A 72,089-nucleotide genomic window follows, 5' to 3' on the forward strand; every position below is an offset into this window, starting at 1 on the left:
AGGAATCGGCCATAACCAATTTCAGTACCCAACTACATGAGTTAAACGAAAAATTCAAAAGGCTAATTGTCGATGTGAAGATCAAGCCCAATTACGACACTGTTGTCCGTGCTATTGAGGAACACCTGGAATCGGTGAACGGTAGATTGGAAGATGTGGAGACCGAGGTTCGAACCAATGTAAACACCCTGAACGCCAGCATCGACAATCTCAAGTCCACTGTTGTCATCGAACTGTACAGCATTCCAAACAGGGAATTTTCCTCGCTCTTCCATCCCGGTGTCAAACTCTACATGCTGACTCCTGCCAAAGCCTATCACCAGTTTTTCATCGCTGGCACACTTCAGTTCGTCAAGGTTTCATACTGGTCTTTACCTCACGCAGCCCACTACCCAACCATGACCGTGACGAACGTCAGTGACGAGCCTAAAATAAGAGGAGTGGAGTTTGTCGATTTTACCCACCCCGAAATTCGCGAGACTGTCTATGCCGAAGATGCCACTCAAATTATCGACATAGAAATAGGTGATAAGCTGTACATAGAAAACCCGGCATTGTCTGCAGCCAGAAATCCCATCCAAGCTATATTCTTATTTTCGCGCAATGTCTAGGCAGGCTATTGTGAACGAGCTGCACAAACCTGCACGGCGAAACTACAAACGTCTGGCGGTAGTGACCAAAGGCATAGACGACTTGTGGGAAGCTGACCTTGTGGAAATGAGCAGTGCCAACTTAAAAAATTTACATAAAATCAACAAGGGATACAAGTATCTTCTCACTGTTATAGACACATTTTCAAAATTTGCGTGAGCTTTACCCCTCAAGGCAAAAACAGGAATCTGTGTAGTGGAAGCATTCAAAACTATTTTCGATAAAAGTGGCAGGCGACCTCGATTTCTTCAAACAGACAACGGAAAATAATTCTACAACTCTGTCTTTCGACAATTTATTCAAAAACAAAATATTCAACATTACTCCACCTTTAGTCACATCAAAGCCAGCATAGTGGAACGTTTCAACCGAACTCTCAAAACACGGATGTGGAAACAATTCACGCTTCAGGGGAATTACAAGTGGCTCGACATGCTTCCGGAAGTCGTTAACAGCTATAATCACAGTTTGCATCGCACGATAAACATGAAACCAGCTGACGTCAACAAATCTGACGAGCGACGTTTAATTTCTACGGTTTATTGTCCAAAGTACAAATTTACAAGCAAGAAACCGAAATACAAAATTGGAGATCAGGTGAAAATCAGTAAAGTTAGGCGTGCGTTCGAAAAAGGCTTCACAAAAAATTGGAGTACGGAACTTTTCACCGTAGTTCGAGTCTTACCCGGAAACCTTCACACGTATATAATAAAAGATAATCGCGACGAAATTCTGAAAGGAAGATTTTACGAAGAGGAACTTTCTAAAACAAAATACCCCGACACGTATCTTATTGAAAAAGTATTACGTAGAAAAGGTGACAAACTGTTGGTGAAATGGCTGGGACTCGAGGAAAAAAATTGGATAGACGCAAACAAGGTGATTGTGTAACGGGTGCTTGGGATGTGGTACGGCGACTGCCAGATTTTCCATCGGAACGTCAGGATAGGAAAAATGGCGAGCTTCTACCCGACAACATTCGCTGCCTTATTGTTGGACCTTCTGGATGTGGAAAAACAACGTTACTTATTGATAATTTTCTTCTTGCACCCAACTGGTTAAACTGGAAGAACAGGCACCTGTATGTTTTCTCCAAAAGTTTGGAGCAATCGAAGTATCGCCAGCTGTCGAAACTGTACGAGGGACTAGGCATAGCTATATTTGCTTCTGAAGTGATACCACTAGACTGCTGTCTCGAAAATTCGGTGGTGGTTTTTGACGATGTGATCCTGGAGAACCAGAACGAAATTCGCAATTTTTTTTACTCAGGTTCGGCACAGAGGCATGGACTACTTCTACCTTGCTCAGACTTTTTCCAAAATCCCCAAGCAGCTACTCCGAGAGAATGCTAATTTCATTTCTTTGTTTCGTCAAGACTACACCAATTTAAAACACGCTTACGATGATTATGTAGGTGGGGACATACACTACAATCAGTTTTCCAAATTTTGCTCTTCATGCTGGAACCAAGATGATTTCGGATTTGTCACAATAGACATGACGAGGAAACCCAATAACGGAAAATACAGAAACAAAATTAATAATTTTCTAAACGTCGCAACGTTACAAGAAACGTCTTGATCTATTATAAATAACTACATACAAAAAAAAATGAAACGCAAACTTGCAGACGACAACCTGAAGCTGCGTAGCTACCTGGCAAAACGGTTTAAGGGTTGGAAATCCGAGAATCATGGAATTTACGAAGAGAAAAAGCGTCAGGACCAACCTATCATCGATGCCATCAGTGGACTTGAAAGAAATCAAAGATGTCACCGAGCAAAACAAAGAGTTAATAACGAGCTTGTGCCACTTACGGCTCGAAATCATACCATACGCACACCGATATCCAGCATTCACACTACTCCGTTCGAACTTGCTCCGGCTCCGAGACGTCAGGCCCTAGGCAGTACCTCTTCGGACAAGCTAGTCGAGCTGGGTCCGTTGGCGAGGGATTACCTAAGCACCGGGAAATTCGAAAAAGACGAGGTATTCGGATTGTACCCGACCATGGGACCCAACGAGGGTGTGGTTTGGAAAATTGGAAAATCGAAAGTCACGTTCGAGGGTGACGACGTGAAAATCAATTTGGGCGAGAAGAACAGCTGGACTAGGTATCCAGGCACGGTGGGACTGTGGGAACTTATCACTAAGAAGCAACCTAAAGATTATACAGACGAGGATTACCAAAGTTACACAGAAATTTTGATCATGACGGACGCCCTGTACCAAAACAACGACGCAACACAGAATCGCGTGAAATCTAGCAGTGGAGAAAAGTACAGGAACCTCATCAAGCCAATATGGACCCAGCTCAAGACTGGCAGCGGTGTCAAACTCTACAATACCCTACCTAAAGAGTTTTTTTGGGTAGACGACGTAAGGAATCTTGTGGACAGTTTGCTGGTTATCGCAGGCGAAGAAAATGCAGGCAATCGCAACTTCCACAACGAGAAGATGGGCATCATGGACATGATTAGCACCAAACTTAGCAACTTCATTGTCAACGACAGCAAAGGTATAGGTTACCTCATCAAAATCATCAACACCCTGCCTCCCAAATTCTGGAATGTAGCCGAGGGTCGAGGTTTGGTGAACGATATTATCAACAAGCTACCCTTCGAGATGCACCTGCCAGGTTACCAGTACTGCGGTCCGGGTACGAAACTCGAACAGCGACTGGAGAAAGGAGACAAGGGTGTGAACCCCCTGGATGCAGCATGCAAGGACCACGATATTGCCTACAATACTCACACAGATCTCGACGCACGTCATGATGCCGACAGGAAGTTGGAGCATGCAGCTTTCGGGAGACTCGTCAGCAGAGATGCCTCGCTAGGTGAACGGGTTGCTGCATTGGGTACGACCATCGCCATGAACACAAAACGAAAATTGGGGTGGGGGCTGTAAGTAAATAACACCCTGTGAAAAAAGCAACTTGTATAACCAACCTATTAGAGGGCTAAGCCTTACCCTTTCGCGATATATAAATAACATACTATCACCATGAAGCCCAAAGGTGTCGTTTACCAAATACCCTACGCAAACCTCGAGTCTCTCATAGCTCTTGATGGATTGCTTACCAAAAAGCAGCGCGAGAAGAAACATTCCTGCTTGGCAAAAGGTCATGGAACGGAATTGCTACTTAGCATTCCTCAGTTGAGGAGGTTACAAGGTTCGCGAAAGCAGCAGAAGACTGGAGGTTTCATATTCAGCATCCCGACTATCTTGGCAGCATTGGGTGCTGTAGGCAGCTTGGCAGGAGGCAGTGCCGCCATTGCCAAGACCGTCATCGATGCAAAAAAGAACAAGGCCGAGTTAGAAGAGCAGAAACGCCACAACCTGGCTATGGAGAAGAAGGGGAAAGGTGTGACTAAAAAGCGAGAGAACAACCTCGAAGCTTTGAAAAAGTTTAAAAATAAGAAGAGCCCCTGTCCAACTTCGATATTGAATCTTTGATCGAATCGTTGGGGGTCAAGCACTTCAGGAGCGTTTTCATGTCTGATTCTTTACCCACTGTTGTGAAGAAAAAAGAGTGTGGTGTGGTTAACCTGGACAGTTACGAAAATCCAGGTACACATTGGATATGCTACCTCAAACCCAACAACAACAAAGCATTTGTTTTTGATTCATTCGGAGGCACGCCACCTGCTGGGTTGTTAAGTATCTCAGTGTTGTCAACCTCTACTACAATGACGAACGCATCCAGGGTTTTAGCGATGTGAACTGTGGCCATCTCTGCGTTTCCATGCTTGTCTTCCTCTCGCAATTAAATAACCCAACAATCGAGGATTTCCAGAAAGCATTGTGGCACCTAAAGCACTATGGGAGTATTCCATCTCACAAGCGAGACTTCGCTTCTGAAACTCACATTGCATGACGATATCATCTATCCTAAATCTATTGCTCTTCGTGCATTCTACAGCATGTACCTGATACCTAATGAGACGGTACACAACAATACCATCAAAATTGGCAGCGAAAAAATCAGCATTACCCCTGGCCAGTACAACCTGTCTACCTTGCAGGCTCAATTACCAAGAAGTGTACTGCTGTCGCAAAATTCTGTAACTCACAGGGTGGAACTGGTGTCTGCCACGGAAACCGTAGACCTGGGTACCATCGGAGAGCTTTTGGGATTCGAGAACAACACAAAGCTAGAACCTGGCATCAAGCACAGCGGTGCTAACATTCCTAAATTTCTAGCCATCGAGACTCTGAATATACATTGCAATGTGGCAGAAGGTATGATAACCAAATCCTCGGACGGCATCCCAGGGAGTCACAAGCAGACAGGTATTATCGCTATGTTCAAACCAAACTCTGAGTTCATGGAGCCAATTACCTACACACCCTCCCCACCGATATACTTTCCTGTATCTCGTAATCGCATAGACAACATAGAATTGGCAATTACCAACGAGAAGGGGGAGGTGGTTGATTTTGCAGGAGCCACGAGCACTGCCGTCGTGGAGATTAACATATAATAAATAACCATCATGGAGCAAATCGAAAGTTACGAGTTGCAGTCTTTCCCTCCCAACCGTCGCACGTTTGCCAACCTCAACGAACCAACCGAGAGATTGAGTTTGATGTGGACGTCGGGGATGGATTCATTCACCCTCACAGAGCTGATTTGTATATCAAGTTTGATGTTGTGAAGAGAGACAACGGCGAAGCATTTCTTGCCAATGCAAATTTAAGACTTGTAGATAATTTTGTGCCGTACTTATTCTCGCAGGTGGAAGTTAGAAAGCATGGCACCGTCATCGATAGGGTTGACTACCCCGGGATTACCTCTACAGCTGTGGGAACACTGAAACTCTCCAAGACCGATGCAGCATACTACCAGGCAGGGGGATTCGAAGCAGGTACAAAAATCAAAACTCAAAGTCACACAGTACTGTTTCCCATGCGCCTGCTTCCTGGCTTCTTCTCCGACTACACAGAGATTATGTGGAAGAGTGGTTTACGCGTCACTTTTCGCAGAAGCGCCAACGACAACAATGCGCTGATGCGTTACAGCACCTTGAGTGCAGACGGTTCAGCACTTCCCAACACACTACCCGATCCTGCCAAGTGCATCATCCAGTCCATGGAGCTGCGCATGGCCGTAGTGGAATACGAAACTAACTACGCTCTCAAGTACAAAGCAGACATTTTGAAGAATCCCCAAGTACCCATCCAATTTTACGGTTACCAGTGCGTGCAGAAACCTGCTTCCGGCAACCATTTTGAATTTGACGTGACCACACAGTTTAACAGCATCCGGTACGATATGCCAGAGTTTGTGGTCGTTCTCTTCCAGACAGGGGAGGACAACAACCAAGAAAAAGATTCGAGTCAGTTCGACAATTGCAAGATGAAAAACATCTACCTCAAAAATGGCAGGAACGAGATATTCCCGCGTGAGAACTACAACCTGAACATTGCAAACAACGACTACCTGAAACTGTAAGAGGCATACACAGCTTACAAGAGGGTGACCTCCGGCAATGTGGACGTGTACTACAATCCAAACGAGTTTATAGCCCGCAGACCCATGTTCGTCATCAACACATCTAAAAGAAAGCAGATAGTTGTTAACGATCGCACCAACATCAAGATTGTGTGCGAGTTCCACGATGCTCTGCCTGCGGACACACTGTGCAGCGTCATCCTTATTGGAGAGAAAAATTTTGTGTATGATGTCAGGAACGAGCGAGTGACAGAGCAGTTTTAAATACGCATAGGAAATAACAAGAAATAATAAAAAAAAGCCATGCTTGAGCGCGCAAAGGAACTCCCCCTTTGGCCCTGCACATGCTCCAAATTTTCGTCCCGTAGGACACGGCGGGAGTTAGTTCCGTTAAAAAAATATACATACTATATATTTACAGACATTGTTAATTTTTTGTATTCTTTTGTGTAGGTTAACAAAAAATTCTGTTGATTGAATATATAGTATGTATTACAAAAAAAACTGTGAAATTAATATTTTGAAAAAAATATCCCACCTCCACCCCCTCGTTTTGCATTCGAGGGCAAAAAAAAACCACTAGTAAATCAAATTTCTTTTTTTTTATTTTGGGCACACAGAGCAGGTTTTACCTGTTTTCAGGCGATAGTGACCCCACGGCAGGGTATGAATCCCACATTCGAGAACACATCTCTTGTCGTCTCGTGCATCCAGAGCAATTTTCCTGACGGTGTTGGTTGTAAGTATATGTTTAACACTCTGGATGCGATACTCTTTTCGCAGAATCGTCTTTTTGGTTTCGAGGCACTCGACGTAGTCTTCAAACTTGAGTTTTCTCTGAACCACCTGCTTGCCTATGCCTTTAGCTTTTTTGGTTACAGAACTCTGAGCTTGAATTGCATATGCTTTGGCACGAAGACCAGCAAACTCTAATATAATATCCCCATCTTTTTCGTCCTTTAGTTTACCAGGTACTTTTTGGTTTCGAGCCAGGATTCCATATCGATTTGGTTGGGGATAGCTCGACGTGTCGAACAAGTTAACGAGAGCTGGAATCGTGGTAATATCTTTATATGCGTTAGCAGTGTGGGCGTGATATACCAGACTGTCCGTATCTGTGTAGAGAAGATTGATGTTGTTACCATAGTGCAAGCGTAGTATATCATAATATATCTCGAACATTTGCAGCTTGCTTAACTCTAACACTGTGGCACCAACATAGACTGGTTTGTTGAGCTTTACCTCACCACGATTCATGTGTACCAAAGCAAGCTGTTTGTTGTAGATTGTTCGAGATTTAAACAGTGGGCTTGCAACAAGTTTGCGACAACGGTCGACGCTAGTAAGCAACCTTATGTCTTCACGATTTCGCGTGTTTTCCATTGTTTTACCAAATATTATATTATATATATTTTATATATTAAAAAATTTGCGATCAAGTTCCGAGGTAGCAGCAGTACGATGTTTATTATTGAGGTCGATGTATGGCTTCAACCAATTTGAATGGTTGAAAGTGAGGACTCGGTGAATTGCTGTAATCGTGACCCCTCGTTGCATCAACCACCGAAGATTTCGATAGTGCAACCCGGAACGCTTTTTGGGTTCGAAATCCATAATAAGTTTTTTCTGCTTCGACGCAGGTGGACACTTGAATTCTGATGCTGGTGAGAGGTCGCAGAACACATCCTGCAGCTTCTCGGAAAACTCGAGGTCCACCTCGACAAAGAAGCCTCGTTCCGAGTCGTCGAAATCTTCTACGTCGAATTTGGAAGGATCAGCCCACTCAAATCCTCCAAATGGAAGTTTTTGCACCATGGAGTGCCGTAAAGATTATTAGCATCCGTGTACATCATGTAGCTGGATGGTTGAGAAGGGTCGTACCCGGTCGACATGTGTTGGTTGTTGGCGCGAGCGTACCGTTGTGACACCTGGACAAGCTTTTCCACGAAAAGCATCATGTCCACATTGGAAATAAGCTCGAGCTTGACTTTTGTTAGAAGAAGCATGGCCGACCATGCCAGCCCGGGGAGACCGTAGAAGTATGCAGGGTCCAGCTTGTACATTTGCATTGCATTTGCGCGAAACGCTTGAAAGACGTCTGCGAGGAGTGTTACATCGAGTTTTAAGTAGGCATCGTGGTATTCTCCAAAATTTCGACAATCCAGCTTGAGCCACATGGACTGAGCATGATGATATTCTTCATCGCTGATGCCCGAACCTAGCAGCCGGCTGTGAAACTTAGCCTGGGGAGGCAACGACTCCTCCTCGAACTTGGAAGGGTCGCTGACATACTCGTAGGGGTAGACCCCCTTACACCTGAAGAGACTAGCATCCAAGTTCGGGAAATTGGCTGAGGTAATAATTAGTTGATTGTTGTTGAGCATCCCAGCAAGAGCATCGAGGCCTGCCTGGAGAAACCTCAGAGAATCGAGAAACCGAAGTTCTATGCCTTGCACCCATTTAGAGATGGCAATGTAGTGCTCCTCATTTTGTGCTACAATATTAATGCGCGCATCGTCGTATCCGAGATGCCTGATAAGGTGGTGAAAATCGTACCCGGAGCCGTTATGGAAGAATACGGGGACGAAGCGCGGGTCCTTAGCCTTCAGGTTGCACCCGTTACACCAAGAATCAATATAGCTTCCGGTGAAGTGATCGTGGTGTCGAACTTTCTTTTTTTTCCTACTATCAATAAATTTTTCGTTACAAACTGGACAGCGTGTAGCCTCTTCGTGTTTACGCTTTTCTTCGGGAGTTAAGTCTCGCATAGCTATAGGATCTAACAATAATTCTCGTATCTCGTTCACTTCTACAATCATCCTCTCCAGAAGATGTTTGGCTGCATCGGGACCACGATATACATATGGCTCAGGGGCAATTATTTGATTTCGTCGCACCACAACATAGGCACAACTGGAGACCTTGTGAATTTGACATGGCATGGCAGAAGAAACTTCTGGGTTGGGTTTACAGGTGGACAGCGGTTCAAGGAAAGCCTCTAAATCTGCAATGATAATAGCAGGGTGCTCTCCCATAGCACTATGCGCCCGAAATTGCTCCACAGTACCAGGCTCGGGTAAGACTGCAACCCCAGGCCTGTTTTCGTTACAATAGCGCATGTGGTGTGCAAGCTTTTGGGCAGCAATGTCGGGATCTTGAATGTGTTGGTAATCTTGTGGTTTTTGATTATCGAACGTGGACAAGCACCTGCGACAGACTTCTATGCTACCATTATGCTTGTTTTTTTGACATGAAACTAACCGGGAGAGAGAGCGAATAAGCGTGTAATGATGGCAAGTCTCGTTCTTGATAAGTAACAAATTGATTTCTTGTACAGCTTCATCTTCTATGTTGCTCACTCGAATAGGGTATACAATATTTGTGTTCTTAGTAAGGTCGTAAACATTGATAGCTAGTTGCAGCTTTAGTCAGTTGTGTGCACGGGTCTCGAATTTGTTTATGTCCGACAACTGAACTGGGAAGGTAATCCCAGCCATCGCATTTTCTAATTTTGATTCGTAGGGTAAGTAGTGGGTAACACGATGCGGTTGATCTTTCCAGTGGATACGATGCAGCGCTGCCAGCAAAGAAAACATTTTGAATCGCTATTCTGGATGTTTAGAACAGCCTTCTTGACTGCAATTATTGCCGGCAGTGGAACATAACTAGACCCAGACAGTGGAACAAACTTGTTAAGACTCAATTTAAGTTTATGCGGAGTACCACACAACGAACCACCCGAGCCTTCAGCCTGATGTTCTTCCTGTTTGGCAACTAGCTCCTCCAAGAATTTGTCGGAGATACTCTCGAGGTTGGCAACATCTGCCAAGTGCAATATTTTTGCCTTGGTATTATGGTGAAAGCTGTATTTCCCATCAGATGTTTTTTTGTATTGGCATCCCAACGATGCATAAAATTTAGTAGAGTTTAAAGCCAGTACATCACTTAAGATAGGAATTATCTTGGGTCGCACACTCTCTAGGAAGTTACGTACATCACATAAGCTATCTGAGGTAAAATCAAAATTCTCTAATATATGATCAAAAGCAAACCGGCTTGCTTTTGTTGCCGACTTGACGCGTTTGGCAGATGGTAATATGCTAAAAAAAATCTGATTCAGCCTTCCTTTTGACCGAGGTCGATGGTTGCAGCACAGGGTCTCCAGTACCCTTGCAATTAGGCATATGCTTTTTGACATGTGCAATTACACTTAGGACACAATTCGGTTGCTGTTAAATGCTTGCCAGGCACAGGTACGACTATGTCGTGCATAATGAGCACTGGAAATATTTTTCTTACATGTAATACAAATCTTCGTAGGACGCATATTTTTGGGTGGTGTTTATTTATATATGTAGATATGCTGATGTATGATTTTTTAGATGTCAAATCCACACGTACTGTTGTACAATTAGGTATAAAGTGCAATTAGGTACAGAGTATTGCACAATTAGGTACTGAGTGTTGCACAAATAGATACCCCAAAAAAAGCACTACAAGAAAAATAAGTACTCTTCAATCACTCACACAAACTCAACTACACTGCACTGTGTATACAATTTTTAAAAATCAAACAGAAAATAATTGCTACTCACCATGTAAGGCAAATCTACGAGGAACACTGCGACAGGACGTCCGTACTCTTCAAGCTGCTATCGCAGACTGTGACTGACTGCTCTGTGCAGCCCCTTATATAACCTCGGTTTATTTATGACGTATTTTCCTCCAATCAGAAGAGACCACGTTAAGTATGACGTATTTTTCCACCAATCAGAAGAGACCACGTTAGATATGAGTCATCATATTACGTCATAATTTGTTGCGCAATCAGACGATATGAGTCATCACATTACGTATTTTTTAACTAATCAGAAAACACAATATCAAAAGCATTCGCCTCTAGCGCAGGCTAATTACTGCTTATATATTTACAACTTGCAACCCCTCAGATTAATGTGTAATAACCGATATATACAAGTACATAGATTATGTTATTATTTTGAGGGGTCCTATGTTGCACACACGATGGGGTCCGACATAGGGTCATCAGATATATATAAAAAACATCGCCCGTGGCAGTAACTTCGCAAAACTGGCAGTAACTTCGCAAAACTATAGGACTAATAACACAGTTACCATGTACTTGGCTATTAGCTCCATTAGCAGTAATATTTCTAATGTACTCACTTTCGACTTTGTTCTGCAACAGACGTCACTCCAATGTCCTGCGACTATTTTACTCGACCACATGCACCTTTCACACCTCACAACGGCCTACTGGTGCGAGCTAAACAGGTCTCAACTTGTCCACCACACAACAACGTCCCAAGCTACAGTTTTCCATCTCCCGCTGTTAGGTTGCAGGTGTGGATATTATCAGAACAGGTGGGGGTCCTACATAGGGTTGGGGTCCGACTTTGCTCACTTTCTTCTATAATATTTATTTTCATGAACACAATGTCAAGAGCATCTACCTCTAGCACAGGTCGCTTGTTGCTGATATATTACAACTTACAGGCTAATAACAGCTTATGCGAAAGCACCCCTGCTTGTCGAGCTGTAGAAGCCACAATTTCCTAACCTATTTTTTTTTATTAATATATTTGCAAAAATCCATCTCATGTCTGAAATAAAACAATGTTAACAGTAGTGCTTATTAGTTGTTTCAAAGTAGTACTTAGTAGGTATCCTCTTTTTTTACCAATTGAATATCACTTTTTGACATATTTTGACAATTTTTTGTTGATGTTTTAGCGTTTAGCAATGTTTTTAGTACAATTTTCACTATACTCATTTTTCCCCCACTCGTACTTGGTAGGTATCCTCTTTTTTTATCAATTGAATATCACTTTTTGACATATTTTGACAATTTTTTGTCGATGTTTTAGCGTTTAGCAATGTTTTTAGTACAATTTTCACTATACTCATTTTTTCCATTTATACTTGGTAGGTATATCACGATCTTACGTGATACAACTTAACCTATCCTTTTTTTACGATTATTTAATTTTTTTACGATCCTAAGTGATATAACTTAACCTATCATTTTTTTATTTATGCACTGTTTGAACGTCATCATTTGAGGATCATATTTTGTAGGTATTTTTTTTTTATCAATCGAAGATAAGTTTTTGACATATTTTGACAATTTTTTGTCGATGTTATAGCGTTTAGCGATGTTTTAGTACAAATTTTCACTGCACTCATTTTTTCCATTTATACTTGGTAGGTATATCACGATCTTACGTGATACAACTTAACCTATCTTTTTTTTTTACGATTTTTTAATTTTTTTTACGATCCTAAGTGATATAACTTAACCTATCATTTTTTTATTTACGCACCGAACTAACCTACAAGGGACTCTGTTTGTTTCAATATTTCAGTATTATAAGGTTTTCACAAATTTTATATAACCTAAAATGTGTTGGATGTTGATTTTTAGTATGTGGCAATTTTTTATGAATTTTAAAACTGCTCCGTGACCCTCTCATTCTTCACGTCGTAGGCGAAGGACTTCTCTGCAATCAGGATGACACTGCATAGGGTATCCTCGGGCAAGGCATCGTGGAACTCGCAAACACCCACTCTACAAAAATTCTACTATATGATCTTTCACTGGCTAAGCTAACCTACAAATAGGAATTGGCAGCACTGACTTATAAACCCACTGGGTCTTCTTGGCATGTTTTTTCATGATGTGTTGCCAGGCTATTGGGCATCTTGGCGTATACAATGTATATATTTTGAGAGGGGGGTTATAGCTTTTTATGCTGTACGAATACTAAAAACTTGACAGTGACAACCAACAGAGTAAATAAACCTACATGCAGAAACTAACAACACTAGTTTCTGACAGTGAATTTGAAATAAAATATTAAACAAAATACATGAGTAAGCACTGTGATTACACATTTATTCTTATTTTTCGAAGTTGAATGAAAACACGTGTTTTTACGCTCTCGTAATACTGACCTTGCCCCAGTGATTTTAAATTGCTTCCATCCGCTTTTTTTTTCTGTGTTATTTCCGCATGCACGCAACATTCGCTTTCAATAGTTTAATGAAATACAGAAGGAGTGTTAGTTTAGCAGGCTTCGAGTTTACAATTTATTAAATTAAACAATAATTTATGTAAGAATATACTTGTACTTACCGAACACAAAATAATAAAAAGCACATGTGAATCTTTGCGTGTGTTCATGTTATATGACGACTGAGTAAAAAATAATGTTGACTCCCCGAAAGATAAAAGTTCCCGGTTCGACATCAGATGCATGCAAATTTTATGTTTTGCTCTCTAAAATCTTGATTTTTATGTTTGTGCTATTTGTCATACAGCAGAGGAGAAGAAGGGAGAGGGGAGGGGAGGGGGTACTATTAGCGCCATCTATTAGCAAACAATAGAAATAAAAAAGTAGGGTCAAACTTTTTCAACACCCAAAAATTTTAAACGTTCTCGCGTAGTAATACGATCTAGCTGAAGATGTTTGAAGGAGTACTCTTAGTCGACGAAGCTAATTGCTAGGGCCCATATATTGCTAAAATGTTCTTTAATTTACATATTTCTCATACCGCCATATGTTGTTCTAGTTGACTTCTTCCAAAAAAATGCTAATTAGCGAGAGTTAATTAAGCAAGGCAAGTAAAAGAAGCAAATAGGACAATATGTGGCGGCGTGGAAATATGTAAAAATTCGACTCGATTCGAATTAAAATTGGAGGATATTTTGCATTTTTTCCTATAATGTACAAAACATTTACCGTACATAATTTTTTCTATTTACAACAGTATAAAATAAGAGGAATGTGTGACAATATCCATATTAATTAGGAAGGTATGTCGTATGCTAGGTTAGCTAATTGTGTCACTGTATAGAGGAAAGATGGAAAAAGAGAGCTCTACGGAAACTAACGCTCTTAACAATATTGTACGCCCCGTAAAATAAGGCATAAGCGTATTATCTACTTTCATGTCAGATTTTCCCAACCTGTGAGCTGTAGTGTTTAGGTGACAAGCGACCTGCTCAAATATGATACTGTTGGTCAATCATTGTCGTGATTAAGGATTAAAAAAAAGGGGGCGGGTGAAGTCAGATTCAAAGAGAATGCCACGTGATCACTTTGATTCAATAGCTCAGACTAGTTTGCTGCACTTTTTGACTGCACTCATGCGTCTAGTTGGTTACACGGTGCATCCTACCTCGTTGATTTGGTGTCACGTAGTGTATTTGGTGTCTGCACCACGTCCTGGAGAGGTGTAATATGTGGTGTGGTGTATGACCACGTGGTGAGTGCTTAACTAATCAAATGAACGTTTAAAGCAGCGGACAGGCATTTGTTGAATCTTCTGAATTTGAACACTGCTATTCGTCTACTTGGTTGAATGTTATTTTCTTTCACCAGCCTGACACCGGGATACACCTGCACTGCATCTAATGTCAAAGAAGTGCAGCGTACTAGACGAGGATATTAAATTGCTCTGTTGTAAATGAGATGCATGATGTTCTCTCGCAAGTTGTTAATATGAATTGATGTTAGTGTGAAGAAACTGAAGGCAGAATAATGCTAATGCTATCTGGACTTGCTTAGTTAATTCAAGATAGTTGCGACAAACGTAAACGGGCTGTGCAGGACTTGGAAAATTTTTTCGATTGATGAAAATTTGGTTCTATGATGATGACCTATACTAAATTTTTGGTATGGGAGGACAGAGGATACCGAGACTCGACCAACACACTAAACCCCAGACCTCTCTATGGCTACATGTTCGGAAGTTACGAGTGATTAAAAGTTTTGGGAGGGTGTGTGCAAACATCCCTTACCCTTGAACTCAGGACCACCAAACTTTGGCATACATATGCTACATCCCCAAAATCGACAAGGGGTGGTGTTTGGGGGAGATTTTTCGATTTATTTTCGCGCAATATCTCACCGTTTTCGAGTTATTTGCAATTTTTAATGCCGGACTTGGAAAGTAAATAATTATCTACCTCATCAATAAATTGAAATATAAAGGAATAATCATACTACATCTACGAAATGTCAATATCATGCTGCTGCTTCAACTATGATAACCTATGTTTATTTTGTTAGGAGCCAATGCTAGTGCATGTCTCTACGATGATCCTATCGAAAAGAAATTGACAATTGGCCCACCCTTGACCTCCAAATTTCGTACACGTACTCTACATCACCAAAATCAACAAGGGGGTCGACCCTATCTTCTGCACAAGTCTGACGTGTACGTCCTGTTTCGCGAAGAGTCGACAACCTTCCACAGCTGTTTGTATTATATTACATCAGATATTATATTGCATGAGTGAGTTGGCTGTGTGTATAAAGACTAGTTTCAGACATGGACGCGAATATAATGCCATGATAATTAGCTGCTGTCCAAAGTTATTGCATAACTTAAAATATTTATATATAAAAAAGGATATTTATTGTACTGTGCTTTCTAGCGAAGGTATTATTGTAAACGATATTGTTTGTAAATGTGGAAAGTTAGAAGCTCAATCCCCGGCCTATCAATGATAAAAAATTTCATCACGGACAACAACCAAAAAAAAAAGGGTGTGCACGTCACAAAAGCATTGTCATATGGACTGACGATTATTATTTTTTTAAAAAAAAAAACAGACCTAGTTACGATGGGTTATAACCTGTGATGTCTTGCAATTGTTTTTGCTTATTTCAATGTCAGCGAGCGTGATATGAAACATGCATGCGAAGAAGGGAGGGAGATCATAACAAAATAATTCACACTTCGATTTCATTACTTTCGCTAGTCATGTTTCACCTCCTATCTAGAAGGATACTGGATGCTATTTTATTTGAAGATGGCTAAAAGCGAGGGAAGGAGAGAAATGTTACTTTTTACTTTTTTGCCTGTGTGTGACGAAAATAGTTTTACATGCATACGGCTGTATCGTGATCTGCTTGAATCATCATCACATCTGTGAGTTTTCAGTATTGCTGAATATATTTACATATCAACTAACGGTTATGAATTACGTAGAAATTGGCTTTTGTTAACGGTCCAGTGGCGAAGTTGGAAACAGAGAGCGGTCACATCAGACAGGTGCTCCTGGTATCTAAAGAAATGCCCCCTCTTACAGAAAAAAAATGGAGTGTTAGAAAGGAAAGATGTTATACCCGAATGAACGGGGAGTCTCGAGCATATTCCAATCCTCATCTTCGCGTTCAGCTAACGAGGAAAAAAAAGAAACTTTACATATGGGGGACTCAACAGCTGCTGTACGGTATTGTCCATGGATGTTAAAACTTTTGTTTTTTTCTGAATAGACGGACATATCAGTGTTGCAATCTCCAGATGAGACCGGAGCTTATTATTATTATTATTATTATTATTATTTTGGACAAGGGGGATCAGATCAATGTATGGACTAAAACTTTTCTTTACATCAAAATAAAACAGAGGATTTTTTACTCCACTGCTTACTGTTGTAAAGAATGAGGTGCCGCGTCTTATTGTATAGTCTTCCAACAGCACACCTCGGGGCGTAAATTTCTGCTTCTTCATGTATGCAAAATGCACTTAACTTCTGTTGTGAAGCGAATGGAGAGTTTGTTTTGCTGCTGTGATTAAATACTAAACCAAAATCTTATTACATAATTTTGAAGTATATTTGTTAATACGATCTATATTATATGTCCTCCTCCGTAGTTGAGCGGGTTAAGGCGTTCACTCGTCTTGAGATCGTTCGCTGCGGGACGGCGTAGGTTCGAATCCGGCTCTGGTTGGAATTTATTCGGCCTACGTATAGGGCCGGTGGCAACCCACCATCGTGAGGAAATTGGGAAGCTCCGAGTGAGTGAGCGTAACCTGGTCAAGAAGACCTACAATAACGGCTGGGGGTTCGTCGGGCTGATCACTCGTCACCCCAACACTGGTCTGAGACCTCCACGCTATAACAGGTGACGGCGGAACAGTGTGGGAGGGAGACCAGCAGTCGGTAGGTAAGCCAAGGCCCGCCATGGTGCTGTAGAGCTGTAGGGTTATGTTATCTATATTATATCATCGCTATAGGTGGTCCATATTATGCGCAGGAGAATTTAAAAAATGTCTTGTTTCTCGAACCTGTGACCTGCAGATTTGCTTTTGCTGGCAACAGAAACAGAAAATGGCACTATGTTATTCTATACTGATACAGGTATACTGTAATCATAACAATTTTCTAGTAACAAAACAACAACTATGTCGGAAAGAAATGGTGGGGGGTTTGTCTGTGTGGGGTCTTATTAACTACTTCACATCTGTACCCGCACAACTCATCGACTACAAAGCAACAATGTTAGGAAGTATGTGCATGGCCCCAAAAATACAAATTTAAAATCACTAATGAGACATGAACTCCCTTCACTGGTGTATATTTGAATATGCGAAAATGAGGTACTTTGAATAACCACAAAAAAGCTTGCAACGGTATAGAGAAGGGTCACAACTTCAAATTTTAGACGATTTTTTGTTAATCTGCAAAAGGCCAGGGCATTCGAATTCAAGGACGGAAAATATGAACAGCGAATGAATGCTTTAGAGTAGATGTGATATTTAAAGGAGGTGATCATTTTTTTACTTTCTCAATTCAAACAAAAATTCATGAATATTATTATCATTGAATGGTTGGTTAGGTGCTCGGTTTATTTTGTTCCTCCGAACGATAGATGGAATGTATACAAGCCTGTGCCTCCTAAGTTTATCGCGGCTATGAGGATGAATCGCGAAATGAAACGAACTGGAAACTTTCAATATATATATATATTTTTTATAACATGCTTCACTAAGGAGGTCAAATGACAAGTTGGATTGCTATCCTTTTTATAACTTGTTAATTTTATTACGAACGAAGAAAGAATGCATGGCACTTAATGCTGTAATGTTATTGATTAGATCATCGTTTATCTTGTCCGCATCGATTAATCTCCTTATGTTCTTCTTCTTCGTCTTGTCGTCGCGTCCATCTCTTCTGTTATCACAATCGAGACTTCTAGATTATCATTTCTTCTCCCTGAAATTTTAGAAATGTAATTTTTCATGATCATCCAGCGAACGCCTGAGACATTTCAGCAAAATGTCGATTATTCAATGGATGTTGTAAGGTTCCATGTTTTGTTTTTTTCACTATCTCTTGTTTGGTCGATTTTGAATTTGGGAGTTATTTTTTTTATTTTGTCTTTCGCGACATGTTCGACTAATCGTGACAATACGTTTCAACCTTTCTGCATAAACGTTGAAACGTTTCAACGAACGTTCGTTGAAACGTTTCAACGTTTATGCAGAAAGGTTGAAACGTATTGTCACGATTAGTCGAACATGTCGCGAAAGACAAAATAAAAAAAATAACTCCCAAATTCAAAATCGACCAAACAAGAGATAGTGAAAAAAACAAAACATGGAACCTTACAACATCCATTGAATAATCGACATTTTGCTGAAATGTCTCAGGCGTTCGCTGGATGATCATGAAAAATTACATTTCTAAAATTTCAGGGAGAAGAAATGATAATCTAGAAGTCTCGATTGTGATAACAGAAGAGATGGACGCGACGACAAGACGAAGAAGAAGAACATAAGGAGATTAATCGATGCGGACAAGATAAACGATGATCTAATCAATAACATTACAGCATTAAGTGCCATGCATTCTTTCTTCGTTCGTAATAAAATTAACAAGTTATAAAAAGGATAGCAATCCAACTTGTCATTTGACCTCCTTAGTGAAGCATGTTATAAAAAATATATATATATATTGAAAGTTTCCAGTTCGTTTCATTTCGCGATTCATCCTCATAGCCGCGATAAACTTAGGAGGCACAGGCTTGTATACATTCCATCTATCGTTCGGAGGAACAAAATAAACCGAGCACCTAACCAACCATTCAATGATAATAATATTCATGAATTTTTGTTTGAATTGAGAAAGTAAAAAAATGATCACCTCCTTTAAATATCACATCTACTCTAAAGCATTCATTCGCTGTTCATATTTTCCGTCCTTGAATTCGAATGCCCTGGCCTTTTGCAGATTAACAAAAAATCGTCTAAAATTTGAAGTTGTGACCCTTCTCTATACCGTTGCAAGCTTTTTTGTGGTTATTCAAAGTACCTCATTTTCGCATATTCAAATATACACCAGTGAAGGGAGTTCATGTCTCATTAGTGATTTTAAATTTGTATTTTTGGGGCCATGCACATACTTCCTAACATTGTTGCTTTGTAGTCGATGAGTTGTGCGGGTACAGATGTGAAGTAGTTAATAAGACCCCACACAGACAAACCCCCCACCATTTCTTTCCGACATAGTTGTTGTTTTGTTACTAGAAAATTGTTATGATTACAGTATACCTGTATCAGTATAGAATAACATAGTGCCATTTTCTGTTTCTGTTGCCAGCAAAAGCAAATCTGCAGGTCACAGGTTCGAGAAACAAGACATTTTTTAAATTCTCCTGCGCATAATATGGACCACCTATAGCGATGATATAATATAGATAACATAACCCTACAGCTCTACAGCACCATGGCGGGCCTTGGCTTACCTACCGACTGCTGGTCTCCCTCCCACACTGTTCCGCCGTCACCTGTTATAGCGTGGAGGTCTCAGACCAGTGTTGGGGTGACGAGTGATCAGCCCGACGAACCCCCAGCCGTTATTGTAGGTCTTCTTGACCAGGTTACGCTCACTCACTCGGAGCTTCCCAATTTCCTCACGATGGTGGGTTGCCACCGGCCCTATACGTAGGCCGAATAAATTCCAACCAGAGCCGGATTCGAACCTACGCCGTCCCGCAGCGAACGATCTCAAGACGAGTGAACGCCTTAACCCGCTCAACTACGGAGGAGGACATATAATATAGATCGTATTAACAAATATACTTCAAAATTATGTAATAAGATTTTGGTTTAGTATTTAATCACAGCAGCAAAACAAACTCTCCATTCGCTTCACAACAGAAGTTAAGTGCATTTTGCATACATGAAGAAGCAGAAATTTACGCCCCGAGGTGTGCTGTTGGAAGACTATACAATAAGACGCGGCACCTCATTCTTTACAATAATAAGTAAGCAGTGGAGTAAAAAATCCTCTGTTTTATTTTGATGTAAAGAAAAGTTTTAGTCCATACATTGATCTGATCCCCCTTGTCCAAAATAATAATAATAATAATAATAATAATAAGCTCCGGTCTCATCTGGAGATTGCAACACTGATATGTCCGTCTATTCAGAAAAAAACAAAAGTTTTAACATCCATGGACAATACCGTACAGCAGCTGTTGAGTCCCCCATATGTAAAGTTTCTTTTTTTTCCTCGTTAGCTGAACGCGAAGATGAGGATTGGAATATGCTCGAGACTCCCCGTTCATTCGGGTATAACATCTTTCCTTTCTAACACTCCATTTTTTTCTGTAAGAGGGGGGCATTTCTTTAGATACCAGGAGCACCTGTCTGATGTGACCGCTCTCTGTTTCCAACTTCGCCACTGGACCGTTAACAAAAGCCAATTTCTACGTAATTCATAACCGTTAGTTGATATGTAAATATATTCAGCAATACTGAAAACTCACAGATGTGATGATGATTCAAGCAGATCACGATACAGCCGTATGCATGTAAAACTATTTTCGTCACACACAGGCAAAAAAGTAAAAAGTAACATTTCTCTCCTTCCCTCGCTTTTAGCCATCTTCAAATAAAATAGCATCCAGTATCCTTCTAGATAGGAGGTGAAACATGACTAGCGAAAGTAATGAAATCGAAGTGTGAATTATTTTGTTATGATCTCCCTCCCTTCTTCGCATGCATGTTTCATATCACGCTCGCTGACATTGAAATAAGCAAAAACAATTGCAAGACATCACAGGTTATAACCCATCGTAACTAGGTCTGTTTTTTTTTTAAAAAAAATAATAATCGTCAGTCCATATGACAATGCTTTTGTGACGTGCACACCCTTTTTTTTTTGGTTGTTGTCCGTGATGAAATTTTTTATCATTGATAGGCCGGGGATTGAGCTTCTAACTTTCCACATTTACAAACAATATCGTTTACAATAATACCTTCGCTAGAAAGCACAGTACAATAAATATCCTTTTTTATATATAAATATTTTAAGTTATGCAATAACTTTGGACAGCAGCTAATTATCATGGCATTATATTCGCGTCCATGTCTGAAACTAGTCTTTATACACACAGCCAACTCACTCATGCAATATAATATCTGATGTAATATAATACAAACAGCTGTGGAAGGTTGTCGACTCTTCGCGAAACAGGACGTACACGTCAGACTTGTGCAGAAGATAGGGTCGACCCCCTTGTTGATTTTGGTGATGTAGAGTACGTGTACGAAATTTGGAGGTCAAGGGTGGGCCAATTGTCAATTTCTTTTCGATAGGATCATCGTAGAGACATGCACTAGCATTGGCTCCTAACAAAATAAACATAGGTTATCATAGTTGAAGCAGCAGCATGATATTGACATTTCGTAGATGTAGTATGATTATTCCTTTATATTTCAATTTATTGATGAGGTAGATAATTATTTACTTTCCAAGTCCGGCATTAAAAATTGCAAATAACTCGAAAACGGTGAGATATTGCGCGAAAATAAATCGAAAAATCTCCCCCAAACACCACCCCTTGTCGATTTTGGGGATGTAGCATATGTATGCCAAAGTTTGGTGGTCCTGAGTTCAAGGGTAAGGGATGTTTGCACACACCCTCCCAAAACTTTTAATCACTCGTAACTTCCGAACATGTAGCCATAGAGAGGTCTGGGGTTTAGTGTGTTGGTCGAGTCTCGGTATCCTCTGTCCTCCCATACCAAAAATTTAGTATAGGTCATCATCATAGAACCAAATTTTCATCAATCGAAAAAATTTTCCAAGTCCTGCACAGCCCGTTTACGTTTGTCGCAACTATCTTGAATTAACTAAGCAAGTCCAGATAGCATTAGCATTATTCTGCCTTCAGTTTCTTCACACTAACATCAATTCATATTAACAACTTGCGAGAGAACATCATGCATCTCATTTACAACAGAGCAATTTAATATCCTCGTCTAGTACGCTGCACTTCTTTGACATTAGATGCAGTGCAGGTGTATCCCGGTGTCAGGCTGGTGAAAGAAAATAACATTCAACCAAGTAGACGAATAGCAGTGTTCAAATTCAGAAGATTCAACAAATGCCTGTCCGCTGCTTTAAACGTTCATTTGATTAGTTAAGCACTCACCACGTGGTCATACACCACACCACATATTACACCTCTCCAGGACGTGGTGCAGACACCAAATACACTACGTGACACCAAATCAACGAGGTAGGATGCACCGTGTAACCAACTAGACGCATGAGTGCAGTCAAAAAGTGCAGCAAACTAGTCTGAGCTATTGAATCAAAGTGATCACGTGGCATTCTCTTTGAATCTGACTTCACCCGCCCCCTTTTTTTTAATCCTTAATCACGACAATGATTGACCAACAGTATCATATTTGAGCAGGTCGCTTGTCACCTAAACACTACAGCTCACAGGTTGGGAAAATCTGACATGAAAGTAGATAATACGCTTATGCCTTATTTTACGGGGCGTACAATATTGTTAAGAGCGTTAGTTTCCGTAGAGCTCTCTTTTTCCATCTTTCCTCTATACAGTGACACAATTAGCTAACCTAGCATACGACATACCTTCCTAATTAATATGGATATTGTCACACATTCCTCTTATTTTATACTGTTGTAAATAGAAAAAATTATGTACGGTAAATGTTTTGTACATTATAGGAAAAAATGCAAAATATCCTCCAATTTTAATTCGAATCGAGTCGAATTTTTACATATTTCCACGCCGCCACATATTGTCCTATTTGCTTCTTTTACTTGCCTTGCTTAATTAACTCTCGCTAATTAGCATTTTTTTGGAAGAAGTCAACTAGAACAACATATGGCGGTATGAGAAATATGTAAATTAAAGAACATTTTAGCAATATATGGGCCCTAGCAATTAGCTTCGTCGACTAAGAGTACTCCTTCAAACATCTTCAGCTAGATCGTATTACTACGCGAGAACGTTTAAAATTTTTGGGTGTTGAAAAAGTTTGACCCTACTTTTTTATTTCTATTGTTTGCTAATAGATGGCGCTAATAGTACCCCCTCCCCTCCCCTCTCCCTTCTTCTCCTCTGCTGTATGACAAATAGCACAAACATAAAAATCAAGATTTTAGAGAGCAAAACATAAAATTTGCATGCATCTGATGTCGAACCGGGAACTTTTATCTTTCGGGGAGTCAACATTATTTTTTACTCAGTCGTCATATAACATGAACACACGCAAAGATTCACATGTGCTTTTTATTATTTTGTGTTCGGTAAGTACAAGTATATTCTTACATAAATTATTGTTTAATTTAATAAATTGTAAACTCGAAGCCTGCTAAACTAACACTCCTTCTGTATTTCATTAAACTATTGAAAGCGAATGTTGCGTGCATGCGGAAATAACACAGAAAAAAAAAGCGGATGGAAGCAATTTAAAATCACTGGGGCAAGGTCAGTATTACGAGAGCGTAAAAACACGTGTTTTCATTCAACTTCGAAAAATAAGAATAAATGTGTAATCACAGTGCTTACTCATGTATTTTGTTTAATATTTTATTTCAAATTCACTGTCAGAAACTAGTGTTGTTAGTTTCTGCATGTAGGTTTATTTACTCTGTTGGTTGTCACTGTCAAGTTTTTAGTATTCGTACAGCATAAAAAGCTATAACCCCCCTCTCAAAATATATACATTGTATACGCCAAGATGCCCAATAGCCTGGCAACACATCATGAAAAAACATGCCAAGAAGACCCAGTGGGTTTATAAGTCAGTGCTGCCAATTCCTATTTGTAGGTTAGCTTAGCCAGTGAAAGATCATATAGTAGAATTTTTGTAGAGTGGGTGTTTGCGAGTTCCACGATGCCTTGCCCGAGGATACCCTATGCAGTGTCATCCTGATTGCAGAGAAGTCCTTCGCCTACGACGTGAAGAATGAGAGGGTCACGGAGCAGTTTTAAAATTCATAAAAAATTGCCACATACTAAAAATCAACATCCAACACATTTTAGGTTATATAAAATTTGTGAAAACCTTATAATACTGAAATATTGAAACAAACAGAGTCCCTTGTAGGTTAGTTCGGTGCGTAAATAAAAAAATGATAGGTTAAGTTATATCACTTAGGATCGTAAAAAAAATTAAAAAATCGTAAAAAAAAAAGATAGGTTAAGTTGTATCACGTAAGATCGTGATATACCTACCAAGTATAAATGGAAAAAATGAGTGCAGTGAAAATTTGTACTAAAACATCGCTAAACGCTATAACATCGACAAAAAATTGTCAAAATATGTCAAAAACTTATCTTCGATTGATAAAAAAAAAATACCTACAAAATATGATCCTCAAATGATGACGTTCAAACAGTGCATAAATAAAAAAATGATAGGTTAAGTTATATCACTTAGGATCGTAAAAAAATTAAATAATCGTAAAAAAAGGATAGGTTAAGTTGTATCACGTAAGATCGTGATATACCTACCAAGTATAAATGGAAAAAATGAGTATAGTGAAAATTGTACTAAAAACATTGCTAAACGCTAAAACATCGACAAAAAATTGTCAAAATATGTCAAAAAGTGATATTCAATTGATAAAAAAAGAGGATACCTACCAAGTACGAGTGGGGGAAAAATAAGTATAGTGAAAATTGTACTAAAAACATTGCTAAACGCTAAAACATCGACAAAAAATTGTCAAAATATGTCAAAAAGTGATATTCAATTGGTAAAAAAAGAGGATACCTACTAAGTACTACTTTGAAACAACTAATATGCACTACTGTTAACTGTTTAAGGAAAATTTTTGCAAAATATCCCGCCATTTGCTTCAACTTACTAGGACCCCTATTTCATAGGCTTGATCCTAGAAATCACATGCACAGCCACGTCCTTCGTAATCGGATATGCTAGTCAGCCAAATATTATCATAGGAGAATCACATTTCACCCTATGATCCTACATAAACTGACATTGCACAAGCTAGAAGAAACAGGGGCGGGATATTTTATGCTAATTACGGCAGCCTGTGTGCAGTTATAAGTTAATTATCTAAAGAGCGCTCTAATATATGACAATACCACTTACAATCTTCCCTAACACACAATCAACATACCAGGTAAGATCCTATTTGTCCTTTTATACCCACCAAAACACCTAGTTTTTTTGTTTCCTCATAGATGGTGCTGACAGCGCCACCCAGCTCGAGATAGTTCCTTTATTTACTAACAGATGGCGCCCACTCTCCTCCTCCGAAAATTTTCAAAAAAAAACTTAAAATGTTAAATATCTCGAAAACGGTAAGAGATAGAGCAAAAATACCCCTTGTCGATTTAGGTAATGTAGATTACGTATACCAAGTTTGGTGGTCCTAAATCAAAAATTTCCATTTTTTCTAGACTTCGTAACTTTCGAACGGATGGTCGCAGAGACGTGGGGTTTCTTGCGTTAACATCGTCTCGGTGTCCTCTGTCATCCTCTTCCAAAATTGGTATAGGTCGTCATAGAACCAAATTTACCCACTCTAGGTTTCCTCAATAAAAAAAAAACTGAAAATATCAAATATCTCGAAAACGGTAAGAGACAGAGCAAAACAGACTGCGATTTTGACTTCAAAGAAGCATTTTATGATAGTAGAGAATACCCGTACCATCGTAAGCGCGCTACGATTAATATGAACAACCCCCGAAATTTCAGGGGGTGGCCATATCTCGAGAACGGTTAGAGATAGGGACAAAAATAAAAATAGTAATACCCTAAAGGGTATTGCTAGATGCCACCCTTGTCGATTTAGGTAATGCATACCAAGTTTGGTGGTCCTAAGTCAAAGGGGGTGGGCCAACCCCCATAAAATTTTCATTTTTTTTTCTAGAAACCCCCATCGTAAAAGGCTTTGGCAAGAGCCCAGTAGGTTGGCAACATTGCTTTATGCACTGGAACTACATAAGGGAAGCCTAAAGCAAGGTTCACAGCTCCTTGCTTAAGGTTAACTTAGACTAAGAAAAGTACACGAGCGCAACACTTTCGCGTTTGCCTTATGATATTTTCCGTTAACGTTGCAAAAAAAGCACCACTTTCTGTTGTGGAACTCTCTTTTTATCCCTACTCATGGTGAAACCAAATCCTCGCGGGCCAAAGATTGGGTACCGCGAAACATTAAGTTTTTCATTATTCCCTCGTATACGTTATTTTGTGACATATCAATTCGGTGCAAGTTCCCTAGAAGCAAGAATATGGTCCGAAGAAATATTTTGACTATAAAGGGTGATAAACAAAGGATGTGCGTACGACACCCTAGATTATCAGATCTTCGCGGGCCACAGTTTGGACATGAGGGAATTTTAAAATTTGCCCCTTACAATCGGTACGTATGATTCCATTGAAAATGCCCTAGAACCTAGAATCCGATTCGAAGAAATATATGGAGTATACAGAGTATTTGGGGAATCCTCGCAGCCACAGGTTGGGTACCATGGGACATTAGGTTTTTCATTATTCCTTTGTATACGTTATTATGTGACATTTCAATTCGGTGCAAATTCCCAAGAAGCAAGAATATCGTTCGAAGAAACATTTTGACTATACAGGGTGATAAACAAAAAATGTGCTTACAACACTCTAGATTTTTAGATCTTCGCTGGCCACAGTTTGGATATGAGGGAATTTTAAAATTTCCCCCTTATACTCGGCACGTACGTTTCCATTGAAAATGAACTAGAACCTACAATCCTATTCGAAGACATATATGGAGCATACAGGGTGATTGCCGATGGAACGTACTTTGATTGCATGGGGATAGTAAATCCTCGCGGGCCACAGATTGGGTACCGTGGTACAAAGTTTTTCATTATTCCCTCGTATACATTATTTTGTGACATTTCAATTCAATTACCCCTCACACTCGGTGCGTATGATTCCATTGAAAATGCCCTAGAACCTAGAATCCGATTCGAAGAAATATATGGAGCATACAGGGTGATTGCCGATGGAACGTACTTTGATTTCATGGTGAAACCAAATCCTCGCGGACCACAGGTTGGACACCGCGGGACATTCAGTTTTTCATTATTCCCTCGTATACGTTATTTTGTGACATTTCAATTCGGTGCTAGTTCCCCAGAAGCAAGAATATCGTTCGAAGAAATATTTTGACTATACAGGGTGATAAACAAAGGATGTACTTACGACACCCTAGTTTATCAGATCTTCGCGGGCCACAGTTTGGACATGAGGGAATTTTAAAATTTCCCCCATATACTAGTTACGTAGGATTCCATTGAAAATGGCCTAGAACCTAGAATCCGATTCGAAGAAATATGTGGAGCATACAGCGTGATTGCCGAAGGAACGTACTTTGATTTCATGGTGAAACCAAATCCTCGCGGGCCACAGGTTGGGCACCGCGGGACATTAAGTTTTTCATTATTCCCTCGTATACGTTATTTTGTGACATTTCAATTCGGTGCTAGTTCCCCAGAAGCAAGAATATCGTTCGAAGAAATATTTTGACTATACAGGGTGATAAACAAAGGATGTGCTTACGACACCCTAGATTATCAGATCTTCGCGGGCCACAGTTTCCACATGAGGGAATTTTAAAATTTCCCCCTTATACTCGGTGCGTACGATTACATTGAAAATGCCCTAGAACCTAGAATTCGATTCGAAGAAATATATGGAGCAAACAGGGTGATTGCCGAAGGAACGTACTTTAATTTCATGGTGAAACCAAATCCTCGCGGGCCACAGGTTGGGCACCGCGGGACATTAAGTTTATCATTATTCCCTCGTACACGTTATTTTGTGACATTTCAATTCGGTGCTAGTTCCCCAGAAGCAAGAATATCGTTCGAAGAAATATTTTGACTATACAGGGTGATAAACAAAGGATGTGCTTACGACACCCTAGATTATCAGATCTTCGCGGGCCACAGTTTGGACATGAGGGAATTTTATAATTTCCCCCTTATACTCGGTGCGTAGGATTCCATTGAAAATGCCCTAGAACCTAGAATCCGATTCGAAGAAATATGTGGAGCATACAGAGTGATTGCCGAAGGAACGTACTTTGATTTCATGGTGAAACCAAATCCTCGCGGGCCACAGGTTGGGCACCGCAGGACATTAAGTTTTTCATTATTCCCTCGTATACGTTATTTTGTGACATTTCAATTCGGTTCTAGTTCCCTAGAAGCAAGAATATCGTTCGAAGAAATATTTTGACTATACAGGGTGATAAACAAAGGATGTGCTTACGACACCCTAGATTATCAGATCTTCGCTGGCCACAGTTTCGACATGAGGGAATTTTAAAATTTCCCCTTAAATTAGGTGCGTACGCCACAGGTTGGGCACCGCGGGGCATTAAGTTTTTCATTATTCCCTCGTATACGTTATTTTGTGACATTTCAATTCGGTTCTAGTTCCCTAGAAGCAAGAATATCGTTCGAAGAAATATTTTGACTATACAGGGTGATAAACAAAGGATGTGCTTACGACACCCTAGATTATCAGATCTTCGCTGGCCACAGTTTCGACATGAGGGAATTTTAAAATTTCCCCTTAAATTAGGTGCGTAGGCCACAGGTTGGGCACCGCGGGGCATTAAGTTTTTCATTATTCCCTCGTATACGTTATTTTGTGACATTTCAATTCGGTGCTAGTTCCACAGAAGCAAGAATATCGTTCGAAGAAATATTTTGACTATACAGGGTGATAAACAAAGGATGTGCTTACGACACCCTAGATTATCAGATCTTCGCGGGCCACAGTTTGGACAAGGGAATTTTAAAATTTCCGCCTTATACTCGGTGCGTAGGATCCCATTGAAAATGCCCTAGAACATAGAATCCGATTCGAAGAAATATATGGAGCATACAGAGATTTTGGTGAAGGAACCTGCTTGGAGTTGCTTACGACACCCAAGATTATCAGATCTTCGCGGGCCACAGTTTGGACATGAGGGAATTTTAAAATTTCCCCTTTATACATGGTTCGTACGATTACATTGAAAATGCCCTAGAACCTAGAATCCGATTCGAAGAAATATATGGAGCATACAGAGATTTTGGGGAAGGAACCTGCTTTGATTTCTTTGGGAAACCAAATCCTCGCGATCCACAGGTAGGGTACCGCGTGACATTTTGTTTTTCATTATTCCCTCGTATACGTTATTTTGTGACATTTCAATTCGGTCCTAGTTCCCTAGAAGCAAGAATATCGTTCGAAGAATTATTTTGACTATACAGGGTGATAAACAAAGGATGTGCTTACGACACCCTAGATTATCAGATCTTCGCGGGCCACAGTTTGGACATGAGGGAATTTTAAAATTTCCCCCTTATACTCGGTACGTAGGATTCCATTGAAAATGCCCTAGAACCTAGAATCCGATTCGAAGAAATATATGGAGCATACAGGGTGATTGCCGAAGGAACGTACTTTAATTTCATGGTGAAACCAAATCCTCGCGGACCACAGGTTGGACACCGCGGGACATTAAGTATTTCATTATTCCCTCGCATACGTTATTTTGTGACATTTCAATTCGGTGCTAGTTCCCTAGAAGCAAGAATATCGTTCGGAGATATATTTTGACTATACAGGGTGATAAACAAAGGATGTGCTTACGACACCCTAGATTATCAGATCTTCCCGGGCCACAGTTTTGACATGAGGGAATTTTAAAATTTCCCCCTTATACTCGGTGCGTACGATTACATTGAAAATGCCCTAGAACCTAGAATCCGATTCGAAGAAATATATGGAGCAAACAGGGTGATTGCCGAAGGAACGTACTTTAATTTCATGGTGAAACCAAATCCTCGCGGGCCACAGGTTGGGCACCGCGGGACATTAAGTTTATCATTATTCCCTCGTACACGTTATTTTGTGACATTTCAATTCGGTGCTAGTTCCCCAGAAGCAAGAATATCGTTCGAAGAAATATTTTGACTATACAGGGTGATAAACAAAGGATGTGCTTACGACACCCTAGATTATCAGATCTTCGCGGGCCACAGTTTGGACATGAGGGAATTTTATAATTTCCCTCTTATACTCGGTGCGTAGGATTCCATTGAAAATGCCCTAGAACCTAGAATCCGATTCGAAGAAATATGTGGAGCATACAGGGTGATTGCCGAAGGAACGTACTTTGATTTCATGGTGAAACCAAATCCTCGCGGGCCACAGGTTGGGCACCGCAGGATATTAAGTTTTTCATTATTCCCTCGTATACGTTATTTTGTGACATTTCAATTCGGTTCTAGTTCCCTAGAAGCAAGAATATCGTTCGAAGAAATATTTTGACTATACAGGGTGATAAACAAAGGATGTGCTTACGACACCCTAGATTATCAGATCTTCGCTGGCCACAGTTTCGACATGAGGGAATTTTAAAATTTCCCCTTAAATTAGGTGCGTAGGCCACAGGTTGGGCACCGCGGGGCATTAAGTTTTTCATTATTCCCTCGTATACGTTATTTTGTGACATTTCAATTCGGTTCTAGTTCCCTAGAAGCAAGAATATCGTTCGAAGAAATATTTTGACTATACAGGGTGATAAACAAAGGATGTGCTTACGACACCCTATAGTGGAGCCCAAGTTAAGAGTTCAGTATGGGCTGTAATGGGCTTTTACTTTTGAGATCACCACCCCCAAACATGTGTGTTTCTGTCAGAAACAAAAGCCGTTAACATTCGAGGAGAAAATAATAAATATGCAAAAAGCTGAGGAAATGTAAGGTTTTGATGGTCTGTACCTTCTTTTACAATTCAGACCATTCAAAAAATGCGCTTTCCTTTCTTGCGTTAACCGCGATTTGGGGGGTTGAAAATAACAGCCTTCCGCCTGTTGCCACTCGCTGCAAACAGGTGTTGGGAAGAGGGAAGGGGGCGGGGAATGGCCAGGCAAAAGTTCGTGAATAGGCTTTCGTGGGGTCAAGTGGTTTCTTATTTGTGTGCGCGTTTTCTCATTTTGGGTAATTCTCCGAAAACAGGCATATTGTATGCATTGGCGGATCTAACGGGAGACCCCCGGTTCACTTGCTCTTCCCAAAGGATGACTAAGTATTATAAAATGTAATGATAGCATTATATTAAATAAAATGATCGGGCAGTTCTTTTCCAGATAGTTAAAATAATAAATCAAGGTTTGACGCAAATGCATAAATAGGGAATACATTTATGAGATACTTAAAGTAAATATAATCCGAGACTTGTTGCATGCAAGGCAATAACGTTAACTGATGGACACAAAGCGAGATTTTAGATCGAATATCTCCGACATATGTCTCTTTCTTTCTGTAATCATTGTTCACACAAATACAACAGAACTTCATCTATTTCACACCTCTACTAATAATTGGTTAATTGAGTTTTGAATCGACTTTTATGCATAGATATGTTAATTGGGACTGGACGTACGGTTTTATGTGAGATATAAACCACTATGTGCCTCCACCGGGTGTCGAACCCTAATCCCTCGATTAAAATGCGACGACGAGGGGGGGGGGAGATTTGCTTTGGTGTATGCCGGTATAATGAACACGGTTCTATATCAAATGAGACAGCGCACTGAAAAATGTGAAAGAGGCAGTGGTAACGTCGTCGCCTCGTAATCAAAGGGTCCCGGGGTCGATACCCGTTGGAGGCACATAGTGGTTCGGATCCCACTTTAAATTGTAGGACCAGTCCCGATTAGCCTTTCTGTGCATAAAATAAATAAAAAACACTGCCGACGCATGTGATAAAATAGACAGCAAGACGTATGAAAAGTAGATATATTCGGAGAAAGTTATTTTCAAATCTTCCTCCACGGACCGTCATTATTCTGGACCAACAGCGGCAAGAATGAACAGCTTCCCACCAAGTCATGCATTCTTGTATTGAACAGTACCCGTTGACCACTAACTTTTGTTGCGGCGTGTACTACAGCAGACGCTCGATGCGCGCTGGAGCTCTCTTCTACTGCGCACCATGCGGCAACATTGTCGCCATAAGGCCCATACTGAACTCTTAAGTTGGGCTCACCAATAGATTATCAGATCTTCGCTGGCCACAGTTTCGACATGAGGGAATTTTAAAATTTCCCCTTAAATTAGGTGCGTAGGCCACAGGTTGGGCACCGCGGGGCATTAAGTTTTTCATTATTCCCTCGTATACGTTATTTTGTGACATTTCAATTCGGTGCTAGTTCCACAGAAGCAAGAATATCGTTCGAAGAAATATTTTGACTATACAGGGTGATAAACAAAGGATGTGCTTACGACACCCTAGATTATCAGATCTTCGCGGGCCACAGTTTGGACATGAGGGAATTTTAAAATTTCCTCCTTATACTCGGTGCGTAGGATCCCATTGAAAATGCCCTAGAACATAGAATCCGATTCGAAGAAATATATGGAGCATACAGAGATTTTGGGGAAGGAACCTGCTTGGAGTTGCTTACGACACCCAAGATTATCAGATCTTCGCGGGCCACAGTTTGGACATGAGGGAATTTTAAAATTTCCCCTTTATACATGGTTCGTACGATTACATTGAAAATGCCCTAGAACCTAGAATCCGATTCGAAGAAATATGTGGAGCATACAGGGTGATTGCCGAAGGAACGTACTTTGATTTCATGGTGAAACCAAATCCTCGCGGGCCACAGGTTGGGCACCGCAGGACATTAAGTTTTTCATTATTCCCTCGTATACGTTATTTTGTGACATTTCAATTCGGTTCTAGTTCCCTAGAAGCAAGAATATCGTTCGAAGAAATATTTTGACTATACAGGGTGATAAACAAAGGATGTGCTTACGACACCCTAGATTATCAGATCTTCGCTGGCCACAGTTTCGACATGAGGGAATTTTAAAATTTCCCCTTAAATTAGGTGCGTAGGCCACAGGTTGGGCACCGCGGGGCATTAAGTTTTTCATTATTCCCTCGTATACGTTATTTTGTGACATTTCAATTCGGTTCTAGTTCCCTAGAAGCAAGAATATCGTTCGAAGAAATATTTTGACTATACAGGGTGATAAACAAAGGATGTGCTTACGACACCCTAGATTATCAGATCTTCGCTGGCCACAGTTTCGACATGAGGGAATTTTAAAATTTCCCCTTAAATTAGGTGCGTAGGCCACAGGTTGGGCACCGCGGGGCATTAAGTTTTTCATTATTCCCTCGTATACGTTATTTTGTGACATTTCAATTCGGTGCTAGTTCCACAGAAGCAAGAATATCGTTCGAAGAAATATTTTGACTATACAGGGTGATAAACAAAGGATGTGCTTACGACACCCTAGATTATCAGATCTTCGCGGGCCACAGTTTGGACATGAGGGAATTTTAAAATTTCCGCCTTATACTCGGTGCGTAGGATCCCATTGAAAATGCCCTAGAACATAGAATCCGATTCGAAGAAATATATGGAGCATACAGAGATTTTGGGGAAGGAACCTGCTTGGAGTTGCTTACGACACCCAAGACAGGGTGGCTACAAACAAGCAAAAATTAAATTCCCTGACTTTTCCAGGTTTTCCAGGACAAAATTTACATTTTCCCCTGACAATTACAAACTAAACTAAATCGATGTTTTTGCAAATGGAAATAATAAACTCATACAGATCCAGGTATGGATTTGTTAAGTACCAATATTATCTTCTATGAAATTGACAATTTCTATATTCTCTATGATTTGAATTCAAACTGCAAAATAGTGAATTTGGAAAATTATTACAATTCACAAGCTAGGGAAGGATTACGGAATTTTATCATACGCAGTAAGTTTAAAATAAAATACTTGATTATTTTTAAAGTTACGACTAAATGAAATTAGAGTGAAGAGTGATTAATTAAGAAATACAATTTGTAATTTATCAGTCTCCTTATACATTCTCGGTATTATATGTTGATATTTCCACTGAGGTTTGGAACCCTCTGCTTGCAAGAACCATGAGTGCGGACTCATTTTTCGATGCATAAAGCTCTCTTCTCTGTAAAGCAAACAACTTAACTCTTACATATAAGTGAAACAATTGAAACAATAAAGTGGATATCTCCTTACATTATCAATGGGATTTCTGCTTCAGTACAGTATATCCAAGTGAAGTACTGTGAAACTGAAAACATGCAGTTATACCATTAATGCTGTCGAAAAGGGTATGTAGGTATTAGAAATTTAACGCGAAGAATTTATAGAATTGCATTGTATAGGTACCTGATTTAGCTAACCATACATTAAAACAGGAAAACACTCATAATTACAGCTTCTGAAAGTTCATATACGAGGGGCATCCTGAAAAAAGCTCCAATGATGCCTGTACGCAGCACTGGTGGTCAGAGATAGACACACACCCATGCAGGCAGAAAGAAGTGGCACGTAGCAGTAATCTGGTACAGTTGCAATGCAGCCGTTTTAGGACAGTTCTAGGTAAAAGATTGCAGCTCTCATACAGTCTCCCACCGAGCCTAGCCTACAATGCACACTCAGAATTTGGCACAGAGCCACCAGCAATTGTGTGAGGTGTGCAGACCGGACGTCGTGTATGGTCAGACGATGGTGCAGACAATTCACAGAAGGCCAATCGAACGTGCACAACCCCATACAGCTGAGTACACACGGGCCCTTTGCATCACTTCAGGTGAGAGATCTTGGACCACTCCCTGTACAGCCCTGGCATTGAATGTACAGACTTTCATCTCTCTGTTTAACTGAAGAGGTTTCTGGCAGGGCAAGGATTTGACAGCTACACTGCGGTAGAGATGGTTCCAGTCTTTGAGGTCAGACACATATACCATGGGCATACAAAATTTAGTGCCATGCTACGATAAATGCCAGAACAATGGTGGTGATTATGCCGAAAATTAGGTTAGGACTCACTGTTACTAATGCAATAAATTACAACTGATATTCTTGTTATATTTATGCCTAATCTGGAGGGACCTTGATATTTTTTTTAAAAATTGGTTTATTTTCTTATTTTTTACTAAACGGTGTTATTTTTCCCAAAATTCACATTTTCATTTTAACAAATTTTCTGGCAAATTTCTGAAATTATAACTTCATGGTGTTTTTAAACTACTGTTTCAAATTGTAACTCACATGGCTTATGCCTCTTCGTGAGAGTTTGATATCTTGAAAGTTATTTTGGGAAAGTTATTTTCCATACCTCTTTTTTAATTTTAAGGTAAGGATTTTAAATAATGAAATTTCCCCCGTATATACTGAATGGTGCATAATGACCATAAGTGGCGACGCACCCAAAAAATTAAAATCAATCAATCTCACGTGACAGATACCGATATATTATGGCACCAAAAAATTGGCATTATCTTTTTTTGACTTGTCAGTATTAAGTTTCCCAAAATTCGCTTTTTTGTTTTAGAACATTTATCTGCCAAATATACCGAAACTTAATACTCCATTGTGCTTTTAAACGATTATTTTATATTGTAGGTCACGAGGTATACGTATTTTCGTGACAGTTTGATATGTTGGAACAGATTTTTGAGGAAGTAAAAGAAAAGTTTTCCACTGCACTTTTCCATGAAGGTGTATAAGGGTGTGGTGTTAGGGCCCCACACTTTCTTGATCATGGCTAAAGGTGTGGGTGATGTGATAAGCACCACGCTCCTGGCTACCGTTATCTCTCAAAGTTTCCTCAAGCTACCAGCTTCATATGATGCTGGGTGGGTGCCGGAGCAGTTTGAATAGCCGGAAAACATCCCAGTTCTCCCCCGCAGGGGATCGACCCCGGGTCTCTTGCATAGTAGTCAGACGCCCTAAAGACTGAGCTGCATTATTACTCGCTTGACAAATGCCGATGGAGCGCACTTAGCTTGGTAATTCAAAACACATATCGTGCGACAAATACGAAGATGTTGCTCCCGTGTAACGGTAGATACGCACTCGATCTCCTGTTAGAACCCTGCCACTTTGCTCTGTGATGCAAATGGTTTTGATAGAAGTTGAAAAAATCGTGTGAAATACATGATTTAATGTGGCTGTCGGAATTATTCCATGTACGTATAACTCTATAGTTTACTCTTGAGTAAAATGTTGGAAAACTTGCATGTTCTATGTACACAAACATGGCCTAGAAAAGACAAGAATGTTGGATTTCATGGATATTTTCGTTGTTTCTAGAAACTCCAACAATTCACATTTTATGACAAATTCGCATTTTTTCAATATTAGAAAGGGCGGAAAATGTGTCCAGACATCACTGCACATTCCTAAATATAACTTCGCAGCAATTACCATTTTTCACGGTTTTGGCGTTTGCGAAAAATCAATGGGAAATTACTTTCTGTCCACCCCTCGTATAAATCAGTAGATGGAAAGTGAAAATTTAGCAGGGCTGGCAGAAAAAAGTCAATTCTTGAAGAAAGTGATTTGCTTTTATGATTGAATGATTCGAGTAAAAATGATATTAAAATATTTACGTATTTATTATTAGTATTTTATTTCATAATATTGGACATTATCCTTACTCAGTGAGAGATTAATGACCATCTCTCACGAGTTTAAACAGAGGGTGGTGTTAATTTAATTGCAATACTAGTGTTGCACTAAATTTGAGGTTGGGAGCATGCACTTGCCAATTTTTATAACGTTCACCAACGCAGATTTATGTTTCACTTTTTCGTGATAGTATTCAATATATATCCAGTTTTGTTGGATTCTTCTTGATATCTAAGAATAGTGCAATGTGATTGTAAACGTATGTTAACTTGTGCGAAACCAGTAATATGTCAGGATGATGAAAGAAAACCTTTGTAAGCACTGCTACATTAAATGAGGTGAAGTGAACCAGAAGAGTAATAAAATTCCAGCAGCATATTTGCAGTCTAAAGCTCTTCTTGTTTATGCATACGATTTTTGTTGGATGTTGCAGTCCGAAGACATCAAACAAAAATCATAAGAGTCCCATGCATGCAATTTCTGTCACATGTTGTAGTGAGATACTTTGTCGGGTGGCGATATTCGACAAAAATCGTATGTATCAATGGAACCTATTTGTTTCCATGTTCCTTCAGTTTGCCGAACAAAATGCCTTACTACTACGTCCGACAACTATCGGACGGCGCCACCTGCTCCCATCCCCTTCATCTGTTGACAGTTCTGTCTCCTTACTACTCCCATACGTACAAGAAAAAATGATAATTCAATGCATTTTCCACGTAATATTTAGAGGCTTAACCTTTACTCCCTCCATGATATTATATGGTATCATCAGAGTAAGGTCGTTCTGACCCGATGAAACCATATGGTATCATGGTGCAGATTACGACATGAATGTGCTTTTTGGACCCTCATACTCTTCTGTTTGGGTTGAAACTCTTGACACAGGTCAGGAACAAGCCTGGGTTAATTCATATTGATGATCAACCTCCCCCCCTCTCCGCAACATATCCATGACACATTTCCGAATAGTTTCACATTTTGGCTCATTATTCAACTTGTATGGCACCCAGGAACATGAAACAAGTTTCAATCTCTTTGGAATCGTCCATTCTTTGAAGATAATACTAAGGATTGCGCCTTCTCCCGAAAATGGAGAGAGAAGAGGGAGGCAAACTCCAGATTTTTTTTTTCATTGAAATTCGGTGGTCATGCCCCCAAACTCCCCTTCCTCGGTTCGGCGATCTTAATTGTACATGGTTGCATGCTATGATGGTTTAGCTGCAAAATAAAACTTATCCGAAGTAGATTGCTCCCATAGTGCCCGAGTTATAACAATTTTCCTCCAAAAATGCTTTTTCGTAAAAAAAAAATTAAAAAAAATCACATTTTGGCTTATTATTCAACTTGTATGGCACCCAAGAAAATAAAACATGTTTCATTCTCTTGAGAAATGTCCATTCTTTAAAAAGAATACTAAAGATCCCGCCATCTTCCCAAATAACGGGAGAAGAGGGGGCAAACTCCAGATTTTTATGTTTTTTCCATTGAAATTCGCGGGACGTGCCGCCCAAGCCCACTTCCTCGGTCCGGTGTTCTAAATTTTACACGGTTGCATGCGCTGATGTTTTAGCTGCAAAACAAAAGTTATCCGAAGTAGATTGCTCCCATAGTGCCAGAGTTATAACAATTTTCGCCAAAAGAGGGTTCGAAGTCAATGAAGACGATATTCCCTGACATTTCCCTGACTTTTTTTGACACCTCAAATTCCCTGACTTTTCCCGGTTTTCCAGGTTTTCCAGGTCTGTCGCCACCCTGCAAGATTATCAGATCTTCGCGGGCCACAGTTTGGACATGAGGGAATTTTAAAATTTCCCCTTTATACATGGTTCGTACGATTACATTGAAAATGCCCTTGAACCTAGAATCCGATTCGAAGAAATATATGGAGCATACAGAGATTTTGGGGAAGGAACCTGCTTTGATTTCTTTGGGAAACCAAATCCTCGCGATCCACAGGTAGGGTACCGCGTGACATTTTGTTTTTCATTATTCCCTCGTATACGTTATTTTGTGACATTTCAATTCGGTCCTAGTTCCCTAGAAGCAAGAATATCGTTCGAAGAAATATTTTGACTATACAGGGTGATAAACAAAGGATGTGCTTACGACACCCTAGATTATCAGATCTTCGCGGGCCACAGTTTGGACATGAGGGAATTTTAAAATTTCCCCCTTATACTCGGTACGTAGGATTCCATTGAAAATGCCCTAGAACCTAGAATCCGATTCGAAGAAATATATGGAGCATACAGGGTGATTGCCGAAGGAACGTACTTTGATTTCATGGTAAAAACCAAATCCTCGCGGGCCACAGGTTGGGCACCGCGGGACATTAAGTTTTTCATTATTCCCTCGTATACGTTATTTTGTGACATTTCAATTCGGTTCTAGTTCCCCAGAAGCAAGAATATTGTTCGAAAAAATATTTTGACTATACAGGGTGATAAACAAAGGATGTGCTTACGACACCCTAGATTATCAGATCTTCGCGGGCCACAGTTTGGACATGAGGGAATTTTAAAATTTCCGCCTTATACTCGGTGCGTAGGATCCCATTGAAAATGCCCTGGAACATAGAATCCGATTCGAAGAAATATATGGAGCATACAGGGTGATTGCCGAAGGAACGTACTTTGATTTCATGGTGAAACCAAATTCTCGCGGGCCACAGGTTGGGCACCGCGGGACATTAAGTTTTTCATTATTCCCTCGTATACGTTATTTTGTGACATTTCAATTCGGTGCTAGTTCCCCAGAAGCAAGAATATCGTTCGAAGAAATATTTTGACTATACATGGTGATAAACAAAGGATGTGCTTACGACACCCTAGATTATCAGATCTTCGCGGGCCACAGTTTGGACATGAGGGAATTTTATAATTTCCCCCTTATACTCGGTGCGTACGATTACATTGAAAGTGCCCTACAACCTAGAATCCGATTCGAAGAAATATATGGAGCAAACAGGGTGATTGCCGAAGGAACGTACTTTAGTTCCATGGTGAAACCAAATCCTCGCGGGCCACAGGTTGGGCACCCAAGGACATTAAGTTTTTCATTATTCCCTCGCATACGTTATTTTGTGACATTTCAATTCGGTGCTAGTTCCCTAGAAGCAAGAATATCGTTCGAAGAAATATTTTGACTATACAGGGTGATAAACAAAGGATGTGCTTACGACACCCTAGATTATCAGATCTTCGCGGGCCACAGTTTGGACATGAGGGAATTTTAAAATTTCCCCCTTATACTAGTTACGTAGGATTCCATTGAAAATGTCCTAGAACCTAGAATCCGATTCGAAGAAATATGTGGAGCATACAGGGTGATTGCCGAAGGAACGTACTTTGATTTCATGGTGAAACCAAATCCTCGCGGGCCACAGGTTGGGCACCGCGGGACATTAAGTTTTTCATTATTCCCTCGTATACGTTATTTTGTGACATTTCAATTCGGTGGGAGTACTCTAGATGCTAGAATATAGTAGGAAGAATGATGTGGAGTATGCAGGCTTATAGAAAAATGTTGTAGTTATGAAATCCTAGGTTGTTTTTTTGCGGTGGTTTCTTTTTTTTCCAATTTACCCATTACAATTGCATTTGTATCCGTACGTGCATACATTTTTGTAATATCAGTGACTTTCGTGTATTCCCCCTCCCGAAAACAAATAGAAATTCATAAACTGCTATTTGCATAATTTTCATGCTCTCTTGAATTGGATGGCTTTTTTTACACTCCTGGCAACCCTGAGCTTCCATCTATATCCTTTACTTCCGCTGCGTTCACGTCGCTTACTTCTCATTTCAATTCGGTGCTAACTTCACGGACGTCACAGGTTGGGTACCGCGGGACATTAAGTTTTTCATTATTCCCTCGTATACGTTATTTTGTGACATTTCAATTCGGAGGGAGTACTCTAGATGCTAGAATATAGTAGGAAGAATGATGTGGAGTATGCAGGCTTATAGAAAAATGTTGTAGTTATGAAATCCTAGGTTTTTTTTTGCGGTTTTTTTTTTACAATTTATCCATTACAATTGCATTTGTATCCGTACGTGCATATATTTTTGTAATATCAGTGACTTTCGTCCCCCCCCCCTCCCGAAAACAAATAGGAATTCATAAACTTCTATTTGCATAATTTTCCGGCTCTCTTCAATTGGATGGCTTTTTTTTTACATTCCTGGCAACCCTGAGCTACCATCTACATCATTTGCTCCAGCTGCGTTCAATCATGGCGAGCGTAAAAACTTTCTGGCCTCGTATTTCAAATAAATCGAAATATTTAGTAAATCTAAGTAGAACTTGGGGATAACATTAAAACTTACCTCTGTTCCCACTTTCTGCGCTCATTTCAAAATGTTCCACAACTCACGTCTTCGCCAAGAAAAAATAAGTCGTGTCCACATACGTGTGTAATAACAGAAAACTTAGTCACTTTCTCCACCAATTAATTCCACTGGCTGGGGCGATGGCTTTTTCGTGAACGAGTCGTTCAAAAGTAACGACTCTCTCCTGAACGACACGTTCAAGACGTGGAACAGTTCAAGGAGTCGTACGTGAGCCACGACTCCCTCTCCTCATCCTCCGGCAAGCATATCTCCCGTTTTGCACATACAGTGTTCACCAGGCAAGGCACGGACCTTGAACGGAAACTCGTCATCGAAAGTCGCAACCCGATTCAGTCGTCCCTTGGAAAGATTCCTTCAAAAAGATCCGTTCGTTTGCGAACGACTAGTTCGAATCGTAAGCAGCGGGAAATTCCCGTTCTCTTTGTGTTCGTTTCACACCCGACACAAGACAAAAATAAAGTATAAAAATGACAGGGTGGCGACAGACCTGGAAAACCGGGAAAAGTCAGGGAATTTGAGGTGTCAAAAAAAGTCAGGGAAATGTCATGGAATTTCGTCCTCCGGGAATTTTAAATTCGAACACTCTTTGGAGGAAAATTGTTATAACTCGGGCACTATGGGAGCAATCTACTTCGGATAACTTTTGTTTTGCAGCTGAAACATCAGCGCATGCAACCGTGTACAATTATAGAACACCGGACCGAGGAAGGGGGTTTGGGGGGCGCGACCTCCGAATTTCAATGAAAAAAACATAAAAATCTGGAGTTTGCCCCTTCTTCTCCCGCTATTTGTTAAGATGGCACGAACTTTAGTATTCTTTTCACAGAATTGACCTTTCTCAAGAGAATGAAACATGTTTCATGCTCTTGGGTGCCATACAAGTTGAATAATAATCCAAAATGTGATTATTATTTTTTTTACGAAAAATAGGTAATTTGCATTTTTGGAGGAAATTTGTTATAACTCTGGCACTATGGGAGCAATCTACTTCGGATAAGTTTTGTTTTTCAGCTAAAACATCATAGCATGCAACCGTGTACAATTGAGAACACCGGACCGAAGAAGGGCGGCTTGGTGGGGGGCTCGTCCCTTTGAATTTCAATGGAAAAAACATAAAAATTGGAGTTTCCCCCTCTTCTCCCGCTATTTTGGGGAGAAGGCGCGAACTTTAGTATTCTTTTTGAAGCATGGTTCATGTTCTTGGGTGCCATACAATAATAAGCGAAGATGTGATTATTATTTTTTTACGAAAAATATGTAATTTGCATTTTTGGAGGAAATTTGGTATAACTCGGGCACTATGGGAGCAATCTACTTGGAATAAGTTTTGTTTTGCAGCTAAAACATCATAGCATGCAACCGTGTACAATTCAGAACGCCGAACTGAGGAAGGGGGGTTTGGGGGCGCGACCACCGAATTAAAAAACAACAAAGGGAATTTTCCCCCTCTTCTCCCGCTATTTTGGGAAGAGGGCGCAAACCTTAGTATTCTCTTCAAAGAATGGACGTTTCCAAAGAGATTGAAACATGTTGCATATTCCTGGGTGCTATACAAGTTGAATAATGAGCCAAAATGTGAAACTCTGTTCGGAAATGTGGCATGGATATGTTGCGGAGAGGCGGGAGGTTGGTCATCAATATGAATTTTCCAGGCTTGCTCCAGACCTGTGTCAGAGTTTCCACCCAAACATAAGAGTATGAAGGTCCAAAAAGCACATTCATTTCGTAATCAGCACCATGATACCATATGGTATCATCGGGCCAGTACGACCTTACTCTGATGGTACCATGTGGTATCATCGGGGGAGTAAAGGTTAAGCCTCTAAATATATTGCGTGGAAAATGCATTGAATTATCATTTTTTCTTGTCCGTATGGGAGTAGTAAGGGGACTTGTCAACAGATGGAGGGGATACGAGCGGGTGGGGCCGTCCGATAGTTGTCGGACGTCGTAGTAAGGCATTTTGTTGGGCAAACTGAAGGAACATGGGAACAAGTAGGTTCCATTGATACATACGATTTTTGTCGAATATCGCCACTCGACAGAGTATCTCACTACAACATGCGACAGAAATTGCATGGACTGCAACATCCAACAAAAATCGCATGGATAAACAAGAAGAGCTTTAGACTGCAAATATGCTGCTGGAATTTTATTACTCTTCTGGCTCACTTCGCCTTATTTAATGTAGCAGTGCTTACAAAGGTTTTCTTGCATCATCCTGACGTATTACTGGTTTTGTACAAGTTAACATACGTTTACAATGACATTGCACTATTTGGTTTGAATTGGTGTTTTAAGTCCACTTTGTGCACAGTAAGGCTAATCGGGACTGGACCTACAGTTTAAAGTGGAATCCGAACCACTATGTGCTTCCACCGGGTATCGAACCCGAGACCCCTTGATTACAAGGCGACGACGCTACCACTGCGCCATGGGGAGGCCCTGACATTGCACTATTCTTAGATATCAAGAAGAATCCAACCAAATGGGATATATATTGAATAATATCACGAAAAAGTGAAACATAAATCTGCATTGATGAACGTTATAAAAATTGGCAAGTGCATGCTCCCAACCCCAAATTTACTGCAACACTAGTATTGCAATGTAATTAACGCCACTCTCTGTCCTGTCTCTTTAAACTCGTGAGAGATGGTTACTAATCTCTCACTGATAAGGTTAATGTCCAATATTATGAAATAAAATACTAATAATAAATACATAAATATTTTAATATCATACTCGTATTTACTCGAATCATTCAATCATAAAAGCAAATCACTTTCTTCAAGAATTGACTTTTCTCTGCCACCCCTGCTAAATTTTCACTTTCCATCTACTGATTCATACGAGGGGTGGCCAGAAAGTAATTTCCAATTAGTAGGGACATTTATTTTTCGCAAACGCCAAAACCGTGAAAAATGGTAATTGCTGCGAAGTTGTGCTTATGAATGTGCAGTGATGTCTGGACACATTTTTCGCCCGTTCGAAATATCGAAATAATGCGAATTTGGCATAAAATGCGAATTGTTGGCATTTTTAGCGATTTATTTTTTAAAGAAATGTCCTAGAACAACAAAAAAATTCCATGAAATCCAACATTCTTGTCTTTTCTAGGCCATGTTTGTGTACATAGAACATGCAAGTTTTCCAACATTTTACTCAAGAGTAAACTATAGAGTTATACGTACATGGAGTAATTCCGACAGCTACATTAAATCATGTATTTCGCACGATTTTTTCAATTTTTATCAAAACCATTTGTATCACAGAGCAAAGTGGCAGGGTTCTAACAGGAGATCGAGTGCGTATCTACCGTCACACGGGAGCCACATCTTTGTATTTGTCGCACGAGATCTGTTTTGAATTACCAAGCTAAGTGCGCACCATCGGCATTTGTCGAGCGAGTAATAATGGAGCTCAGTCGTTTAGGCGTCTGACTACTGTGCGAGAGACCCGGGGTTGATCCCCTGGGGGGGGAGAACCGGGATGTTTTCCACCTATTCAAAATGCTCCGGCGCCCACCCAGCATCATATGAAGCTGGTACTTTGAGGAAACTTTGAGGGATAAAGGTAGCCAGGAGTGTGGTGCTGATCACATCACCCCCACCTTCAGCCGTGATCAAGGAAGTGCGGGGCCCTAACTCCACACCCCTATACGCCTTCATGGAAAAGTGCAGGGGAGCACTTTACTTTTACTTCCTCAAAAATCTGTTCCAACATATCAAACTGTGACGAAAATACGTAGACCATGTGACCTACAATTTAAAAGAATAGTTTAAAAGCACATATATATTTGGCAGATAAATGTTCTAAAATAAAAATGCGAATTTTGAGAAACTTAACACTAACAAGTCAAAAAAAGATAATGCCAATTTTTGGTGCCATAATATATCGTTATCTGTCACGTGAGATTGATTGATTTTAATTTTTTTGGGTGCGTCGCCACTTATGCTCATTATGCACCCTTCAGTATATACGGGGAAAATTCCATTATCTAAAATCCTTAGCTACCTTAAAATTAAAAAGGGGGTATGGAAAATAACTTTCCCAAAATAACTTTCAAGATATCAAACTCTCACGAAGAGGCGTAAGCCATGTGAATTACAATTTGAAACAGTAGTTTAAAAACACCATGAAGGTATAATTTCAGATATTTGCCAGAAAATGTGCTAAAATGAAAATGTTAATTTTGGGGAAAATAACACCGTATAGTAAAAAATAAAAAATAAGAAAATACACCAATTTGAAAAGAAAAAAATATCAAGGTCCCTACCGATTAGGCATAAATAAAACAAGAATATCAGTTGTAAGTCATTGCATTAGTAACAGTGAGTCCTAACCCAATTTTCGGCATAATCACCATCGTTGTTCTAGCATTCGTCGTAGCATGGCACTAAATTTTGTATGCCCATGGCATATGTGTCTGACGGCAAAGACTGGAACTATCTCTACCACAGTGTAGCTGTTAAATCCTTGCCCTGCCAGAAACCTCTTCAGTTAAACAAAGAGATGAAAGTCTGTACATTCAAGGTCAGGGCTGTACAGAGAGTGGTTCAAAATCTCTCACCTGAAGTGATGCAAAGGGCCCGTGTGTACTCAGCTGTATGGGGTTGTGCACATTCGACTGGCCTTCCGTGAATTGTGTGCACCATCGTCTGACCATACTATCCGGTCTGCACACCTCACACGATTGCTGGTGGCTCTGTGCCAAATTCTGAGCGTGCTACATCGCAGTCGGTGGGAGACTGTGTGAGAGCTGCAATCTTGAACCTAAATATAACTGTCCTAAAACAGCTGCATTGCAACTGTACAAGATTACAGCTATATGTCACTTCTTCCTGCCTGCATGTGTGTGTGTCGCTCTCCGACCACTAGTGCTGCGTATAGGCACCATTGGAGCTTTTTTCAGCACTCCCCTCGTATATGAACTTTCAGAAGCTTATATTATTAGTGTTCCTGTTTTAATGTGTGGTTAGCTAAATCAGGTACCTATACAATGCTATTCTATAAATTCCTTGCGTTAAATTTCTAATAGGCAACCTACATACCCTTTTCATCGGCATTAATGGTATAACTGTATGGTGTCAGTTTCACAGAACTTCACTTGGATATACTGTACTGAAGCAGAAATCCCATTGATAATGTAAGGAAATATGACACTTTATTTTGTTCGATTCAGTTGTTTCACTTATATGCAAGAGTTAAGTTGTTTGCTTTGCAGAGATGAGAGAAGTAGCTTTATGCATTGAAAAATGAGTCCGCACTCATGGTTCTTGCAAGCAGAGGGTTCCAAACCTCAGTGGAAATATCAACATATAATACCGAGAATGTATAAGGAGACTGATAAATTACAAATTGTATTTCTTAATCAATCACTCTTCACTCTTATCTCATTTAGTCGTAACTTTAAAAATAATCAAATATTTTATTTTAAACTTGCTGCGTATGACAAAATTCCGTAATCCTTCCCTAGCTTGTGAATTGTAATAATTTTCCAAATTCACTATTTTGCAGTTTGAATTCAAATCATAGAGAATAGAGAAATTCAGTCAATTTCATAGAAGATGATGTTGGTACTTAACAAAACTATACGTGGATCTGTATGAGTTTATTATTTCCATTTTGCAAAAACATCGATTTAGTTTAGTTTTTATTGTCAGGGAAAAATGTAAATTTTGACCTGGATAACCTAGAAAAGTCAGGGAATTTCATTTCTGCTTGTTTGTAGCCACCCTGAATGAGTTTCGAACTGTTGTAAAGTAACTGTGTATCTACTTCGGTGCTGAAGCTTTATTAAATTAACTTTTGGTGTTATTTTCTATCAAAAAAGAGAAAACAGAGAAAGTAAGTGTGAAATGTTTAATTACATCAATTTCTTTATAAATTGCTGTTTGGAATTAACTAGTTACAAGTAACAGTGGTTACTTATTTAAAGAACTATAACTAGTTACTTTTAAAATCAAGTCTGTAACTGTAACAGTTACTTTTTCAGCTGAAGTAACGTTTCAACAGTTACTTTTGCTGGGCCTCCCAGATGGCGCAGTGGTAGCGTCCTCGCCTTGTAATCAAGGGGTCCCGGGTTCGATACCCGGTGGAGGCACAAGTGGTTCGGATTCCACTTTAAACTGTAGGTCCAGTCCCGATTAGCCTTACTGTGCATAAAGTGGACTTAAAACACCAACTCAAAAAAAAGTTACTTTTGCTGTTACTTTACAACGAAAATTGTTATCGTGATGAAAATTACTGACAATTTGGGTCCTGTCAGACAGTTCTTGTTAGATATATATTTTTAAAAAAACAATGTTTGGAATTAACTAGTTACAGTTCGTAGCAACAGTATGGCACGTGTTTATTTCTTTCTCCGAACTCACAACGGGTAACAAAAATTGAACAAACAAGAAATATTGAAGGAAATAATTTTTTTCTCGTGACACAAACAGGGGATTAAAACTGATAAATTTGTTCTTAAATTGTAATTGTTCGAGACTTTTGTTGGGGGAAGGGAGTGAAGCGTCTGAACCCTTCTTTACTTGTGCCATTAAAGAATCTTATTTGCCTGAGAAGGGAAGGGGGTTAGGAGTTATTTTATCACCAAATTTCAAGAAATCATACTGTTATTGATTCATTGCTTCTTTTATTGCTTATATGTGAGCAGATATAACTACAAAAATTACCATCATTAATAACAAATAAGAACCGATTATTGCCCAGAAAAAAATATTAATGTTGCATCAACGCTTTTTTACGTAAGTACAGGAAGGGAGTAATTGAATTAATTATACAAATTACCATAATTGTTATAGGCTTGAGTGACATGTCTGTACATACTTCCTGAGGAAGGGGGGCGACAGGCCCACCAATCAGGGTTGGCATGTTTAAAACAAAAGTGTTTAAAACACATTGTTTTAAACGTTTAAAACACACGGCTTTGTTTTTTTTACAAATGTTTTAAACGTTTAAAACAATGTGTTTTAAACATGTTTTTTTTACAAGTGTATAAAACATATTTTGGTGGTGGATATTTTATAGTCTGTGATAATTTTTTGTTTCGCAACCCTGTTTTTCATTGAATCTGTGTCAATTAATCCATGTTTTACAGGTCTCACTTATCGCACAACACTTGAGCAACCATATGCTCTGACGTCACGGGAGAAAGCTTTTTAATTTTAGGCTAAATGCCTATGTTGTTAGGTTAGGCAGGCTAGCTATTGTTACAAACAGTATTTTTTTTTTGTTTCTTTTTTGTGATTGTGTATGAATTTGTATGCTTGGGTTTCTTCCATGGTTCTGTGTAGCTTATAAGAGCCAATAAGGTTTGAACTTTCAGCCCTCCCCCATGCGACGCGGGAGGAAGTATAAATATGGCCTGTGTCAGAGGACAGAGAGAGTGTGTTTTTGAACTGGATAGCAGAAGGGAGAGCAATCTTCGGGCTCCAGTGGCCTCCCTTGAGAAAAAGCATCCCGAGGCAGTTCTGCCGATGCTCAGCTTTCCACTTGGCAGTTCTGCCGTGGGGCTCACGTTAGAGGAATGTAAATAATATAACTTAGAGAATTATTGGAAGAATCCGAGCCTTGTTTTGTTAAATTGTAAATAAATGTATAAACCCCATTTCTGCGAGTTTTCAGCAATCACCCTGCAACATTAATTCAGTAAGTTCTTGCCTGTGATTGATTCTTTGGTTCCGAGCGCTCTGGTGAGGAACGGGATGGGAACCCAGGACTAACGAGCCTATTTAGTTGTTTATTTGGGTTTTTCCTGCCAGAAGCGGCCCGGTAAGGGTGGAATGTTGCGGAACAGAGAATTATTGGGGGCTCGTCCTTGGATTTTTTGTGTGAAAGGACACAGGCAAAGAAAGGGAAACGGTTGCTGTAAAAGGGTCGAAATGTTGACAAGGGCTCAATCTGCGTTGTCGTCCGTTAATGGGGAAACGAGTTTGACACCAACAATGGGTACAGAAAATAATGCAAGAGTAATAAACAGGCCGAGGATTCTTCCAGACGACATTAGAGTACAGATACCGACTTTTAATGGGGAAACAAAAGGGATGGAAGTTTATAGCTTTTTGGATGAACTGGATGCATACAGGGATCTTTTGGGCATAAATGAAGAGGAATTATTGCTTTATCATCTTCCGTTAGCGTTGAAAGGAGAAGCGAAGGAATTCTTTCATTTTGCAAGCCCGTTTGAAGGATATGTGCAATTCAGGGATTTGTTGCTCAAGAATTTTCATGGGTTGGATCACGAACGGGAATTAGAGCAATTCTTGGATTCTCGCTTTCAGCTAAAGAGCGAGTCATTGGCAAGATAGATAGATGGTTCGAGAGGGCAAAATCCACCTCTACAGTCGAGGAGAAGGTTAATTTTATTCGGCGTAAATGTAACCCTGTGTATCGTGAGAGATTGAGATGTCAGAATTTCAACAGCATGAAAGAGCTTCACGCGTATGCTTTGAAGTTACAGGAAGAGATGTTGGAAAACGCTACGTTTCGTCAATATGAGACAGAACAGGAAATCATTAACTTTGCCTTGAGAGGCGCCACACCTCCTCAGTCCGAGGGGCTGGTGGCCGTTAGAGGGGCGAGTAGCGCCGCGGGCGAGGATCTATTACGTATTCTCGACCCTGGGAAATATTCTAGGTTAGGGAAGGAACCCCCTGCTGTTTCGAGGGAGACAAAAGCGACTACTGACCACCCAAGAATGTCTGGCAAAGGACGCAAGTGTTACGTTTGTCAATCAACTGCACATCTGGCAAGTTTTCACAAAGCTGCAAGGAGAGATAATGTTTCAGAGTCAAAAGAACGTCATGGACAGGGCGTGACAGTGAGACGCGCCTGTAATTCGACAAAAGTAAAGATGTCAAATAGTAAAATTCAGGAACCTTTCGTTTTTGGAGAAATAAATGGAATTCAGATCCAAATGTATATGGATACCGGCGCTAATATATCCTGCATGAGTTTGTCTTTATTTCGGAAATTGGAAGAAAAGGGGGCGAAATTACGTCATAACAAGTTGAATGTACAGTTAGCTGAAGGGAAAACAACAACTGTGGGACACGTCTTTTTCAATGTAACTTTCTATGGTCAACGGGTCCGAGAGAAATTCTTTGTTTTGGAGAATCCCCAGCATGACCTGATCGCCGATAGAAGTTTTATGGCGAGGGCGAAGATTTTAATTGCACCCGCGTTGAACGGTTGGGCTTTTCTGAATGAAAGGGACGTTATTATTCCTTTTGATACAATTGGGAAGAAAGAGAAGAAAACTAGTAACCTTCTGTCTTCCACTGTCATTCACGTAGAAGAGAACCGCGACAAAGAAGTGTTGCAAACCCCTAGAACCGAAAAAGTCAGGGAAAGGAAAAGGTTATCGGCGAGGAAAGAAAAAAAAGATCATATTCCGATTAGCGACCTGAAGGATGAAGGTTATCTCCGTTTTGAACGTCCGGATGGTGGATATAAATATCACCACGAATTCGAGAAGGATGTGAATGAGAAATTCAGTAAGTTCCAGGGAAAAAGGAAGAGAAAGAAGCCTACTTGTCTGGGAAGAGAGGACTCTGGTTCGAGTCCCGGTACTTCGGCTGCGCAGGGAACGAAACGAGAGAAAGTAACCTTAGAAGACATTAAGGAGGATGTAATGTCACTTGCTACTTCGGATGATGATGGACGGAACAGCGAAGATGAAGAATTGTATTGCTCTGTTTTCTTCAAGCGTCTTTTGAGAGACAACCCTGACACTGCTTCTGTTGAACTCCTTGGTGTTGTAACACCTGAGCCTCGTGGCGAAATCAACAGTTGCACTCAATCAGTAACAGAACCTAATGCAAAGAAGTTGGAAGTAAACGAAATAACAACCGGCAATATAAACTTGGAAGATAAGCGATTATGGGCAAGAGAGCAACAGAAGGACCCATATTTGTCTTTGTTAATTCCGTGCCTTAAGGGAGAGGAAGTTCAGTTGGATGAGAAATTGAACAGGAAAGTTTTCGATTTTCATCTGAGCACTTCTTACCTGGATGAAGATGGGATTCTCTACAGAAACATAGAACAAGGGAAGGGGATGTTTCCCGTGTTTGGACAGCAGCAAAAGATTTGGACACCGGATTCGTTGAAACCGGAAGTGCTGCGACTATCCCGTGACGAAGTTCACTCCGCACATCCAGGAGCAGCTAAGACTCTGTTCAAGATTTTGGAACAGTTTACATGGAAAAATGTCTACTCTGATGTTAGAGATTACTGCAGATCATGCCTCACCTGTTTGAGATACAATCCAGATTCTTGTAAAAAGATGGGATTCATGAGAAGTCGCAATCAGCCACGCCCAGGAGTGAAATTGTATGGAGATTTGTTTGGACCATTTCCGACCAGTTCTAGGGGGCGTTATCGCTACGTATTTCTCATTGAAGATTCTTTCACGAGACACATATTCTTGGCACCTTTGACTACAGTGACAGCTAGGACAATTTCCAACGCTTTATTGAAATATTGTCACCTTTACGGCTTCCCATCGATATTTACCAGTGACAATCAAAGTGTGTTTCGTAGTCGTCTGTTTCGTCAAGTACTGAAAACTATCAACTGCAAACCCGTGTACATTACTCCATACCGCCCACAAGCAGATCTCACAGAAGCATCAATTAAGACAGTAAAGAGAGGGATAGCCAAGTTTTGCACGGAGCACAGCAAGTGGTCAGAAAACTTGGATTCGGTCGCATTAGCAGTGAACAACCAGGTGAAAAGATACCCGAAGCGTGACGTACGGTTTCTGGTGGAAACGAAAGGCGCCGGGAAGAACGGTCAGCTGACCCAGAGTCACCCCATGGAGTTTCGGGGGAAACAGCTGGGTAGAGCATAACAATCCAGTCTTCTCTCCTTTGCCGCATCCCTTACAAAATAGTTTCTTTAAAGGGACAGTTCTAATTGAAATCTCCATTAGTTAAAAGTTTATTTTTATTCGGAGGCACATATTTACTCGCGAGTGTTTGCACTTTCTGTAGTAATTAAGCAGAGAAGTGCCGCGAATTCACGTGCTGGATATTACTCCTACCCTAGGAGTGGATGGGAAGAGGTTCGATCCCAGAACCTCACAAGAAGGAAGCAGCCTGGAAGAGGACGTCCTTGGCATGGATGTCAAACAGCCCACACCTGGAAATGGACTTCACGACGATGAATTAGGATGTCACCGGTTCCAGAGATCACAGGATGCAGTGAGGAACATTCGGAGAGACTTACTTCGGGAAAATGTAAAGTCAGTGAAGTGAAGTGAAGTGGACGGTGTTAGTGTTTTTTTTATTTCAGGCAAACCTCACCAGGACATTGAACACACAGACTTACCTGGGGTAAGCTCTTTTTATTTTCGGTGAGGGGAGTATAATACTGTTACAAACAGTATTTGTTTTTTTGTTTCTTTTTTGTGATTGTGTATGAATTTGTATGCTTGGGTTTCTTCCATGGTTCTGTGTAGCTTATAAGAGCCAATATGGTTTGAACTTTCAGCCCTCCCCCATGCGACGCGGGAGGAAGTATAAATATGGCCTGTGTCAGAGGACAGAAAGAGTGTGTTTTTGAACTGGATAGCAGAAGGGAGAGCAATCTTCGGGCTCCAGTGGCCTCCCTTGAGAAAAAGCATCCCGAGGCACTAGGCAGTTCTGCCGATGCTCAGCTTTCCACTTGGCAGTTCTGCCGTGGGGCTCACGTTAGAGGAATGTAAATAATGTAACTTAGAGAATTATTGGAAGAATCCGAGCCTTATTTTGTTAAATTGTAAATAAATGTATAAACCCCATTTCTGCGAGTTTTCAGCAATCACCCTGCAACATTAATTCAGTAAGTTCTTGCCTGTGATTGATTCTTTGGTTCCGAGCGCTCTGGTGAGGAACGGGATGGGAACCCAGGACTAACGAGCCTATTTAGTTGTTTATTTGGGTTTTTCCTGCCAGAAGCGGCCCGGTAAGGGTGGAGTGTTGCGGAACACTATGTATGCACAAGGTAGCAAAATTGTTGTGCGACAAGGTAGACCCGTGCTTTACTGTAGAAATCGAAGACTCTCAGTTCCTTGTTTCGTATCGTCATGTAAGTTTGAGACTGGTGGAAGCTTGAAATGGAAACTAATATCTAAATACACAATGCGTGATTTTGATCATGACGTGATTTTTTTTTCTTTTGCGATACGATTCATTGGTCTGTATAACTGAATGAAGCGCAGATGCTTACTTTTGGTAACATAATTTTGTACTTTGAAAGAATTCATCTGGAGAATCTATTATGACACTGCAGGTTGTTTTCTGCTATATAAACTGTTCAGGCAGGAGGAAATATTTCACCGTGATTTTTTCAGGACGAGGATAGGAATTCTATAATATTTAGTTTCTTGAAATTTAGATGAATATAAATCCTAACCTACTTCAGTAGTGGCGGAAAAAGGGTGGCTATTACCCACAACTTTTGTCCCTGCAGTCACGGGCGCCGACTTGTCAAAATTATTGGGGGGCTCCGATCACTGAAATAAATTAATGAATGACTCAGTCTCTCCCTTTTTTAAGTTTTGGCCTCAGTGTTCGGAATCTCATAAAAGCTAGGGGTGTGCGGGACCCCGAAAAGTCAGGACCGGGATCGGGAAAAAAATTTCCCGTTCCGATCCGGACTTCGGGAAATGATTTCCCGAATTTTCTGGATCCCGTGCAGTCGGGAAATACCGAATGCTCATTTGAAAATGTCGTTATTTCTCGACGTTTTCTGCATTGTCAATTTCTGGAACTTGCCGTAAATTGTTAGTTTTTAATCCAGAAATCACTTAAAGTGAAAATGACGTGTATAATTCGAGATTTTCAGAGCTTCGGGAAATTTTGAACATTTCCCGACTCAGTAGGGAAATTGAATTTTTTTCCCGTCCCGATCCCGTCCCGCACACCCCTAATAAAAGCCCATGAATTCCTCAAAAATTTCATTTTCTTATTCACAGTTCGAATGCAGAATATTAATTGTCCACGGATGGATATGTCACAAGTTTCGTCAACCATAACAGCAAAATATTCCCGACTTTTATTATCTACTACCACGGAGCGCAAAACAGATCTCCCTAATATATCAATGATCTCGTTCTGAATGTCATGCGAGAGCCATTTGTAGCCCGAACGTCCCATCCACTACCGTAGTTCATGCACATCGTCTTTTGAAACTCCTTTTTAGTAAAAACTTTAACAATACTCATAATTACATACTTAGTATATACTAGTAATAAATCATGCGTTTTGCTGTCTCTGGTCATAGCCTCCCCAAAGTTGATGGTTTAGCGGTTTCAGTCCCCCAAAGTTGATGGTCTAGAAAATTTTAAATGTGTATTAAAAGTTAAGTTCATGTGGCACAATTCAGAGTAAACTTTACAAGAGAAGCAAAATAATTCATTAGATCCTCTTAAGCAAAATTATTTGGGGGGCTCTGCCCCCACATTGTTAATATTGGGGGGCTCGAGACCCTCCCCCCCAAGCCCCATGGAGTCGGCGCCTATGCCTGCAGTAGAGGTGTGCGAGATCCCGAAAAGTCGGGACCGGGAAAGAAAATTTCCGTCCCGGGAGCTTATTATTGAAACTCGTTACGGTAGCTAGCTGACGAGTTGGTGGCTGAAGTCGGTTGCAAGACAAACGACATCGAATATACCGTTGTGTCCGAAAGCTGCAAGACCATACTTGAAGCGAGCATACTTCGAGAGCATACTCGCAGTGCGGTCTTGAAGCCTGGAAGCGGAAAGCTTTCGAACTGCACTTCGACTGCAGCGCCAACACAAGTGAGGAATGCAACAAAAGTTGCTTCGAAACTAAAATTATCAAACATCGACTGTATGTGCCACTCTTGTTTTCCGTGAACAACACACACATGACTCGGCGTGCAGTTTATATAACACAGCACGTTATTAATTATAGAAATATGAAAGAAATTTTCACACATTCCGCAACATGGTTTACGATCGCGGGAAAAGAAATTGTTTTCTCACTTTTAAACACCTTCTCACTATAGGAGAAAGAAACCACGCATATATGAATAAAACCAATAAATAAAATTACATAGTATTTTAAAAACTTGTTTACTTACATTTCCACACAATGGAAGAACTACAACTAGCAGCTGATTGACTTCAGGCGTCCATTTTTATAACAAATGAAAAGCAAGCACAGATCGCAAGTGTGCACCGCTCGTGTGCTGCGTCCTCTGGTCTTGTACACTCGTTTGCTTGGCGCTTTCGAACTGCACTACGTGACGTCACTTCCGTCAAGACTGTACTTCAAGTATGTACTTTGTACCTTTTGGACACTCGTTCGCTGGCTCTCGAGTCGTTCCGTTCGCTAGCACTCGGCAGCTCATACCCAACCGAGATCAGTCGTTCGGTCGAGTCGTTACCAAAATTGTCGAAGATGGATGTATATATATGTTTGCTTTTGGTACTTGAGACAAGGATAATGTCAGATGCAAGAGAATACTTACATTCCGGGCCATCTTAGGGTGAGTATGTTACGATTTGTATTATTATTATTATAAACTTGCACATTAAAATAACAGTAATCAGCGATGTAAATATGCCGTTGTTTCGATTTCTTAAGGAAATATTGGTTTCCGCGTACGCATGCTTGACTTTGTTGAAGACATATTTGTCAATGTATATTGTATTGCAGTAGTACAAGGTGTAAATAAAAATATATTTTAAAAAAATACAATAGGTTTTTCCAATGTTCTTCTAAGTTGCCTTCATGACACGGTGCTATATCCACGGAAAACATTGCCTTTGCCCTTTTCTTGTGTAAAAAATAATATAAAAGCACTTTAATGCTCATGGGGTAAGGCGTTAATATATGATTGTCTCATCATATATATGTCATAAGTTCGCAGTTATTGTCGCGATTGATCCATATGATAGAAAAGCGGTGCAACAAAAATTAAATTGAAAATACAGAAGCACTTTAAAGGTCATAATTGAGAAATAGAACACTAGCAGCTAACCTGAATTATGTTTAACTACAAGAACACGTTTCGTGTTGATCAGAGTTACAAATTGTATAGAGAAATTTTGAAATAATGGAATGGATATAAAATGCAAATGTATACACACTTACTACTGAGTACTGATAATGTAGAACTAAATTCGAACATTTTTAGAATGTTTAGTGATGTTTATATTTGCTTTTTTGCAACAGGCAGCTACTAGTTGGCAGTGGCAAGAGATTGCAGAATTTCCATTTCCTAGGCCAGAGTCAGGAATTGCATCAAGCAAGACTTTCTCCCAAGGAGAATACAGTGGAGAGGGTGAGTGTCTTTTTAAACACATTTATTCATGATTTCCAAAATTTAAGAAATGTTATTTTTGAAAAAGAAATGTAGAAAAAAATTATTTACCACACATATGTAGGCATTCTATTTTTCATTGATATGTGGTAAAATTTACATTTAGAGGTGTTCCACTAATTTATAACCATTGGTCCAATACTGACAATTTCAGAGGGCAACAAAATTAAAAATTAATATATACACATCAGTAATGTAAGTACTAATATAATCTGCATTTTTAAAAATATGTAGCAAACAAAACATTGGAACGACAACTTATTCCTCTGTGTCTGACACATATACCTTGTATTAACAAAACCTTCCATGTCATCATCACTAAAACCCATAGCAGCCTCCCCGATGGCATAGCGGTAATGCAGTCACCTTGTAATGAAAGCATCCCAGGCTCGATACCTGGTTGGAGTCATATAGTGTTCCAGATTCCACTTTAAACTGTAGGTCCAGTCCCAATTAGTCTATCTGTGCATAAAAGTGGACTTAAAACAAAACTCAATCTCAAACTAAAGACCTCTAACAGTTACAATTGAATGTATTACATAAATCATGACACCAGTATTCACTAGACTTTAAAAACTGAAACAAAATAAACAAGAGATAAGGTAACGTCAATGTCTGAACTTATTCTAAGCAGTTAAGAACATGGTTGACTGGAAGATACTGAGAATCCTCTCTTCTATGACTATGAGACTGAACTAACTAGTGTTGCCCGTGGGACAGGCTTTTAAAAATTCGAGACGATACGAGATTGATCATGTGTCCCGAGACAAATTAATATTTTTGAGGCGAGACAGGCCAAAGTCTCGTCTCGTGGGCAACACTAGAACTAACATGAAAGTTGGATGGTTAATGTAGCTACATAACAAGTTAGTGAATAACCACTGATTGAGATTTGCTGTGTTTATAACTGACAATACTCACAATACTTTGCTGCTAAAAAAAATCTGCTTCTAAATAACAAATTTCTTGCTGATTTACAATATCGGAGATGAAATGCATGACATTATTTTAGAAAGTATTTAGAAAATGGCTCTGTGAAAGTAACTTCCCTTTTGAGGTCCTTAAGTTATATTCAATCTTAAGATTTTATGTTCATATGAACTTGATGCACACGTAAACTCCCCTTGCCTTAACAATATCATCCAATTTGTATTTACTGCGCATGTAACCACAGTTAATATATATTTTCTAATGTCAAGTTTCATGGATTTAGAAGGCCACAATTCTTGTTCTAGTACATAATGACACACTTATGCCATAAATGTTTCCAGTAAATGTTTGAAAAAATCAATTTTTTAACACGGTTGTGGGATTACGGTATTGATCCACTCGTTTATTTTCACATGCTTCTGTAGTTTGGCAACACTAATCACTTTGACTCCCAGTGTACAGTGGGATCCATGAGTATTACCGTGAAAATTGTCCATGACTATTTTAATTATTTTTTCTCTTAATCCTAAGTGTTTTTAAGCGATGTATTTTCATGTATGCTGGTGCAGAAGTTGTCAACAGCTTGTTTTGACTTTTCTTTTAATTCTTGAAGCTCTCATTGGGTCAAAGAAAGTGAACGAACATGGCGATGGACAATTTGCACGGTAATACTCGTGGATCCCACTGTACCTTTGTGGAAGAGTGCAGAAAGTCTGTTCATCCATTATGTGAAATATATCCATTGTTGACTTGTTATAAAGCTCACATTTCAGTGGAGCACAATAGGGATCCATGCAACCATTAACGGGAGTGTTTTCAGACACACAGTATTTCTACATATACTAGTAATAGTTTCTAATATCCGTTATAAATGTATGAAATCCAAACTACGAAAAGCATGTATGAATTTTGTAGGGAAAAGTAACAATAAATGTAACAAACTAAGTTGTTATTTTCATCATATTGAAATGTAATTCATTAGATTTAGAATTTCCTTACCTCTGTAATGTATTGAGTGAAATGACTTTTTTGTTAACGAAACCAGAATACTATTCATAGGACATTATTGCTGTAAAACCATGCTAGCATTTCACATGCTGCTGTTATCAAGCTGGTGTGTGCGTTTCTTTTTTTTAATAATCCTGTGTAAACAAAAATGAAAAATCCAGAGATCAGTGGGAAAGTTTCTTTTTCCCATGACATGACTGGTCGTGATGAACCCCTGATCATTGTCGTGGGTTTCCATGACCAGGTTACGCTACTCTTTCTTAGCTCCCAATTTCCTCACGATGGCTGGGGTCCATGGGTTCCATACACAGGCTGAAATCTTGGGAAAATTTGTTATGCTTCCCCCAGGAGACCCAAACCTATGCATATCCCATAGTCGGAACCACAGTGCAGATTAAACTTTTTTCCATTTATGTGTATGATATATATTTTTATAATCACAGTTTGTTACGAATGGGACAGCCCTAACAGTTAAGCATTAGTAGCAGCCAACGTGAGCATATCACATTGGTCCACCCCAACCATATATATATTTTTTTTTCATTTGTCTCTTTGTGATGCATGTACTATTTATACTCTTTTATTTTTTAGGATTTGAATATACTGCATGGCAGACAGACATGACCCTGGAACATATTGACACTGTGATGTCAGATTACAGGAACTTGCAAAGTATTTCAAGTGTCAAAAAGCAAATTTTACTGAAGACTTTCAATGAGAGTGCAGTTTTATAGTGGTCCCAGCAAGTTAACCATTTTAATGGCGGTTTCCCTGTGTTGAGTGCACATGGGAGTTCTTCAGCATCCTGAATAGTAGACAAGTGGTCAAATGTCGTGTATATATGACTTTCTATCTGCAATACACTAGGAAACTGGCAAATTTCAGAAAACAAGTCGAGCAGGTGATTGGATATGTTTGTTTGATTACAGAAAATATAGTATCCTGATATCAACAATACCTGCCCAATTTGTCAGTGCTAAACCAGGTGATGTAACACAAACAAAATTTTTCAAGTGTGTTGTGCTTTAACAATTTTTTGTTTGTCAGTGAATAGCTACGAATGTTGTTTTGACAACAGTGGAATTGCTAAACCCATGCAAATATACTATTGTGTATGGTGCAGTTTGGTTATTCACAGATCAACCCATATGCATAAATATTTCTAATAATTGTAATTTTTTTTCTCTCTGGAAAGTGTGTATGTCTCTCCATATGAAATATTTTTGGATACAAATAAAGTACTATTATAGAAAAGTAGGATTTATTAATTTATATAAAAATAACAATCCTGTGCGTAACAGCCCATGAAGGGCCTTGGCTTACCTACCGGCCTCCCTCCTATGCTTTCCTTCATCACCACTAAGTGTGGAGATCTTCAACCAGGATTGGAATAGTCGGGGGGTCAGACGTATCCCCAACCGTTGTAGTAGGTCTTCGTGACCGGATTACGCTTACTCATTCGGAGCTCCCCAATTTCCTCATGATGGTGGATTGCCACCGGCCGAAAATTCCTGGAGACTGAACTTGGGATCGAACCCATACCCATACCCATCGAACCCATACCGTCCCGCAGAAGGCACGGGCACAGAGGAGGACTTAATTTATATAGGTTCACAAAATTAATATAATTGCAGTAAATTACAGACTATTTAGAGAAATATTGGATTGGTAAAAATATCTAATTTTACTTGAGAGTATAACTGCTCTAATGAAAGTTGAGGTTGGCAGTGTGATTGGTATCTCTGCACACTAATGTAAGTTATTTTTTTCTGTAAAATATATTTAAATATGCCCCCAGCATGGCAGTCAATGTCAAGGTTTAGTTGTGTGTGACCAAGAGCGGCTCTGCTGTAGTGCTTGTTAAAATATTGACCAAAGTGCTGCCTACAATGAAAAAAAGGTACAGCAGGTTTAGCTTAATTGCTTGTCAGTTTTGATTTGGTGAATCCTGCAATAACTGAACCGGTTACACGAATGCTCCCTTCATCAGACATTTATTTTTGAATAAATGTAAATAAAACTAAAAATAAGTCTGATTAAGGGAGCATATGATCTGCTGAAACGTCACAATGAAAAACTGTGTTTTTATGCTTGTAATGACTGTAGACTACAAGAGAAATAATTCTACAATGCAAGCAATGCGTACATACAAGAAAAATTATTTTCCAGAATATAGTAGTGGCACATTTTATGAAGAGATGGAAACGTTTTCGGAACCATGGAACTTCCTGTTTGAAGTAAAATGTATAACAAAAACAACATGGGTGATAATTGGTTTTCTTGGGATATCAACATGGGTGATTGTTGTGCTGTTTCTGTGGCATTGGGTTTTTGCTGAATACAGCATTCATTGTGTGACCAATTCACCTCATGCAATTAAATTTCAAGTACATATACTCAAGAACCTTCATTTCCTCTCAGTAGACCAAATGAATATGTTACGTTTAGTTGTTCACAACCAAATAAGAGCCCTTCAGCTTCTATGGTGCTTTCCACAACCATTAAGACTGAAGGGTGGCTGTGTAAACAACGCTAACTGATAAAGTATCAGGGGGAGGGAAATGGTGACAGAATTAACTTTTGCTAAACTGATAAAGTATCAGGGGGTGGGAAATGGTGACAGAATTAACTTTTGCTAGCCAAATTAGGATGAAATTTCATTTCACATAGACGATGGTTCACCAAGTAAAATTTTAAGCAAAAAATACAGGCACGACCAGGACTCTATCAGAGCTACCGAAAGAAAGGTTCACCATGTATGTCAACCTCATCTATGATAAATGTCAGCACCTTAATTGTAAAGTACATTTCCTTCCTTTTGATGCACACAACAATCACCACCAGAGATCTTTCAGAAAAGCCATTCACGAATGTCTCGCTTCTCATGCCAGCAGCACAAAGACATCCAAGCAGATTTTCATCCGCACCCATAGGATGTCAGCCAAAGGGTTGCAGGAAGCTTTGAAATATATTTTGCTTGTGAATTATTGTATGTTTGAAAAGAAATTGAGAACACTTTCAAGCACAAATAGAAACATTTCGTATAATTGAAAGGAACAGTCCACATAATTTGTCCTTTCAAGTTCCAACAAATGAATGAAGGTAGCTTTGTTACAGAAACCATTGTCACCAGAAAATAAGAAGAAATGTACTTTTAAACCATTGTACCACTTCGAGAGTTAATGTTTTCCTTTTTAATCAACCAATTTTGATGCTTTACGAAATATATAATTGATTATTGCATGCAGAAAACACAAATAACAGATATTTGAACCCAAATTATGGCCAGCACAAGTAGAAACCTGCCATCTCCGAATACTTTTGCTGCTTTTTATTAGTAAAAAATGCTTGTATGCACACTAAAATAATGAAAAACATGGAACTTTCTATAAGCTCCAAACCTAAGGTCCCCAACATAGTTGTGGAATGTCTTATTGGGTGCTATATTCACTGCCGGGAAGTCTTTGGGCTGTGCTCCTTCACAGTAAAGTAACACGTTAAGGTATCAAATGTACTTTACTTCACAAAAACATGTTTCCGAGAGCTAAAAACAACTGAAAATGTTCACAGCAAAACATTTCACAGGTACAGAGGGTTAAGGGTACCAAACATACTTCAAATGAAGGATGAAAATACCCAAACAAAATTTCTACTTTAGCAAACACTTTTATTGTACGTAATAAACTAAGTAGAAAAGATTTTTTTTAAAAAAAATTACTGTTTTAGTTATGCACGTTTCTGCACTTTAGTTTATTTTTGTGGGTAGACAGGTATCAATTGTATTTATTTTATTTTGTTTCAATGAATGTGATGGTCACATAAAAAACCTTATGTATCGATAGCACTGTTGAAAATTTGATTGAATGGTTGCAGCAACAAACTTAATTTTAAAACCAGTTTTCATTTTTAAAACATCATCAGCTAAAGTGAACATGTTAACAGCTCAAGAACATTCTTGTGATAAACAAAGCAACTGAATAAATTCACATCATTCCACTTGAAATCCCAGAACAAAACTGGAGCACATGCTGCATTAAGTAGATGCTCTAATTTTCTACATTACCGAAAACTATGTAAACTCACATTTATAACAGCCAGTCTCAGTGGCGGAGTGGTTAGCACAGCAAGCTACAATGCTAGGGTTGTCGGATTTGAATCCCAGTCAAGGCATTGGTGCTCTTTTTTGAAAATCCCTTCATCAATTTAATCTCATTACCATTCATACTCACCTTTGCAATTAGCCAAAATTGACAGAAAAGCGAAGTAATATAAACCAAACCAATCAATCACATATATAACGAAAACGAGCACTATACTTATTAATGGTAGTGTCACAGCACCCTTGCTGACAAGACAATATCTATGCATGTTTGATTTGGAATGCCTGGTCTTTTAGTACAGTACACATTTCAATATCCCCCAGAATCCTACATATGAACATTTTTTTCTCTGTAAATTTGTCTTTGTACCTGAAAGTAATAGGGATAATCTAGTTTCAACTTCATGAGATCATTGTCTTTAGTTCAGCAAGATGATTTCACAGAGCAAATCTCATTCACAGTAAATTTTCTCAAACTATGGGCACTTTATTCCATATACTCCCTTCCCACAGCATCAGCAAATACTATTAACCATTCCATCTAGTATTGCGCCCATGCAAGGACAATTTTTGTTTAGGAATAACAGACATGTAGACATTAGTAGTAAGACCTTTGACTGTGTTCATACTCTCTCATGGGTTATACCTTAGTTACAAACTTCAGGAGAAAGGAAGAACTTGGTCTCAGTAGCTTAAAAAAAATAGCGAAACAGATGGTGAAACTACCAGTTGTTTGATACAGTGTTCATCCCTGATTTGTACTGAAATCACTTTGAACTTCCTGCTTGACCACAAAATATAACTACATTTATTTTCCAAGTCTGAGCACAAATACAGGTAGTTTGAGTGCAACCTGGCATATTAAAGCACTTTTGATCACTAAATTTTGGCCAGGTGCCTAAATTGAATAACATAATTTTGAAGAAATACATCTCACTAGTCTTTTGTAGGTTTCGGAATGTTTACAAGAGACTGATATTCATCGGTGATTTTGGTATCACTTGTTATGTCCAACCTTCTTTTCTTCTGCACGGAAGCAACGAAGTCCATGATACTTATTGAAATGGTTAGTAGTGTTTACATATGAGGAAGCAGCCATGCATTTTCTTTTTCAATGCATGATAAATTATCCCTTTATTGTACATCAGGTTCAAGCATGAAGATGATTGCAGCAAGATGAGACCTCTCCAATACCAGCCATACACAAACACAAGCCATATGTTACTTCCCCATCCTCTTTCAATTGGAGTTCTGGGAATGCTTAATCTGAAACGCTGAAAGAAAAATGAAACTAATTAGAATGAAAAATATATACATAACTATCTGAAGTAATACACTAGCCAACATAGTAATGAATCAGATTGTGTAATGAAATTTGCAAGTTGTACAGAAAGATAAGAAATACATTTAGAATACTGAAAGTAAATTTAGAGAAACTGGTAACAGTTTAGTATATCGGAGACACATTTCTTCAATTTTACAGAAGAAACTACTTACGGAAATGAGTTTTTCCAAGGTTTACAATGTTCGTCAAGGTATTTTCTTTCATCGTGGAATATATTTGAGCAAGAAATCATGTATTTTTTAAGAGAAATATCTCACCAACGCACAATTGCCATTGCTTTCATTTGCTTGCCCTACGACAACCGGATGCTGCGTACGTTTGATAACGTAAGCCCCTGTCAGTGTTTCCAATCCCTTTTTTTTTAAATATGCTTGCCTAACCTAACCAAACCTAACCTTATAGGAAATGGTTCGTGGGGCTATCCGTCAGCTACCCGTGCATAATGTACAATTTGCACAAGTGACAAACATGACAGTAGGTATTTTTGGTGAAGAAGGTTGGAAACACTGTATACCCACTACAGTAGTCAACCTCAGCCCGCCATATTGTGTGTTACGAAAGCGAAGAAATGAATCAAAAGAAGTACTCTGTATGTGATTTTTTTTTCTTTTCATGTAAAAAGCATAATGGCACCTTGAACTATGTTCCGCAATACACAATTGGTAAGTACGAACCATTCGAAACAAAATATTCGATTTAAATGTGTCTCCAATATACTAAACTCTTACCGAGAAACTAATTTGTACATTTTAAATATGAAGAATGCATTAATTCATGAGGAATTGTTGTGAAAAGTAGCTTGTGCAGGCTATTCTGCCACAAATCACTGATGTATGAAAAATGTTCTATATTTGTGTAGCACATCAAGGAACATGTGGAAATGTTAAAGTATCCAAACACACTTAAAATGTAAAATTAGTAATACTGTATGTGTATACACATAGGAGTATAATTATAACGCTAAGGGCACCAACCCTAACCTACTGATGTAAGCCTACAGAAACATGTTGAAAAATCGATCTGCACATAAAAACGAGTTAAATAATAATGAAACATGTTCAACATGTGCTTATAGTGATGTACGGAATTCGATTCAAGTAGAAAATAATGTGTATCATTATAACAATGGAATTGGAAAATTGGAAAAACACAGTAACAATAATGAAAATCATTCTTAAATACAGGTGGAGATTCAAAGTACGTAATACAAGCTTTCACAGTAGAATAACAAAATTAGGCTAAAAATGAAGAAAAGTGGCTTAAAATAGAAAAGAAGCAAAATACAGACACACATAAGCACAAGTTGTATTTTTTTGTGGTTACTTTCTGCTTGGAGTATTTTTGTGTCGAGCAATAATAGAAATGAGGTCTGTGAGTAACACAACATCCAGACCTGAATAACGTTTGTGTACCAAACTAAACTTTTTCACCACTAGGCACCGTTTTATTAGATTGTGCGTCTTCGCACAATTTCGCATGTTCGCAACAATTTAAATTAGATTAGATCGAAGACATCCTTGCTTATGAATGGTGCATACGGTTTTAATAAACTCATAACTGTATTTCCATTCAACAAATACAATAATTATTTTTATATTAAAAATAGAATGGATACTTGCCTTTACGCAGCAACAGAACTTCACTTATTCTTCATATCTTTGTCAACCGTGGAAGAGTTTTACTGCTATTTCCAGATGGCACAGCACGGTCATTAATTGTATACGATGTCACCCACATTTAACACTTAACACATCCGTGCATTAAGATCATATGTGAAAAAGAGTATCGATACATCTCATTCTGTATTTCATTGCAGACGAAACAAAATTGTCCGCGATCAGCTGTGCATGACCGAGATGGAAAAAGTCGCAACGCCATTGGCTGATGGTACAGTAGCCTCTCTTGCCAGCCAACATTTCACTCCCATGCAACTCGAGACCCCGAATCCGTTAGCTGCTCAACTCGTTTAGTTTCAATAATTCGCTTTTCGGCTGGCGACCGACTTGGCTACCGAACGAGAAAACTCACTCGTGAGCTAGGTGTTGACTTTCAATAATAAGCTCCCGGATCCCGACTTCCGGAAATGACTTCCAGACTTTTGGGATCCCAAGCAGTCGGCCAAATTGGCAACTGTCTGCTGCCACGTTCTTTTTCTGCTAGGATCTCAAAAGAAGAAGAAGAAGCCAGGCCAATCATATGATGCGTAACAAAATGTGGGCGTGTACAAGCCGCAACGTGAGAACACATGATTCAAGATGGCGAAACTAGGATCGACGGCGTAATGAGCTCCTGCTCGCTCTCGCTCTCTCTCTCTCTCTCTTTGTCATGCGTAAGAAAGTGGTCCGTCTCTCCTAGGAAGCCAAAGTTTAGGGTGACATGATTTCCGTTCTGTAATATTGATTGATTTCGTTTATTTTACTTCGCTTTTCTGCCCCTTTTGGCTAATCGCGAAGACGAGGGTGAGTAATATGATGAAATTGATGAAGGGACACTCAAAAACACTCATGGGTCGACCACTCCGCCACGGAAGCCAGCTTTAATAAAAATTAAGTAAACAATGAACTTTCTTCCATTCCGCTCCTAAAATGCATGCACCATGTGAGTTGAGTTGAGTTGAGTTGAGTTGGGAGTCCACTTTATGCACAGTAAGGCTAATCGGGACTGGACCTACAGTTTAAAGTGGGATCCGAACCACTTGTGCCTCTACCGGGTATCGAACCCGGCATGTACCATTTGATTTTAACTAAATCTGGGACTAATTATTAGGAAAGAACGCATCTCATTGAGTTTTGAGTTGTTTTTTTTTTTATTATTTTATGCACAGATAGGCTAATTGGGACTGGATTTACAGTTTAATGTAACTTCGTTCTACCATCCTTTCCAGCGGCTCTGCAAACTACTCTTTTGCTACTTCATGTTGACTAACGCCACGTCATAACCAGAGACTCTTCTTTTTGCTAATATTTGTCATCAGTCAGACTCATTTCAATGGCCAATAACCCCCTTCCCCCTCCGCTCTCCTCCAAGTAACTTTCCCTGCATTCATGATGTGTGATTTGATTTATTTTCATCATATTTGTGCAATGCATTTGTAATATCGGACATGTCAATGAATAGTGCAACGTGGGGCATATTATTCAGCAAAGAACTAGGTACATGACCTTCAATGACCCCTGAGAGACAATAGACGTATTAGAAGTTCCAGAATGAACCTGGCTGGCTTCCCAGCGATCTCCACAGAGTGTCTCTTTAGTCGAGCTGCGAACCATCATATTATCTTGAAACGGGGATGTAGGAAGCGCAGTACATTGTAAAAAGAGCGGAGAGGGAAGAATACACGAGACAAGACTGGTTGTGCAATTGTTATTTTACGTTGCTTTTCTTCCTGTTTAGGCTAATCGCGACAACGAGGACGGGTGAGTGTTGATATGATGAAATTGATGAACATTTACAAAGAACAATCATGCCCGGGCTGGGATTCGAACCCGGGGCCCCTGGCCTCGTAGCGCGATGTGCTAACCACTAAATCGCGGAGGGTCGGCACGAGACAAGAATTGGATGGTAAAATGGAAAATGTAACCAAATCAAAAATATGTTTGTAAAAAAGTTACAGGTAGAACTTAGAGGGAAAAAATTAAAACAAGTAATCAAGCAAGAAAAGCAGCACCGGAAAACATAGGTGCCGATTTCTAGCGATATTAGGAGGGCAAAGTTAAGCGAAGTATGAATACCAATTTCTTTCCGCGTGCGGGTAGGTACACTGAAAACATAAAAACATGTATCAGCAGGGCTGGATTAACCTATGGAAAACTGGGTCAATTGCCCCGGGACCCCCACCAAGAGGAAGCTGTGAAGGGCCTCCACCAAAAAAAAAAAAAAATATCCAGATGGCTATGCTTGTGAAAAATTACATAAGAAGTTGTATTTTAAAAATAAAATAAAAACTTCGGTAACATTATCGTATGGGCAAAACGGATTCCTTGAAATTTCCTTCAAATTTACAGGAGAAAGTACTTACGGAAATCATTTTCTTGAGCGTTTTGGAAGTTCCTGAATGTAGATTTGATCCATTTTAATGTGAATGCGTGTTGTTTTCTGCGAAAATCTCTGTCCGACACGCTGTTTCTCCTTACGCCATTTGCTTTTTGCATGAGAGTGCAATGTTCCGTGTGTTAAGACGATGCAACCCCGTAGCCAGTGTTTCAGCCTCGCCGTGTTTTCACTAGAACCACCTGTCGAGTTCGGAACAACCCATTTTTTCCGAATTGGTGTCACTTATCGCACAACATTGTAGCAACATTGTGTTCCGACGTCACAGGAGAGAGGTTTTTTTATATTTTTTCTTTGTAATTATGCTAATGGAACCTAACGTAACAGGCCTAACCTAACCACGTAGGCATTCATCGTCTCACGTCTGACGTCAATATTCAAGGTTGGAAGGAAGAGAATTACGAAAGAAAGATGGTTCCGACCCGAATGGGTGTCACTTATCGCACAACACTGTAGCAACATTGTGTTCTGACGTCACAGGAAAGTTTTTTTTCATGTTAGGCAATACAAAGGTAACGCGTCTGTTAGCGAAAATATTATTTTTTCTTTGTATTTATGCTAATGGAACCTAACCTAACAGGCGTAACCTAACCACGTAGGCATTCCTCGTCTGACGTCAATATTCAATGTTGCAAGATGGTTGTGCGTAAAGGAAGAGCATTAACAAATTTCGAAAGAAAGATGGTTCCGACCCGAATGGGTGTCACTTATCGCACAACACCCTAGCAACATTGTGTTCTGACGTCACAGGAGAGACCTTTTTCATGTTAGGCAATACAAAGGTAATGCGTCTCTTAGCGAAAATATTATTTTTTCTTTGTATTTATGCTAATGGAACCTAACCTAACAGGCCTAACCTAACCACGTAGGCATTCCTCGTCTGACGTCAATATTCAATGTTGCAAGATGGTTGTGCGTAAAGGAAGAGCATTAACAAATTTCGAAAGAAAGATGGTTCCGACCCGAATGGGTGTCACTTATCGCACAACACCCTAGCAACATTGTGTTCTGACGTCACAGGAGATACCTTTTTCATGTTAGGCAATACAAAGGTAACGCGTCTCTTAGCGAAAATATTATTTTTTCTTTGTATTTATGCTAATGGAACCTAACCTAACAGGCCTAACCTAACCACGTAGGCATTCCTCGTCTGACGTCAATGTTCAAGGTTGCAAGAGTGTTGTGCGTAAAGGAAGAGCATTAACGAATTGCGAAAGAAAGATGGTTCCGAATTGCGAAAGGAAGATGGACAATGAACGTGGTAAATCGCAAGATTATTTCACAAGTTCTACACGTAAATGCGACGTATTAGCATAATTTCAAATAGGGGCACGAAAGTAGATATTTTCCGGTGAACGAGGTTGCACCACTGCATAAATCGACAAAACACTCTCAGAACGCCCCCTAAACCAGTATGCTATCACGGCCATAATGTGTTACAGATTCGAAACAACAAGTAACAGTAAGTACTCGTAAATAGAGAAAATAAACATTATCTTAGTTAGAAATGCATTATTTCGCCTTAAGAAATGTTCCGCAACACGTTAGCAATGTAAAGAAGTCCGAAATATATGATTCGGAGGTGTTTTGCCCATACGATAATAGTACCAAAACTTCAATATTGTCGTATGTCTACACTCTTCTGGATCCAATTGTAGCACAGCTCTCAGTCGATCTGTTTGTAGATATCTGAAGCTCACTATACTTTATACCATGGATTGATTTGGCTGTGGTGTGGAAATATGACACACTTATACACAGGCCCGTAGCTAGAGGGGGGGCAAGGGGGGCAACTGCCCCCCCTGAGACCATGCCTTGCCCCCCCTGTGAAAAATATAGAACACATTCCTATCGGGAATTCTCACTGTTCTTTACAATTATATCCTATATTGCTCTGGGAACTTAACAAAGACACTTATGGATTTGGTGATTTATTAAGGAACGTGTGTTGGATTCCATAATGTCGTACCAGAATTGGGAAAAAAAATCTTTCCATATTCAGATTTCGGAAAATGATTTCACGATTTTCAGTATCTAGACTTTCTGAGTGACCTTATATTATTAAAGATGCGTAATGTGTTTGGATATGTTTTCTTGAATGTATTTTTATGGAGTTTGAACTGCTCAATTTTTTGTTTCCCACATCTACCTTTTGCTAATACTGATACATGTGGTAGAGATAGAGATAGAGAGAGAGAGAGAGAGAGAGATTGGATATTTTATTTTATTTACTTAACGTCTCTTTTCTGCCACTTCTAGTTAATCGTGACGATGAGAACGAGTGATGATATGAAATTGATTTAGGGGCACTCCTAAACAACATCCATGCCCAGGCTGGGGTTTGCAAAGCGACCGACCCCTGACGTCGCAGTGCGTTGTATAACAGATTACTGGGTCAGTTATCAAACATGACGAAAATGTGATAGTGTTTCACATTTATTATTTCTGTTAGAAAGCAATAAAAAATGTGGTGTGATGTCGGTTACACCAGGTATCTTTTGGAGTGTAAATAGAAAAGGTTCTAGGAAAGTTTTGCAATACACCTCTCATTTTCAAAATCTTTGAAAATACTTTCCACCACTTCTTCAACCTTCAAAACCATTCGTCGAACCAACTCTTCCATATTTCCTGAGGGAAGTGGGTACACTCGTCATCTCACGCCCTTAGGTTCTCTTAATTGGAAAACATATTCCTTTTTGCCTGTTATTGACGTGAGGAAATAGTGCAGAGTCACATGGCAAGGTCTGCACCGTAGGGAGGATGCTCCAGCACTTTCAGTCCCGTAGGTGCAAAATACTCGATGCCAACTAAGCGTCTGTCTTTGAACGTGGACGAGTGTTTTTGAGAGCTTGAACTACTTGGGCAGGCACTCCTCGGTGTACCACTTCGCGGTGACGGTCTTCTGTGTTAATAGCACCACGTGCTCCACTAGTGTTGCCCACGGGACGAGACGGGACAGGCTTTTAAAAATTCGAGACGAGACGAGATTGACCATGTGTCATAAGACAAACGAATATTTTCGAGACGAGACAGCATTTCCACGGGACTCCACGAGACGAGACAGGCCAAAGTCTCGTCTCGTGGGCAACACTATGCTCCACAACTCTCCTTACAGTATAGGCGACCACCATCATCTTCTTTACTGATCGAGATTCTTGCACAGACACTGGCATAGGCGTGAGTAGACCTTCTGATTAGGGGAGGGGGAGGGGCAAAAGCCTTGATGAAAGTTCAGTCGGGAAAGAAAATCCTCATTTTATTCTCTGTTTAGTTTCATTGCATTGGTGGGTATATATAATGCAGTAACATAGAGGCACCATAACGAATAAATAAATTATCTGTGAAATATGCTGCCCTCCTTTTCCTTCAAATAATTGTGTTCATACATTTAAGACAACTTCTTTCTCTGGTAATTTACAATGCATGAGAGAAAATAATAAAACTGCGAGCGAAGCGAGCAAGAAATCTTTTACATCCAAATTTTTGCAAACTGAAAACAATATTGATTTAATATGGCACTAAAATTCCATGGGGCGCCATGGCATTCTCTTTTACATTTTTTTTTTCATTTAGATCGTTCGGCACCCAAGGCCAACTCCCTCCGCCCACTAGCTACGGCTCTGAACTTAACAAAACTGCAATAAAAGCAGACATTGCGAGCGAAGCGATCAAGAAAATTTTACGAATTGTATTTTTATCTCTATAAAATTTGATATCGAGGGGGCAATTGCCCCTTTGTGTCCCCCTGCAGGTGGTCTTGGCCGCCTGGAAAAAATAATGCAAGAAAGAGTATCTTGAGTATAATTTTGTCCTGTTACTCTTAGATTCTCCTAGTCTTGCTTTCTTTAACCTCAATGTTTGTCCCCCTAGAATTGATTTCTGTCCAAGGTTGGGGAGGGGCAATGCCCATTGCCCCCTGTGGTTGCGCCACTGCACCCTTTTTCCCAGTAGTGCTTTGAACTTTAATCGCTTGAAAATACTTGATTTTCTTTAAGAGTCTAATGTCTTCTAATATCGGTGATAAGATTCCTCTACACTAAATTTCTAGGTGAAAGTATAATAATGTAGGAACATGGAAGGGGGGGGCAAAGCCACCCCTCCCCCTTAGAAAAATGAATGTCAACCTAAAATAATATATTTAACACGTGTAATTTGATTTTTCATAGCAATTTACATTAATGCGATGATTTCAAATGCAAATGATGTTTTTTGGGGGGCAAATATGATAAGCAAAATGGGTGTGTGATATGATAAATGTATTTTACAGGGTCCGGCAGAAT

Source organism: Lepisma saccharinum, unplaced genomic scaffold, assembly GCF_977018435.1.
Source record: "Lepisma saccharinum unplaced genomic scaffold, izLepSacc3.1 HAP1_SCAFFOLD_251, whole genome shotgun sequence".
NCBI classification, from domain to species: Eukaryota; Metazoa; Arthropoda; class Insecta; order Zygentoma; family Lepismatidae; genus Lepisma; species Lepisma saccharinum.